Source organism: Charadrius vociferus, unplaced genomic scaffold, assembly GCF_000708025.1.
Source record: "Charadrius vociferus isolate BGI_N301 unplaced genomic scaffold, ASM70802v2 scaffold309, whole genome shotgun sequence".
Lineage (NCBI taxonomy): Eukaryota > Metazoa > Chordata > Aves > Charadriiformes > Charadriidae > Charadrius > Charadrius vociferus.
Genome location: NW_009661370.1, coordinates 3,291,425 through 3,349,814, shown reverse-complemented (window position 1 = coordinate 3,349,814; position 58,390 = coordinate 3,291,425). Strand labels below are relative to the sequence as shown.

The 58,390-nt window shown below is 39.8% G+C and overlaps 1 protein-coding gene across 1 annotated transcript; it reads left to right on the top strand.

Annotated features, from left to right (window-relative positions):
* Window positions 1-13,572: 13,572 nt before the first annotated feature.
* ADSS (adenylosuccinate synthase) lies at window positions 13,573-36,047 on the top strand. Its single transcript, XM_009893658.1, has 13 exons — window positions 13,573-13,578; window positions 14,969-15,071; window positions 17,700-17,768; window positions 18,524-18,574; window positions 20,828-20,894; window positions 23,979-24,086; window positions 24,374-24,455; window positions 26,252-26,378; window positions 27,916-28,070; window positions 28,499-28,623; window positions 29,671-29,768; window positions 34,583-34,732; window positions 35,482-36,047. The coding sequence occupies exons 1-13, from the start codon at window positions 13,573-13,575 to the stop codon at window positions 35,532-35,534; spliced, it is 1,194 nt and encodes a 397-aa protein (XP_009891960.1). The 3' UTR covers window positions 35,535-36,047.
* The last annotated feature ends 22,343 nt before the right edge of the window (window positions 36,048-58,390 follow it).

The window sequence follows — 58,390 nt, the reverse complement described above, 5'->3', positions numbered from 1 at the left end:
TGAGTGCAAACACTGAAGTATTGTATTATCTAATGAGAACTGCACATAAAACTGGTGCTTTCAAAACCAAGTCAGTTGCAAAGCTGACAAATAAAAAACTTGAACTTCAGAGACTTTGATTTTGAAGTAAAATATATTCTTAAATAGCTGTTTTTGCAAATGAATTACTTTTTTCCATGTATCTTTTTTTTTTTAAATATCATAAAATCTGATGATGGCATGGTTGCCTGGCTTTGTGGGTTATAGAACACAGTGGCTCAGTTTGTCCTTTACAACTTTGTTCTTGAAACTTGAAGGGCATGTAGGTGAGTGTGTATGTTTAATTCTAGAAGTTTTGATGGAGAGAGAGGGACAGACAGTGAATTTTGTGTACATGTGTGTTAATGTATTTGTTACTACTTTTGAAGCAGCTGGGTAAAGGATCAAAAAAAGGGAAAAATTATGCCACTGTCTCAGGATTGAATTTCATGGTCAGTTCTGCCATTTCTAACAGCTTGTTGCTCGTGCTGAAGGAAGGAGTTTTTCTTCCTTCCTTTTCCTGTTCATGACTGTGCTGTCTGGGTCTCCTCCCATGCAGTGGCTCTGGCACTTGAACACTTCTCTGAAGCTAATTTAACACACCAAAATGGCAGGAAACTATTTTTTGTTGGATTTACTTTCTACCACTTTGGTAAATAAAACTTAATTTAATTGGCTCAGAGGACCTTGATGAAAAGAGGACCCCAGGACAGGGTAAGCACAAAGAAGTTTCTCAGAACAAGAGGGGAAAATAGGAATATTGCCTTTCAGTGATACTGAGCTATTAAATCATCTTGCCATGTATGTGAGCGTATTCTGGATATTTTTGTTACTGCTGATAAACTAGAGTATGATTCTTGTGCTTTTCATAGTGGTACAAGTCCAGAAAGAAAGATTGTAACACACTTAGTCTTGCCCTTTGTTGATATCAGCTTTCTGTAACAGGAGCTTCTGATTCTTGTTTTGCCATTATACTCATGTTCATTCTAGGATGGTTCTTTCTATTCACCATGCCACAGAGTTGCTAGAGTGCCTGTGGACGAGATCAAATATTTCTAGCATGTTCTTGTGAAAAATTTATTAGTACAACAGTTTTCTTGGAGGACTTGGGAAGTTGTTGTAGCAGGTCTAAGATGTCTTGTAAACTTGCTTTATATTTTTCAGTGAAACTGGGAGCTCTAGTGTGGCTTTCATGTCACTGTCCCTGGTTCTGTGCAGATGCAGAGCATAAAAATGGTCGTGTCCCAGAACTGAGAACTGACTATCACTTACTTTTACAATGCCTGTAAAGGCTTTTCAAGAAGCTGTACTCTGAAATCTGCGGCCATACCTTCTTGTCTCCTACATAGCAGGTGTGATAATAATTTCAGTCACTTGTTCAACTGGCTGACTATGGCATCTGGAATTGCTTAGATAGAATCAGCCAAATAAGTGTGTCAGTAAACAAGCTGTATTACGGCTCTATTTCTTCTGAATACCACCCTCCAAATTGTGTTATCTTAGGTTTAGAGGTTGTTGAAAGGACTCTTGTGCTCAGTGCAAGAGTATGGGATTTTCTTTTCAGAAGACAGATTCACATTTATCAAAAATAGTATTATGGTTTCAAAAACAAGTGTTTGAAGAGACCAAACTAAGATTAAAATACATCCAGGGGCTGCACATATGTAGTTGCTAGTGCAGCTCTACTGGCAGCTATGACAGTTTCATGAGGGCACTGCTAGTATAGAGGGTTCAGATTCAGTTAATGTCTACGTGACAGGCAAAGTATGTATTTGTTTTTCCACTGTTAAATTTGAATTCACCTTAATTTACCTCAAGGAGATATCTGGTAAAACGATACTTTTGATAAAACACATTTATTGGTGAGACTTGCACTTAAACTTATATCTGCTCTTCAATGGCTTACAGAGCAAAGTCTGTTTACCTGCTATCACATCAGTCATAGCCCGGACAGTAAAATAAAGCAAGAATTGGTTTGAGATGCATGAGTAGTTCCCAGAAAGACTGCGCTTTTGTGTTTTTTGATTGACACAGTTTCCTCTTGGTAAGCAGCTAGCCTTGCTGCCGTTTAAAAGTATACATTGTGTTTTTGTCAATTCCACAGGTAAAGGAAAGTAAAAAGAAAACATTTCTTGTTCTGATTAAGGGACTTGCTATAATTGCAGAATGCAACCAAATTAGGGAATTTAATTACCAGAGTTTCATTTGTTAGTAGATATGGGAATGGCAAATTAATGCAAGCAAATTATTTTGGATAACCATTTTATCAAAGCAAGTATAGTACCAAAATACAATACGTTTCTCTTACATTAGCATCACCCCCTCCACCCAAGCTACCAGTGTATGCATACAGCAAAAAAATGTAATGTTTGCACTGCATGATTCTGTTCTCATTTACTCATTTCATCAGCAAATTTTTGGTCACTTCCTGTTCTTGCTATTGGAGTTAGCTGATTTATTCAGAGTATATAATTCACACAGGTGAATAAGATTTCTAAGTCTTCTGATCATATTCAAGCCGTGCTCCCTATGCTAAAGAATCCCATTTTCCTGCTTCCTCAGTTCTATTGTACATCTTGTTACTACTTTAAAACAGAATCACAGCTTCTTACCCAATCTTTGCAACTGATTTCAGTGTGGTCTGCCTGCGACTTACCATTACTGCTCTGCTTGCTGTGGGGTTACACGTTTCCTACTCCTGAACTACTAATGCATGGTAATTGCAATGTGTGGATTCTTCATACTCCCTTTTCCTCTTCCTCCCGCCAAACAACAGTGTGTATAGTGGTGCCACCGCACATCACTTGATATGTGGCAATTACAGTGCTACAATTAGTAGAGAAGTTTTCAGTGTGCAGGTTCTTGGGGTTAAGCAGTTACAATTGATCAGCTGATAACTGCTGACTGAAGGCCTCAGACCAATGCTGCCTAACACTTCCATGTCACTAGTCTGTATATAGCCACTTCATTTATTTATTTTTTAAACAGGGATTTTCTTGTCTTGCATTCACCAAACACACTTTTTTTCTTTTTGTAAATATTCTCGTTTGAAGAGGTGTTTTAGTCTAGAGCCTTTGCGGGCCATGCAGAATTGGGAATAGCAGAATCAGTAGCTATAGCTATTGGTGCTTTTTTAGCTGCTCAGGCATTTGATATGTGATGTCTAGCTAGAGGTCTCTTTTTTTTTTCTTTCATTATTTTTTTGGGTGCACTTTTGGACCTTGTAGTGGTTAGCAGCATGCCAATTACGTGCTCTAGTGAGGAAAGAGAGGTCAGTAAAATGAGTTCTTTGGCCTGCCCCATCAGTGAGTCATAAGCTTTACAGACCTGCTTTAGAGCATCACTGTCAGGTGATCTCTTGTTATTGTAAACAATCACACAATGTCTAAATTATTTCAAACAGAACAGTTGAAATCTGATTTTCCAGTTCATAAACTTTGTACCATGAACAAAGGAGATCTTAATAGCACTAAAGAGCAAATTACACTTGACCTACTGGTTTCTTATTGTTCTTTCAATCTTACTGTTACTACAAAAGCTTACTGTGGTTGGTTGGTGGGTTAAGAGGCAGTACTGTATAGCAGCTTATTAAGATTTCAAATATAGTTTTTATTTTTACTGTACTACCTCACACATTTGGAAGGTGTTCTCAGTAAATATTCCCAAAGTCACTTTGTTTTTCATATCCTTTCTTAAATATTCTTGTGAAATGTAGCAAACAGTGGGGTTTTGTGCACGAAACAATGTAGTGCTAGACCAATCTGTGCTTTTGACATTTTTCTTGTTCCTTGTCTGCCTGTCTCCCTTGATCTCTTTTATCTGTTGGGGATAGGTTGGTCTTTATTCTGGACTTGGATAATGAATCCTGTTCCCTACCTAACATATGTAGGCGTTGCAACAGGACGAAGTTTTGCAGATCAGGTGAAACTAAGCCAAAACCAGTCTTTCTGAATATTGTCTTTCAATAGCAGTTCCTCAGAGCAAGTTCTATCAGTGTAGATAAATGTATGGAGTTTTTTGAGATTAATAGACTTAAGTGAAATTCATGTTTTCTTTTATTTGTTAGGAGAAAACAGGCGAATGTGTAAAACATAATGTGCTTATTCTCTCATATTCTGCCTCAAACCACGCTCTTGATCTTGTTCTGATGCAACAATTCTTGTACTACACATTTTTTTTGTGTAGTAGACAAAAATTTCTGAAGTCTAGCCAAAGTTTTAGAAACTTTTATTAAGTGTCTTAACATGATGGCTTCTAGAACTAGGTTTAGTTCTTACAAACATGAATGGATCGTCAAGGAAGAAAATTGCTAGCGGCTGGATGTTGTTTATACTGAAATGCAGGTGTAGGTTATGCTGTAGAGCTTGTTAGCGGCTATTTCATTGGGGGCGGAGGGGGCAGAAAGCAAGAAGTTAATCACAAAATCTGGGATATGAGCGAATGAATTAGTTATCAAAACCTTGATTTTTTTTTTTTTTTTTTTTTAAAGGGGGATGGTTTGCAATCTGAAGCTGAAAATAGATTTTTGGCAGTATGTATTGAAATGAGGAACAAATAGGCTAGTAATTACAGAGCTATGTCTAGTTAGGGTGCATCATAGGGGTCTCTTCGCTGGACTGATCAACTTTTTAAAGGTGTGTTCAGCATTCCCAGAATCTGATTGTGGCAAGAAGGAGCTTTTCTTACATTTGTTGTAAATAATGGTAGTATCCAGCTTTCTTAATGCACTTTTGACTTTTCATCTAAGAGTTAAATGAAAATGTTTACAACCATATGATGCCAAAGCAACATTGACTTGCTTCTTGCCCAACTTGGCAGTCACTTGTATAGCTAGCTCAGAAACAACAGTGGTTGCCCTGAGCTAAACGAGAATGCTGGAATGTGGTAGCAATAAAAGTAAACTGTAGAAAAAATTATGCACACACACATCTGATGGGGAGAGTTGAAAGGAGAGTATGGCGTCTTCCTTAATGTAGCATGAGATAACATCTCTTTAAACTAGACAACTAATTTCTATTCTAGAGGAGGTAACTTGAAAGATGTCTTTGCTCTACCCTGAGGCATCATATTTTTGAGATAGACAACTTGGCATGATCGTGTCATAAGAAAAGGCAGTGATTGTCATTGTAGTCTTTTTGGGTAGATAATTCTCTTAAATGCATATGTCAGTATTCCAGAGCTGCTTTAAATACTTTTGTATTTAGTGTCTGTGTAGAGAGCCATTCACAGAATGCTTTTAATAGTAATTTCAGTCTGCTTTTCTAATAGATTTCTTTTTTCTCTATGCACCTCCGCTGTTAGATGAAGTTCCAGAAATGTAAACTGGTCTTAGCAGTTATGAGAGGTAATTATGCTGTAGGTGAGGCATCAGGGTTCTAAACGGGTATGTTTATGCTCAAAATGGATTTAACTGTTCTGGTTATTATACTAACATCTAGTCTGTCCTTGTCTAATGAAGATACACTCTGAAAATAAAATAACTATTTTGGACTTACATAGATCTAAAATTGAGAAAGATATGCTGCTGTTCCTCCATCTTAGTTTCAAATGCTTTGTATTTTTTATGTGTTCCTGCAGTGATTTCTTACTTGTATGTACACATGCCTCATACTTAAGCATACGCTTCCTTGGCTAGCACACATGGCACACATTTACGTTTGCTCTTTGTGCTCTACACAAAGGTTTTAAAAAGCAGAGAATGGCTTACTGTTGTGTTTGGTGTTTTCTTTTCTTTCTTTCTTTTTTTTTTTTTTTTTTTAAAAGAGTAGTAGTATTTTTGCTTTCAGTTTATGAACAAGCAACTCTGCTTTCCTGTTTATTTCTGCTTGCTCCAAGTTGGTACATTAATGTTTCCTATTAGACTGTTTGCACTTTTTTTTTTTTTTTTTAAAAAAAAAAGAGGGGAAAACCCCAAAGTTTGAAGCTACAATGAACTTAAGATGAAGAGTGAGAGTATTTCAGTGAATGATGGATACAAGTGTGTATGTTTTTCGTGAAAGAGTCCCATGTGCCAGGAAAATAGAAGAACTGCAAATCCTTCTCCCTTAAAGTGGAAGGACAACTGGTCAAGTCCTTTGCATATTTTTCAGGTAAATCAGTGAGATTGGCTGCACACACAGGAGCATGGAGGTTTTCTGAGCAAACTTACCAGAGGAAAAAATTCTGATTCAGGATTACTCTATATGCATTTGGGTATTGGGCTTTGTATAATTTTCAGAGTCTTTTTGGAAAATGAGGTTCCATGCTTCCACGATCATTGCCTTCCCTTAGCTTCAGATGAGGTCTTAAGTTAGCAGGCATTGCATATAAACCATACTGGAGCTTGTACCTCCCAGTTTGATGTTTGGGTTTCTTTTTTTTTAATTTAAATTTTTTATGCCCTTGGTAAACATCAATATTGTTGAAGTATATTTATGGAAAGTCAAATAAATTATTGTTGAATAAATGACTTCTTAAGAAACATTCTAGTTGTACCTTCATATTTAGCAAAACCTCAAACAAAACCCCAGGCAATGGTTATTTCAACTTCATTGTTCTGCTAGTCGAGTTTTGGTAGTGGCTGGCTGAACACTGTAAACCTGAAGTCTTACCTGATAAACTTTCTTGCATTATTTTAATTCAGCAAGAAAATAATCTTTTTGTCTAAAAAGAGCATCTCTCTTTAATCCTGACAATAAAGGTCATGATGCATAAAGGCTGGTGAAGTAGTCGTCAATTAGACTTTCTGAACACAGGCCTAAGACATTGCTATTTTGTCAAATTAACTTCATTAAATTATCAAGACTCTGCCATAACTCCAAAAAAGATTGGTTCTTATTTGCCCAGTGAATCAGCTCAATACATGAATGTTCCCTTGGGGCTTTTGACTAATACGCCAACTCAATGCCAGAAGAAAAACTGATGTTAAATTTTATTATGACCGCTCCTTGTCCATGCTTTGTACATGATTTGGAAGATGTTCTGCATGGACAAAATGTAACAAGCTAAAGAACTCTTGTGCTACTGGAAAGTTCAAAGTGAGAAGACTTGTCTTGCTTCTAGTTTGTTCATACATTATTCTGAGTTTACTGGTGTGACTCCAGAATACACCTTTCTACGAGTTACGCTTCTAAAAATAGTTTTCAGTCTTCAGACCTATAAAGAAAAAAAATCGTAAAACTGTAGTCAGGTACTTGCATTAATATTGTTGTTTAGTTCTATTCAGTTCTTTACCCAAAATACTTTGGCTGGCATTTAAGATATTTAAAAGCTATAGAATGCAAGAGAAAATAAGCCATTTTACATAGATAGGGGAAGTGCTGAAATGATTTGCCTTAAAATAACCATAGATGTCAGAAATACTGTTCAGTCAATATTTTTAAAATGTAGCCCTCTTCAATATTATTGATTAATCTTCAATATGTTTTCCAGTGATACTATCAGTGCTGTGGTGTACAGTATTGTGGTAACTGGTGTGTTTGTGTTGTGTGCGTGAGTGTATTGTTTCAGGTAAGTATTGCCTTCCAGTGCTTTGATAGTGTTTTTTGGCTAGCAGGAGCCACTTGTTTGATTTATTGAAACTTCAAGCATGTTTCCAGTAAAATGTCAACTAGCAGATAATGACTTTTTTCCTTCCAAATTAGTATTTTCAGGCACTGGAAACTATTGCAAATAGGGTGTTTCCTAAGAATGTTTATCAAACGGGCCCCAGATGTTCAATAGTTGCTGTTGCCTTTGCTATCTTATTCCCCCACTGTGCCCGTGTAACTGATTCTGTTCATATTTGCCAGGATAGGTATGTTTTAGAATAGTATCTTGTTTTGTGTGTAGTACTGACTAACCTATCTAAATTGAATATATGGATGCAGATTCTTGGGTGTGGTGCTTACACTGAGAAGGATTTTTAAGCTACTTGATCTTCTTTAGCAAGCTGAAGAGAAAACCCTATTTTTTTTGTTTGTTTACTTTTAAAAAAAGTAATAATATCCCTGAGCAGCTTACCACTGTGAAAGGAATCTTTCAAAAGTGGTATTTTATAGGGAATGTTTTTTTTTGGAAAGAGGCTTCTAGAAAGCAGGTAAATAAGGGGTTTTGTTACCAGGATTGCTATCATTCTAACAGTACTTGTGTGATAATTTGTCTATTAGTATGCACCTTTCTGTCAGAGTCCCATATACTTAACTGTTCTACATGTTAAATAACTCGGATATTTCAGGATTACCAGCTACTGGTCAGGGATCATGTACTTTTTCAAGGAAGTGATTTAAGAGTACCACACCAGTGAAATTGGAATAATGCCCTTTTAAAAAGCTTATGCATTTAGTTACCTTACAATGACAGATTTTGCTTAAAATATTATAGATTGAGTAATGCTCTTGTGCCTGATCTTACTTTGTCTTCCAGTTAATGGCTTAAAATACTCTAAAATAATAGTATAATTTAATAGTGTCAGGATCATGAAAGGAGAAAAAAGGCTACTGTGTCTTAATAGGATTTGGAATTGTTCATCCATCAGAGCATCTCTAAACTAAATGCATATACTGAAATGCGTAGGTTCATGCTTGTTGTCCATGGTGACTTTCACACTGTGTCTCCAAATAAATGGAAATAAATTTTTTTCATTCCAATCCAAATGGCACCCTTTTGAGCTGGATATGTGCAGAAGTTTAAAAAGAATGAAAACAACAAAACAATAACCAACCAAACCCCTCAGAAATAAACCAACAACTCTTTATTTAAAGAGTACTAGGAAACTTTCATGGTTGAGGTGTTGGGTTTTTTTTTTTTTTCTCTCTTGGTTGGTTTGTTTCTTTTTGCATCAAGGCTATTAAAATAGCTGTTTCCCAGATGCCCAACCTCATAATTCCGTGAATTGTTTGAACTGGTATTATTGGGGAAAAAGAAAGTTGTTTGGTTCTCCCTGCACTTTGAGCAAGCTCGTGTTTTCCCCTGTTATCAGCACAAATGTTGAGTGTCACCTGGTGGCAGTTACTCCTTCAGCTTTGCTGGTAGCACTGTACGCAGCAACTGGTTGTCTGAAAACTGGAGACTGGGTCCAACCATGAAACCAACCACCCTAACTTTGGTGTGTTGTTTCAAAGTCTTGAGCAAAACCAGTGTGCCTCGGTATTGACCACAAGGAAAAGTCAAAAATTAAGAAAGGACAACATTGTATTTGTATTACTTTGTATTACCAAGTTCGTGCTCCTGACGATTGAAAAGTTGAGGAAATTCAATTAGGGACACAATTTAACATTGTAATTTGGTAAAGCGGTGGGCTGCTGAAAGGTCTGATCCCTCGGCGAGGAGAGAGAACTGTTCCAAATACTGTGTTGAAAGTTACGAGGAGAACAAATAGTGCAAGGAAAGGAGAAAGGACAAACAAACTGAATGCTTTTAACCTTTTTAAATCTACCTCAAAATACAGTTCTAGGAAGATTGCTGACTTCTGAAAATCCAATTTTGGAAACCTTAGAGAATGCTAAAACTGCAGTGCTGTGCCTTGACAGATGCAGAGATAAATGGTGCTATATCGAAGCAAAGTATGCTTGGGAGTTCAGGAGTAGTAAGCCTGTGTTAGCCTCTTGAAAAGAGTATAGTGTGTTGTTACGGTTCTTATTGCTCTTTGTTTTGAGTAGCTGCTTTGTTGCTTGATGGAGAATCTGTTTTACATTCTGTTCTTTCACAATGTATGAGCCTATTTCTTCCTATAACTCAGTTTTCTGTGATGTCATGAGCCCAAGTCCAGAGGCTGTTTTCTAATATGATGAAAACCTAAAGATAAACGTTTTTGCTTTTTTTTCTTTTTTTTTTTTAATAGCACTCTCTCTTCTAAGTGAGCTTTATTAAAACTTAAGGAAGAAGGCTGTTTATACTCTTACCTAAGTAGCCTAGTAATAACCTAATCTAGAGAGATTTCAGTGTTAAATAAGCAGAAGTTAACCATTATGCATATTAAACTTACAAAGTGCTTAGTCTCTGGGGTAATATTAACAAGAACTGATTTTTTTCTAGTAATTTCCAACAACATACTTCCAGTTCACAGTATTTGAATGCTAGGTGACACAGCCTTTTGGGCAATAAACACTTGTTTTTCTGTTGTGTTTGTTGTCTGACTTTGTGTCCTTGGTATGTTTCAGGGATGATGCTGTACTTACAAAATTTTCAGGTAACTAGCAGATACTTTTTGGCATGACTTCCAGAATTAAAATACTTAAAATAAATAATGTTGGGATATTCTAGATGGCGTCTGTTGAAATGAGAAGCTCACAGTGTGTAAGGATATATCCAAACTTGAAGGATGTGTGCAGGTATACTTAAGTATGCAAAAAACCAATTTCTCTCCCCTGTGGTAATTGTATGTTTAAGAAAACAAATATACACAGTTGTTAGTGGGATAAAAACCAGAATTAATTTTCAATTATTAATATTTAGTGTATTATGAATTTTTAATAATTTTAAAAATAATGGTATTTTTCTTGTTAGCTATTTAAACTGACAGAGACATGAGGCTTCGTGAAGAGGTTCTTAAATGGCTTTTAAGAGTAGCAGTCTTATTTAGGTTCAAAGTTTTGCTTCTGCTGATGTGGCAGATGATCGAAAGGTTTACAGTATCTGATATTGTAATCTCCTGTGAAAAAAAGCAGTGAAAAAAGAAAAAAATTCACAAAATGTTTTTAGGAAGCATTTAAAGAAACAAGTGGAGTTTCTAAAAAGATTACAAAATAGTTACCAAATATCCCCAGTTCTGCCCCCCACACCCCTCCAGTCCTTTTGTGCAATCCATCTCTGTGTAGCTGAATCCAGAGTTGCCTTGCCCTAATGAGTGGATGTGCTGGCCATGGCACACTTCTTGGCTCAGCTGAAGGAAATCTTGCCATTGTGCAGGGAGAAGGGGAAAAGGAGCCACTGCTACATGCACATAGTGTATTCCAGACTAAGCAAGAGCATCTTTTGGTCTTGCCACGCACTTGGCCTCTCTCACTGTGTTGGCCCAAGGTAGGCATTTCAGTTTTCACATGGCTGGGAGATAACTCCTGTAGTTTGGGTACCTAGAAGTTTACCTAAGATATGGTGGACTGATTACTATATTTAGTTAATGAGAGAGTTTTGCCAGCCTCAAGAAATTACTTGTATATCTTAATTTCCCTCTGGCCAAAGCTTTAGACAATGTATTAAAGATCATTTGAGCATGAACTTTGTTTAACTAATAGTGAAAATAAATTCCACAGTTAGTTCTCCATTAATAATGTTTAAACATTTGAATCAAAGGAGTGTTAGCTTGAATGACATAACTGGTCCCATTTGGTTTAGTGCGATGAGGGAGGAAGAGCGAGAAATCCAGATGGAAAGCACTGAAGCCAGGAGTGACTTCATCTGTTTATACCTTGAATGATGCCCAGACTCAATACTTGCCTGCATTACAATGATGCTAGCATTATCATAAGTTTCTGGAGGAGGAAAAAACCCGAAAAACCAAACCAAACCCAAACCCCATAACCTGACAACAACCCACCCCTCTACCCCACCACCACTGGAACTCTGAGTTCAGGTTTTTGTAATAAGAATTGTTTACCAGACCTGTGTTGTGCAATGTCTGAGCACACAACACGTGTACACTATATTGTCAGTTCACTGTAAGTGTGCAGTGTGAACCATTCTTTTAATAGACTAGAATTCCTAACTATGTAACTATACACTTGAACTTCCACAGTTAGGGTAGCTTACGTGTAAATCAACAGTAGAATTTTGAAAACTGAAATCATGAAATGCTGTTGTTTTAATACTCTCCTAAAATATGGTTTGAAATTAAAACTATTTTTCAAAACGACACATTTTGACAGAATGACATCCAAAGCAGGATGGGGACTGACTTAATGTTCTACCAGACGGCTGCTATCAATAGCACTTTTGGGATGAATCGTTTTCATGTCGTAGGCATCATAATATTACAAACAACTAAATTCTAAGATTCAGATATGAGTCTAATCTGCGAATAAGCATTTGGAAACCTTGAGTTATTAGTATGTGTTCTGGCTTGAGGTAAAAAAGAACCAATTTATTTTTCAGTAATTTCAGACGATGTGGCTTAAGTGTGTTCACGTGGCGATTCATACGCATAATGTCAGGTTTTCTACTCAAGTCTCTAGCAAAATCCCTTAAAATATAACTGCTCACAGTAAACATGCAGAAGTATATATAACTAGCTTGTTTCTAGATGAAGTATGAGCAGTGCTGCACATGTAGTTCAAGGTTTAAAAGGTAACATGTCATTTTTACTCTATCAGCCATGGGGTATTTTTCAACGGGCACAGAACAAGCACACTTTGGTATCACTCAAGAGTGCAAGGGAGAGATCTTGACACCACCAAAACCCAGTAACTATGTTCCATGATTAACAGAGCCTCATTCTGTGTGCTGTACACCTTACTCAAGCAGACGTGACCACTGAACTTTTAAGTTACCACGTCTGGATGACACCAGTAGCTTGGCAAACTTTAAGAGAGCAAGAATTTATTGTTAATCATGATCTAATTTCTACAATCACAAATCTTTCTTTCTCTTTATTTGACGTTCGTGATGGTAGAAAAGCTTTCTTTTTTTTTTTAAGCTTTTTTTTTTTTTTTTAATATTGAGAAGCAAAACATGAAATCAAATCATCCAGTTAGGGGACTTCAAATGAACAGTCATTCACTAATCTTTGTATTGCTTATGGGTTAGCCCAGTTTATTTATGCTGCAGTGGAAGAGTTTGGACTCATCTTCTCATTTGTAAATTACCACTACCTCAGTACTTCAGTGTTGTACCTAGACCTATTTATTGAATTTTCATTTAAAATCACTGCAGTGCTCATGTTAAATTTGCCTAGACCGATATTAACCAGTAGGTCTAACAGAAAGGAATTATTTGAAGCAACCTGATGAGGAAGAAGATAACTACCACTTTCAGCGGATATACTTGAATATAAGTGCTCCTTTAGTACATAACTGTTCTTTTTGTCCCCAAGGAAAGGTTTGCTTAGGTTCTCAAACACTGAGTAGAAAACTGTCTTTTCTTACTAAAAGAAGGCTTGTATATTTTATGTATGTATATAACTTAATAGATCTTAGAATATTATCTAGTTTTGGAGTAATTTGCAGTACCTCAAGAGTATCGGCATTGCATTTCAAAAATAGTTTTAAATGTAGCTAGTTAACATCTTTTTAAATCAAAGATACAACTGTAGAGGTGGTATCAACAGTTACTGTTAAGTAGAAAGGATGGGAGGAGGAGGAAGGTTATCATTGAACATTTATTATTTTCTTAAAAGAATAAACTTGAAAGGCTTGTTTTATTTATGCATTCAATGTTTCACATGTTGTGAATTGAAGATTTGGGCTTCTATGATAAAGTCAGATCATTTGCAGTGAAAACCATCTGCATCCAGAAATCTCTACAACTTCTTCAAGGGACTGTTTGCTACATGGAAGAACTCTACATTATATTACTAAATCATAAAAACTTTTCTTAAATTCAGATATTTAATTTGTTGAGTGAAGGTTTGTAAGTCTTCTCTCTGTTTCCAAAGGAGGTGGAATGGCTGTAAGTCCTCAAATAAATAATGCTGAAGTTTATGAGAATTTTCATTGCTAACTTCATGGAGACTAGGCTTTTACCTGTGGCGTGTGTGTTTATATACAGGCACGAATGTTTGATATCTGAGAATATTCTTTATTTGCAATGTCAGATATATGGCTTTATGTATTGCATTCATGCTTTGTAAATGTTGTATAAGTAGTGAGTAGATGTTGAGTCCATTGCTTAGAAAAGACCTTCTGTGATACATTATTCTGAAATATTTCAGATTTATAATTCTGCAGATTAATATTTCATATAGTTTCTTTTTTCTTTGTTTCCTATAATGCCCTTCTTCAGTTTGTCTTGAGCTGCAAGAAGGCCTAGATTAAAAATCTTTCCTTTAAGGCTTTCCTTCTATGAAGCAGTTTGTTTATTTCTGGTGCAAGGTGTCTCCAAAGGATGTTCCTGTAGTTATGACAAACAGAATCATTTTGTATGTAACCTTTTCTTGCACAAATGACTCAGTCACGAGAGTGTAAGCTTATTTTCAAAAGTACAACAAACAAGAACTGGGGATATTTGGTAACTATTTTGTAATCTTTCTAGTTTCATAAGCCTATCCTGACCCTCTTTAAGACTTGGTCACTTAAGGCTTCTTTTTGTATTTTAGTCATATTTCACAGTTTAACAAATCTCTTAATACTCTCTTTGTGGTAATGGGAAAAGCTACAAATGTTAGGTGTTGGTTTGATGTAAATGGTTTCCTGTAACTTACGAAACGGCAATCATCTTAGTTGCCTCTAGGTTCCCTCCTTAACAGCATGTTTCAGATAGAAATGACTTGTGCTATTACAGACCTCTCTTATCGCTGAGGATGTATAGAAAGAACAAGTTAACTTTGCTGGTCACTATTCATAGAAAAACATTCAAAAGAGACTTATCTTTCCCAATAACCATATGGTTTTATATACTCAGTTTAACTAGTGATTTTTTTTTTTCTTTGCTAAGGTGGCAGTTCCACTTTTAATACTTACTCTCCATAACTGTAATAGGAACCTAGTAAAACTGATGATGGCTTTTAGAAATGTTTGCATGTTCCAGAATATTTATGTTCCTGTCCAATAATTTTTAGAAATATTTTAATCTTATTCCAAGCTCTTGTACTTTTGATGAACCAAAATACTGTCCAAAGTCTGTATGACAGATAATACTGATGTTGAAATTGTTGAGTTTAACAAAACAAGTTCAGCTGATTTCCTGGGAGATCTCTGAAAGATCCTTTGTTAGTAACAGAGATGAAAGCTGCAGAATTGGAGCTGGAATCAGTTTATTCCATCTCTATACTGTGTGTTCATTTGTCTTTAGTTTCAAAAACTATTAACACTTTTTTCTATTTTTCTCCCTCCTCCCCCAGGGAGGCAATAATGCAGGGCATACAGTTGTTGTGGATTCTGTGGAGTATGACTTTCATCTTCTGCCAAGTGGGATCATCAATCCAAAAGTCACTGCATTCATTGGTAAGCGGGACATCTCTAAAAATTAGACAATACTGTAGTTACAGACTTCTGGCATATTAAAATAACAAAATATATCTGAGAATGTACAGGATCAGGATTTTTCTTCCTCAGATCCTCATAGGCTTGAACTGCTCTACTATCTTGTTAGTATTGTCTTAACTCAATTGTGAATTTTGGATTACGGAGGTTTCTTTTACTGTCTTGGATAATTCATCTTTGTTCTTATCTGTCCTATCGATGCAAACAGCTAGCTGCCCAGCGTGCCTTCATTTTCCCATTCCCTCTTATTTTCTCTACCAATTATTTCTTTTATTCTCAGGATTCCTCCTCTCTGTTTTCATCTTCAGCCCTACTAAGTAACTACCAGTACCTTTTGACCTATCAACACTTCCATCCTGCTTTTTTGATACCCAGAACTCCTGTCCCTTACACAGTGTACTTCTCCAAATCAGGACTATATTGTTGTGTTCTTCCTATCACTTCTTCCTGCACCTCTCATTGCTTTGAACCTGTAGTCTTGCCTCTCAGCTTGGTACACTTGCCAAGAGTTAAGTGGTCATTGACAGTGTGCTAAACAGCAAAGCAACTAAAGAGCCTCTGTCACTAGTTACTTGACTCATGAACAGTACTTGCTGGATTCTTGGGTCTGACTTGTAGTGACTGTATACTCGCAGTCAGCATTAACTCTTTACTTGGTAGGACTTGGTGCTTAATTGCCTCTTTTCGGCTGTTATGTTGTGACTTGATTGTGGGATAGTTTTGGATCGACTTGCCCTGCCTAATATTTCTACAGAAATCGAGCCAATGGGCATGGAAATAGATTCCCTCTGATGAAGGCAAGGTTGGGATATTAACTGCTTCTAGTTTTGAGGGCTGTGGCAGATGATACTACTTTTATTCTCTTCAGATGTGCTACTGTATTGTGTTTCTTTAAAAGATTATTGCTTGAAAACAGTAAAAAAGGATGCTCACTTGCCATGTTTTGTTTGGTAGACTCAGGGTGAAGTAGGAAAGACCCCAGCCTTTAAAAGTACAGTAGGCAGGAGAGAGCTTTTTACGAATTCTATTGTCAGTATCTGCTATCTTTTGGCCTTGTCTCAAATCTGAAGTTTGTTCTTCTAGCATCTTTTAGGTTTATGTCATGGTTTTTGTGGTGCAATCCCAGCCAGCAACTAGGACCGTGCAGCTGTTCACTCACACACACCCCACACACCCGCTGCTGTCAGTGGGATAGGGAGATGAAGGAGAAAAAGGGGGGAAAAAAAAAAAAAACAACCCAAATCTTGTTGGTTGAGATAAAGACAGTTTAATAGAACAGTAATGGAAGAGAAAATAATAATAATAATGGTAAAAGAATATACGAAACCAGTGATGCGGTACAATTGCTTACCACCCAATGATAGATTGCCAGCCCGTCCTGAGCAGTGATTGCAGATTCCTGCCCCCCTGGCCAACACCCTTTTGTATACTGAGCATGACATCTATGGTATGGAATATTCCTTTGGCCAGCTTGTCCTGTCTATGCTCCCTCTCAGCTTCTATGGAAAGCTGAAAAAGTCCTTGACTTAATATAAGTACTACTTAGCAACAACTAGAACAATGTTTAATCAGTGTTATTCTCATACTAAATCCAAATCACAGCAGCTACTAGGAAGAAAATTAATCTGTCCCAGCTGATACCTGAACAGTTTGCCTTGTGTTTAAAATCTCTTTTGGAAAAAAAAATAGAAATCTGGCTTAGGATTCCACTGAAAGGGCTTATAGGTTAAAAAAAAAAAAACGGGGGCAAGGGCAAAATGATTGGAGCATTATAATAGGTTATTACTATTGATTAGGACTGTGCCATGAAGGTTATAGTGAAGAAGCCTTAAATATTTTGGTGTTTAGAATGCTGTTATCTATGGGAAATTGGGTGATGTGCAAATAGTTTCAAATGGCAGGTCCCTTCATTCTTTTGCTAAATGTTACATGGATAGCTTTGGATCTAGTGGTCTACTGAGTTTGGTATGACCTTAAGATGGTTCGGTTTTGCTATATGGAAATGCTCCTTTTTGGGCACTCGGTGATACTGGTTAATTGTATGAGCTAGTAGTGTTTTTCTGATCAATGTGACAGCTATACGAAAGCAAGCTTGCTTTTGATAGAGCTTTTTCTTCTGTTTTTGCTAGTTTGTGAACAACCCCAACTCTATATACTGGATATTCTATTTCTGTTTACAGCAGAAGAGTGCCTGAAGGGGATGCTAGTGTATATAATGATGACAGAAATGTGCTAAGCTTTTAAAAAACAATAGGGTTATTAAACTGAAGTACAAAGAGGGAAGTTAATTTTAGATGTGAGGAAGAGGAAGTTGCATTCCGGACTGTCCCACGGTCCTGTTACTGTTTGTCCTGATGTAAAATGAAAGTTTGTTGAGTTTATTTAAAAGATTCAATGTATGTAGTTAGAAACGCATACGTAAATTGGTCTTTTATGGATGGATTCTGAAGAATAAAAATTGCAAAGTTTTGAAAGTTTAAAAACTTAAATAAAATACTGCATACAAAACATGAAGTGTCTGAATTGTTTGGAATATTTTTTTCCATGCTCTACATAATTCATTAAATTTTGTGTAATGGTTTTCTTCAGGAAATGGTGTTGTAATTCATTTGCCAGGACTCTTTGAAGAAGCTGAAAAAAACTTAAAGAAAGGAAAAGGTGAGAAAATTTTAAGATACTGCTCTTAAAATAGTTTGTGGGGCCCTCCTCAAAAGATTTAGATAGAGAATGCCTCTGTAGACTTTACGTATACTGTGTTTTTCCAAAACTCTGTTTAGCTGCTAGTTTCTCACAGGAGCCTCGCTAAAAGTCCCGGGGCCCTCATGGGAAGACAGGCAAAAGGAGTCTCTGTACAGTTTCAGAAGAGGATGTATTCTAAATATGAATTGTCTAAATCTGAGATTTTTTCTTTCCTTAAAGCAGTGAAATTAAGAAGTGAAACAGCTTGTTAAAGTGTTACCTGTTTGTAGTCGGTTTACCTCTTAGAATTTTAGTGTACTGTTTGATGATACATGTTGATGTAAACAAATGCTGTGTATATCACTTCTTGATTCAACTCAGTTTTTGGATACTTTCTGTTATGTCTATGGCCATGCTTGGCAGCAGTCTGCTCTAAGTGAGGTAAATCAATTGTCTAGATTATTAAAAACCAAAAAGCTGCTAACTGATTGTTGAAATTGAGTAACTGGCAGAATAGCTAGAATTCTTCCTCAGAATAAACCTTTCTCAGCTTTATAGGCTGATGCCAAGTTCTAATTATTGAAATTTACTTTTTTTCCCCTCTAGAATGAGATTGCTCAATCTTTAAATAAATTGACTAAAGACTAAACATGAGAAGTATTTATCCTTTATACATCAGAAGACAAAAATTCTATACAAAACATAATTTGAACTATTTAATTTTGTCTTTTAAGGGCTAGAAGGCTGGGAAAAAAGACTAATCATTTCTGACAGGGCTCATATTGGTAAGTTCCTGTTTGTGGTTTGTTTTTTTTTTCTTTTTTGTAAGTCTTTGTTTTCTGTGACCTTTCCATGGCAGTAAAAGCATGACAATTTTTAGCCATCTCTTTATATAGGTATGTACTTTTATTTGGATTAAGTCTCCATGTGCTGCTTTGGTTTATTGAAGATCCTAAAAAAAAAAACCCTCATTCACCAATCAGGACCCTCCCAGGTTTATATTCTAGCAACTCTAATCCTATTCCATAAGCATAACCTAGTCAGGAAAGCAGGTTCACTTTCCAAGCCAAAGATAAGAGGTGCAAAGCAGTCAAAAAGCAGTTCAGAAGTTAATTGACTGAAAGACTCATTTCCTCCTTTGGTGTAAAAGAAGTGTTACTTGTAGCAACCTTTTTGCTGGAAAATCATGTGACTGGGCATGACTCCCAAACTAATGGGCTCCCTGCCAAGAAAATTGCCACATACTTCAGAAAGGAGACTTTATGGGAAGAACTCTATAAGGATTGAGAGAATGGCTGCTGCCCTCCTTGCAGGGAGCTCATCAGTCAGGTGTTGATTGCAGCCTGTGTTCCAGACAACAATGCAGTTCAGAGCCTGGAGTAAAAATGATGTTTTGAGTCGAAACCACCAACACAGAGCTTCAGAGGCTCTTCCTGTATCACTCCTAGAACATCTTTACTACACAAAGTCATCCTTTAAAGTAGATTTTTAGATATTGTAACATAATAATTACATAACTGCATGTATTAGGAAATAGGCTGCTCTGGTAGTCATCTTCTGATGATGTAAACCTTTTAGGTCTTTATCAGATAAAAGCTTATAACACCAGAAAAAAGGTTTTGTTTTTGTTTTTTGGCTTGGTGTGGGGGTTGGTTTATTTGTTTGATTTGGTTTGGTTAATTTTTTTTTAACTGATCTGGAATAGCTTAGTGAATGAACATATTTAAGAATAAATACATTTTTACTTTGGAGTAACTACTGAGTTTGAAATAGTTGAGTAACTGTTTCTAAGTTACTAAAATTCTTTCTGAGATTAGAATCTCTGTATGTGAATTACTTGGAAATTACTATATTAATTGTCACAGAACAGTTTTTCTAATATACTGCAATGGCAATACTGTGAAGTTTTCATAGCTAAACAGGTCCTGAGTAAAATGGACCAGTTATTGACTGTCACTCATAATCATTCACCTCTTAACATAAATGAACTTTCACAGCTTCTGTTTAGAAAATTTTGATGGCAGTCTGGAGATCTGTTGCCATGATAAATATGCCTTCTCTAAAATGGGTATTGATGATCTGTGAATGATTAGTCTGTAACAAAAGATCAACCAAAACCAGGTTCAAGCTGCTGGGGATAATGTAATCCTTTAAATTATGAGGATGTGTGGAAATAAACACAAAAATAAATTGGTAAGGCAAACAAGGAAACCCACTCATTCTAGAGAGACTAGTGTACTTATTAAATGAATCTGTTTCTTGCAAGTTTTCAGTCTTTCCTGTGTAATGTGTAGATTAGTAGAAAAGTTTGGGAGGTAGTACTTAAAAATAAGATGGCTTCTGTTAACCTGCAAACTGTATTTTACATGAGTCTTGTCAGATACTTTTTTTTTTTTTTTGCTTTTATGGTAGATGAAGAATTGGTGCGAGGAATACTTGGCATAATCTTTATCATTAATGATATGTAATGCTTTAAAAAAAATTAGGGCTTGTGAAAGATGACTTCTGTTTACATAACACATTGGTGGGAGCTTTTGTAATTCCCAATGTATTTTAATGTATGTTGTCTAAAATATAAAAATAATAAATAAGAAAACTTTAGAATGAATGAGAATGTTTGTTTATTTAAAATTCCCACCTTGAATTTCAGCAGTATGATGTTTTTTACTAGAACTTGTTTTCCAGGATTTTTTTCACCTGCCTGTTTTTATTGTTTATTGTCCATACATTCTTTTGGGCCATTACAAAGCTGAAATGACTTAATTATTCTGTGGGAGGTGTATACACAGTTTGCAAGTATTCTACAAAATAGACCCTTAAAAAAAGTCTCCGAAAAACCTCAGAACTCTTCCCTTTGAAAAATACTAACTTGTAAAAAAGGACAAAAAACTCTTGTCATCTTGTTTGCCTCTCTTCAGTGTGTATATTTTTGTTTTCCACATTGATAAATAGGGGAAGAGTTAGTTTGAAGAAATTGTTACTGATATGGTAATTTGTTTCACACAAATTTTCTACTTAAGTTATTTTTATTTTCTTAGTATTTGATTTCCACCAAGCTGCTGATGGCATCCAAGAACAACAGAGGCAAGAACAAGCAGGAAAGAAGTAGGTAGTCTTATTTTGTCAAACATAGGATGATTTACTACAGACATATGACTTAATACTTTGGATTTCTGTTGCAGTTTGTCATCGGGGTTAAAAAAAGCATTAGTTATCCTTCTAAGTCTTCAATGTGGAATATGCAGGGATCATTTCTTACACTTTTGTCTTCCAGTGGCTAGCAAAAGATTATATTCTTAAGGAAAGGGTTGTATCTTGATATTTTGCCTTATGAAAAAGTTCTTAGTTGCTAATTTGCTTTATAAAAAGGGTTCCTGCTTCTTAAATGTTTTAATTGTTTACTGGAGGAATTTGTTTCTGTAAAAACGTATTTCTGTTTATGAAGACTGAAGGACCCCTTTGTCATTTCCAAATAACTGAAAGTTCTGATATGACTAATTTGGTATCTCATGATGCTTCATTGTCAGAAGTGCATGTAAACGTTCACATTGTCTACTACATGTTGCTACTGACTTTCTGAAGCTTTTGAAACTTTTAGAGACTAACTGTTATGTTTCTAACTTGTGATTTCCAGGCAGCTTGCTGGTTCTTGGGGGTGGGGAAAAAGCTGGCAGAATTAACTGTGACATGCCTACAGCTGGAAAGTAATGCAGCATTATAGACTTCTGAGATACCAGTAAACTTAATCTCTCTTCTTGGAAGTTTGTCTATGTAGGCGAAAAGTAATTAAGTCTTCCTTACTAAGATCTGTGAAAGGTATCATCCATGACAATAACCTTTAAAAGAGTGTCTGATTTGGGCGTACCTTGCTTCACACAGCTTGCTATTGAGTGATAACTTGTCAATTGTTCTTACACTAGGTCATTTTCACACTCCACTGTGCTGTAACAGCTGTCTTGTTACCTGTTATTTTAGGAATTAAAAGTAAACAGGAAGAACATACATATGCATATGTATGGAAGAATATACATATATTCTATTCTTGAAAGTTTATTAAGTGCAAGCTAAAATTGCTATATGACAATATAAAAACAGTCAGTCTCTCAGCTGCTTGTGAGAAGGAATCACTTTATTAGTTAGTGTTTAAGATTGTAAGGGAAAGCCCGATGAAGAAATAACCACTTTTCTCCAATTATTTTGTTTTAAAGAAACCCAGGGGAAAAAAAGTTACATTCAAAGGTGAAAAACTATATTTGTTCTTTCTTTAGGGTTCTTGAAATTTTGCAACAATCATATAGTTTTCAAGCTTGTTAAAACTGCTGATAGATTGAAAATACGTATCTATTTCCTCCTAAATTTTAAGGCTATCTAAGTGACTGTGGTGGTGGAAGTACTACTACAGGCTATCTAAGAACAGGCTATCATCAACTGATTATCAAAATACTGTCTTCTGTTTGTTGGGGGCGGGGTGGGGAATTAAAATAGCCTGCTACCATGTCTAACTGTAGGTTTGACTGCATAGCATATTTGGCATTAAAATTATTTTGTGTCTAACACTTCAAAGTTGATCATTATAAATAGTAAGGTTTGGGTTTTTTATTTTAACTGAATGCTTTTATCTGTTCAAATGTAGCTCAAAAACTGTCTCAAGTAAGGCTCATGTAGCTTCCCTTGCAGAAAGGTTATAGAAAAGGTAATCTAATATAGTATATGCTTATACAATTGTTTTAACTTCTATAAATACACTCTTCTGACAGCTTAACTCTTTATGAATTGGCATGTCTTAATGAAACAAAATAAATGAAAACCAACTCCTCCTTAAAAAAATTCTCTGTGGAGCGTATGAATTTGGGTGGAGGATGGAGTCAATTATTTAAGCCACAGTGTCCTGGTCTTGTTAAATGAAACTGTGTGATGCAAAATTGATTGTCTTTTTGGACCGGAGGCAAACGTATCACTCTCTGAGGTTACTCAGTATTGAGTCTATTTGGAAGAATTTGTTTTTCTCCAAGATTGTTTTGACTCTACTCCAAACTACTAATGACCTAACTAAAATGAATATGTACTGATTATGAACTGTATTTCGGTTCACTCAAATATCAATTTATAGCCTTTAACCTAAAGTTTAGATATGACCTGTATGTTCCACTTGAAATGGAGTCCCTCTTGAACCGAGTTATGGTATGGCACCTTCAAGGCAGTTTGACGAAATGTGGGCCACTCTGCATATACAGAATTTATAATTGAAGAAGATAAGGCTTTGTGTGTCTGCTCGGGGGGCGAAAACCGAACACAGAGCAATTAAAACTAAGTGCAAAACTAAGCTTAGCACTGTACAGCAGGCTTCTGAGAATGCTGCACAACCTGTTCACTTCTCCTTAAAAAGTTACTTAATCTTTTGAGAGCGATGGGGAAGATGTTTGATAATCTGCCTATGATGAGTGCAGTTTGGCTACATTTTGATAGCTATTTAGCAAGACTGGCAGAAGATGCTTTCTGAACTAGTTGTACTTCTGTGACAGTACAGTGCAAGCAAGTTGTGTCTTGTGATATCACTGACTTAAGCTGGAAAAGGCTTTTCAGGCAGAGTAGGGAGGTAAGGGTAAGAAAAAGAATTCAGGTTTTCAGAACTGGCTGCTGTGGAACCCTTTCTAACTTACAGCATTTTGAGTCCCGTTGTCACTCTTAGGTACTCAACAGTGTTTTCTATTTTCCTGGCTCCTACCGAGGCATTTAGAGTCAAATGAAATATTTCTTATATACAAACTTGAAATCCATACTGTTTGTGCTGTTGCTTTATGCAGGACTTTCTTTAGGTCTTCAGGACAGTTTTTTAGGAAGGTGGTTAGTTAGTTTCAGTTCGTAGTACTGGAGGATGTCATCTTGGCATTCAGTTCCTAAGTATAAAAGTTGGGAATTATGTACAAATAAATACATAAGAGTTCGCTAAACTATGAGAAGATACTGGTTTAAAACCGGAATTATGTAGATTAATATGTTTATTCTATAAACAGTGATATTCTGAAACTAAGTTGCATACTAAAAGTATTTCATGTTTTAAATGTGTAAAACAAGATTCTAAATGCTCACAATTAACAGCATTTCATTTTATGCTAAGGATGTATTGGCTTTAAGAAAAAACACCTTAGTTTAATATCAAGAATAACTCCTGTTATTATCTTTTCAAAGTTTGGGAACTACCAAAAAAGGAATTGGTCCAGTATATTCTTCAAAAGCAGCTCGAAGTGGACTCAGAATGTGTGATCTTGTTTCTGACTTTGATGAATTTTCTGAGAGGTAATTTCTGTATTTTAATGCACAGTTATAAGCATGGTTTTCAGTTTCTGGGTAGTACCCTGTGTAAGCAATTACATCTGGTTGCTGTTACTTTTTAAACTAAAACTTATTTTAAAATATGAAAAAACGTTATTAAATTACCTATTTATATTTATTCAGATATTTTACTGTTTGAAATTGTTTAATCACCAAATAATTGCAGATACGTAACCAGTAAAACCTAAGGTTGGTGGGGGTGTGAGGAGGAAAATAAGCAAAAATCTTAGTGAAGCATTTTTGCCTTCCAGGTTCAAAGTGTTAGCCAATCAGTACAAAGCGATATATCCTACCTTAGAGATAGATATTGAAGGGGAATTGGAAAAGCTCAAGGTAAGCCTACTTCAGCCTGTTAAATGATATAATCACTGTGTAGTTACTGATATGTAAATCTTTTGGTGACTGACGCTTGTGTGAGGAGTTAAAACATAGTACATATCACAAGAAATTGGTATGTATCAATTTTAAAGAGTCTGGTAGCATTCTTAAAGACACTTTTGACCTCACTTTATGCAGCATTTCAAAACTTGGTTTCAAGAGAAATACTGTAAAGCTTAAGAAAAAGGCTTGTATAGGGAGAATTATTTTGACTTCCACTTGCTCAAACATACTGGCTAGGAGAAAAATACCCACGATTGTAGTTGGGCAAGGTATGTTTCGTCATAAAGCAGAATATTAATTCCTTGTATCAGGAACTTAAGAACTGACGTAAATTATTTTTCTAATAATAATAAGCCTTAAGGAAAAAAAATGCTGTCTAACAACATAGAGAAATGTAAGTTGATAGCAGCAGAACTAATGAAGCCTGATTGCTGGCAAGCTAGTGTTGTGGTTAATTATGAATTCTGATTTGATGCTTTCCCTGCAATTGGGACAGTTGTGAGATTTCTCACTAGTATTAATTCTCTTATGCCTAATAATGCGATTTTTGTGGTGTGCCCAAGTTCTTATTTGGGGAAAAAAAAAAAAAAGTCAGGTGTCTTACCCTTACCCAGCCTTTTTGTTGATGCATTTTATAGAAGCTTAACTGTATGATATTTTTTTTTCCCCCCTTAGAAAACTTCAACTAAATTTGGCAAATTGTTTAAAACCATTGAGGTTTGTGTGGAACAGGGGAGGGGGTGCACAGTTACATGTTTATTTTTTTCAGAAAATCAGGCCAAAAAAATCATCCTTCTTGTATCTTCAGTTGCCACTGAATCCAGTTCACCAGCACTAGAATGGAGTATATGGGAGTTCTTAACACTTCTGTTTGTCTTACTTTTAACCATATCTGTTACCTATGTTGAACTGTAGTATTTTTATCAATATGTAGACCTAAAAATCAGCTACAGTTGAGTGTTTTATAATGCTTTATAGTTTACTTAATACACATTAGGATTACAGAATATCTGAAACTCATTGTTAGGGTGGAAACATGTATTTGTAGCTTGAGGAAAATTACTTGCACTTAATGTTTGTTTTATGCTAATGCACTTGATTAAATTCTGAAATACAAAGTGTTATATTTCATGTGAAGTGAATCATTAGAATGAGAACTTCCATGTTCCAAGTGTTAATCGGAACATTACTAGCTTCTTACATCTAGCTACTCAGTGGCATTCAGGCACTTGACCCTTAATTCCACTAAATAACTTTTTACTTTTACTTACAAACTTACCTATATATATCACAAATTAATGCTGCTTTACAATTGTGTGCATTTGTTAGCTTCAGATGGCCAGAAGTGGAACTCCCCACATGCTGGTTTGGGGGGAGAAACTTTAAACACTTGGAAATTAAATACCAAACACAGTAAAGTATTGTGATTATACTCAAGCTTGAATATTTCTAAAGTGTTTCAAAAGTTTGGATTTTATTTCTCATTTCTTTTTTCCCCTTTTTTTTTTTTTTTTTCCTCTTTTCTTTCTTTCCTCCTAGGAAGAGCATACATGTTTATTGTATAAATCTGAGTCTAACGTTCTTCCTTCCCCTGTTCACACATTATGGTATACTAAGCATTTCTTCATGTTTGCTTTTCCTTTTCAAAAGGAATAAGAACATTTTTATGAAGGAGCAATAGCACTTGTACTCTGGCTGGCTTTATCATAATGAAATTGTACTATACACTAGTCTTTTGTATTATTCAGGGCTGCATGGAAAAAATAAAACCAATGGTAAAGGATGGTGTTTATTTCATGTATGAAGCTTTACACGGACCACCAAAGAAGATCTTAGTAGAAGGTGCAAATGCAGCACTTCTGGACATAGATTTTGGTAGGTATAACCTTTTTGAGACACACGTTGCTGTGTACTTACATTGTGAAAGGGCACACTAAATATAAACTCTTCCATGATTAGCTGCTTTTATGGCATAAGTGTTTTGTATTTTAGAAGAACAGTACTCTCTATGGCTAGCAAATAATTAGAGAGGGGTAAAAGTTTTTAATTAAATTCTTTCAAAAAGCTTTAGATTAATTATTTGAATGACAGTACAGATCAGGTGACTTTTCTTAGAGTGTAGCTATTACTTCAGTGTCTATAAATGTCATATACAACTGTGAGTTATTTCATACATCTATGCAAAACACTTCAGAAGAAAAACATGAGAGTTTTGAGAGGCAAAGTATATATGCAAAATACTTGTTAACTTTTGAAGAATCAACTTGCATATTTTTTTTTTAAACCCTTTATATAATACGTAGTTTTCCGCTGTTTGACGATGTACGGAAAGATGTTGGGGATCTGCATTGTCAATGAGGCAAGAGTGAAAAGATTATCCCAAACAATTCAAAATTATAAATGGTGCATTTTTTCTTAAAGCACTGTAATTTTTCTAATAAAATGAGAAGCTTGTTGATAGAAGCAGCTTTTTAAAATGAGATTATTGTTTGTTATCATTATATTGTAAAGACAGATAAGTTGTTATACCTCTTTATAGGCATAACCAGCCTATATGATTGGCTCCTGCATTTTGTCAGGTTTTCCTTCAGTCTCACTAGCCTTGTAACTGCATCATTTTTATTGATGGAAAGGTGTTTAAGTCTGAAATTGAAGCCTGTAAGAACTACTGCCAAACCTAAGGATTTTGAGATGTTTAATTTTTAACTCTCTTTGTCTTTGCTGTCCAGGCTGCTTTTTAAATGAGGCCTGAATATTTAACTAGAGACAAACTTTAATGAACTAGACTATATTCCTGGAATCGTTCTCTTTGTTTTCTTTAATTGTGGAAATATTTTCTTCCATTTGATTATGTAAGCAAAATTGTTCTTTCCAGAATTTTACATTTCTTTGCAATTTCTTACCATTATAATGTGCTGATCATTTTCTAGAACTTGTATTTTATTTTTTTCTCCCAAAATGAATACTGGTAAACCTGTATTTTCTAACCTTTTAATACCATTTTCTTAATAGTGTCCCTTCAAATTTTCCCATTGTTCTATTAGTGAGTATATTTTATATAAGATAGCAAGGCATGGATTTCTGGTGTCTTATTCCAGTTTTTGACTTCTGTGATCATTCAGAATTGTTATATAGTCAACTTTTGCCTCTGTACCCGTTGAAGTGGTAAGATTTCTACCTTTTTCAATGAAGAAGGATCGGAAAACATACACACAAAGCTAAGAGCTCATTAAATGTGTTCTTCACTGCAAAATAACGTTTATTGTGTGTTTTGTTTTGGTTTTTAGTGTTGTAAAACAACACTAAGGTAAGTTCAATGCAAGTACTATTCCTCTCCAGGTTACATTTATTATTTTTTTACTAGTTTAAAACTAATGTTTTAATAAGTTTTTAAAATATTTTTTTTTAATAGGCACATACCCTTTTGTGACTTCATCAAACTGCACAGTTGGAGGTGTGTGTACAGGTCTGGGTATGCCACCACAGAATGTCGGGGAGGTGTACGGAGTTGTGAAAGCATATACAACGAGAGTTGGAATTGGTGCCTTTCCTACAGAACAAGATAATGTGAGTATTATCGGCCCTAGATGTGATCTGTAACTGGGTGACATAACTTGGTGCATCCGTCTTATGTTAAAACAGTGTTACTAGTTAAATGCAAGTAGAGACAGTGTGTTTGGATGTCTCATTCTTCAGATTCTAGACTGAGCTTACAGGATTGACAAATCTGATTGTCAGTTTCTCAGACCTTCCTATGAAATAGAAGGTGAGAGCAGGAACAAGTTTTGAGAGATTTGCTGAAATAGCATTCTCTTGAATTAGAAATAGCACTTTGTATTTCTATTTTCATCGCAATGGACAACTTTGTGAAAAATTGGGGGAAGAACTTTTAAGGTAATTTACACTATTGTAAAGTGTTGTTAAGTACACACCTGTGTCATGTATTGCAAATTAAAAAAAAAAAAGTCTCATGTAATAGTATTACTCTCTGTTAGGAAATTGGAGAATTGCTACAAACAAGAGGTAAAGAGTTTGGTGTTACCACTGGTAGAAAGAGAAGATGTGGCTGGCTGGACCTTGTGTTACTCCGATACGCCTACATGATTAATGGATTTACTGCGTGAGTTATTTTGACAGCTTTGCTGGCAACTTGACATAAAATCATGAAATGCTACAGGTTACTGCAAATTGTACATATACTAGTTAGTAACATTTGGACTGTGAGTATTGACTTGTTGATTGTTTTGATATTTTGATAAATGAACTGTCCCTCATTTTTCCTAGCATTAAATGTTTTTATGTTTGACATTTTCATACTTGTAAATTTCTTTCCTTTACTTGTAGCATATTGTTATTTCTCATTTAAAATGATCCAAGAAGCACTTATGTATCCTAGTACTTGATTCTTCAAACTACCCTAATTCCTGCCATCCCACCAAACCCAAACCAAATCAAATGCATTACAAAGGCCTTAAAACCGGATATAGTTTCTGGGGTTTTGTTTTGTTAGTTTGTTTTCAAAATAAGACAGATAAGATCAGTATCTTCAGCAGTATGTGTAAATGTAGAAAATTTGGATATGACTTTGGGATTTTAATTAAAATGAAAAATAGGTATCTGAAACAAAACTGGCATAAAATTTCTAGTAGATCAAACTGTAATACATGCTTTACTTAAATTTTCCTGGTTTTCTCATCCTTTGTGTTTTTTATTTAAAATAGGATACATCCAGGTATTTACAGAGCCAGTGTTTGATTAGTTTGCTGCCTGTACTGTAGGACAGGAACAGACAGCAACAGATATCATGCTATGAAGCCCTCTCAAATGAATGGTCATAAAGTATCTTGGCAGCATCCTGACTGATTAAAATTCTAACACTTAAAGCTATAGACAAGTCACTTTAATTGGAGAATACCTGTTCTTTGCATTTTGCCATTTTCTCTTAGTGCTAGATCTAAGGACACAACAAAAAGGCTGTTTAAGTTTTTGTCTTTTTTTTTTTTTTTAATCACACCAGATAAATAGATTAGTGCCGTAGGAGCTATTTTTCTAAGGAAAGACAATTGATCGCAATGTGCAGGAGTCAGTTTTTCTTTTGGCATTTTTACAGTGGGATTAGAGTTGAGAGTTGTTGAACTTGTTTAACCAGAGTAATGTTTCTTTACAGATTGGCACTTACCAAATTGGATATCTTGGATGTATTTCCAGAAATCAAAGTTGGTGTTGCATACAAACTAGATGGTGAAATCATACCTCATTTTCCTGGTAAGATTGCTTGTTTATCAATTTTAGATTTTGGTGAAATGTAATCTGATACAAGTAAAAGTCAAATGCATTTAAGTAAAATTTATGACAGGAATGTGTTACTTCAGCATCAAGCCATTAATTTCTTCTCAGATGCACCAGAGACACCCTGTACCACACCTGTACCTGCACCCTAAGGACACCTGCACCAAATACTGTCATTTGTCTACTAGAAAGATGCAGAGTGCTACATAAAGCTTCTTAAATGTAAATGTTGTTACTGTTTTATCCTTTTTCTTTAATACAGACTGCATTAGCTTCAAGCTGAATTGGATGCTCATTTCACGCTCTAAACCCAGTGTCTTATTCCCACTATTGTATTCATCCCCTCTTCTGGCAGGACAGGTTTTCATTTAAGCGTGCAGTGAACCACATGGGAGAACCAATCCAGTTGAAAAGCCAAGTTTTTCTCTCCCTGTGTTGTTTTTCTAACAGTTCAGTTCCCTTTAATGGTTCGCAGAGCAGCCAAAAACCTGACACATCTATGCAATGGAAAAGAGGGGAAAAAGGGTGAGGGAGGAAATGAGCAATTAGTTCAGGTGAAAGCAAGGCTATTTTCTAATGCACAGCCAACATACATCAGCTTAGCATGATAGAAACTATAGCTCCTGAAGAGGACAGTGGTCATTTTACTGATCATTTTTACCTGAAAATTGTATCTGCATGTTAAAATATTCAAATATCACAAAACATTTCAGGGATAATGCATCTCTTTCAGTTTGTCGTAGTAGGGGTACTCCAAAAAAAGGAAGAAAATTAACCAGTACTAAAGACTGAGCTTTCTGAGTTTCTAATGTGCGCATAGGTGCTTTGTTTTCATTTTAATTGCTACCTCAGGGTTTGAGGCTGGTCACAGGTTACAATTCTTCAGATGATATCATCATCAGAGAACCTTTTGTGGGTGAGATCATCAACTGTGGTAACCAGATACAACTCACAGCTGGATTTATGTAGTATAAAGATGTAATTATGTATAAAGGAATAAGTGATGATCTGCCAGTAGTCCTTGAAAATAGCACATATCTGTTGGGGAAGTTCATAAAGAATTAATAAAAAAATCTTCTGTTTCTCCATGTACCTGATGGAGCTCTGTAATTAATTTGCCCTCCAGCGTCTTCAAACAAAAGTGACAGTTACAATCTGAATGCATACTGAATGACATGGCATGCACTTCTATTCAGGAAATTTAGTAATTGTCTTGCACTAAACCAGGGAATGCTTTTTCCTTTTTAAGACTCAGATATTCCCTGATTGATACTGTTATCAAAATATTAAAGAAATTTGTGTGTACTTTAGGTGGCCTTTGAGCATAATGGAGATTGCACGTTTGAATTGAGAGCTACTCAGTACATGTTTCATCTGTAGCCCTGTCATCTAACCTGGGGGCTATTTGGACTGTCTTGTGCTCAAGCCAGGAGGACCTTCTCTGGCAATCTGTCGCTAAAGTTGACATAAACACGTGGCCATGTTTTACAGTACTAAGACTTCAGTGATTACTTCCCCCCCGGCCCACCATTTATTGTGTCTCACATGGGACCAAAATCTTGTTACAACTCCTGAGGGTGGATTTTGGTCCCTGTATATGCCCAGATAACAGGTAGCTGACCTTTGGTCATGGCAGCACAACGTGGCTCACCTGCCTATTTTTATTTACTGTATGAACAATTAAGAATTCTGGTAGAAATTTAGTAGAAACTGTTGACTTTGCTGTTGACGTGCTGTCTTCCTTAAGTGTCAGGAAGGAGTTTGAGCTGAACTTCTGGTAAGCTGGAAGATGCTGTCTCTCACAGTGCCTCTGTGTTCCACGCCTCTCTCTTTGCTATACTCCTCAACATTTGGCAGCATTTTCAGCACATATGCTGCAGGTTACTTATTACCCCTGCCCCTGGCATAAAAACCAAAAGGTAACTTTCTTCCCACTTTGTGTTTTGTGGACAATTAGATTATTTCTGATGTCAACATCTCTGCATGCTGCGCACTTGTATAATTTATTTTTTTTTTAAACTTGCCACTTTGGCATTTTGAATTTAATTTAGAAGACATCTAGTCTGGGAATCTCTCACTGGCAGGGTATTTCTTTCTCTCTCTCCTCCCCATCCTCCCACTCTCTTGGAGATGTTAGTGATTTACCCTTCTTGTGAGATGACTGTCTCTAAATTAGAAGCACACACAGTGCCCACCATCTCAGGAAAAACATGCCATATTTCATATATTGTTGCTTTTTCCAGCTGGATCAGAGAATCATACGAGCCTCACTCAGGTTTTTTTAGCTTAGGTTTCTGTGGGCATTTCATAATCTTCTGTTAAGAAAGAACTGAAAATGTCTTGTAAATTTACAGCTGACTTCAGTTGGTATCGTTGAAGCTCTAGTCTTTTGCTATGGAACTGGCCACTATCTCCATTTCTGTTCAGTCATAGGAGTTTATTAAAGAAAGATAGAAGTCCCTGCTAGCTGTGAGCTGATCAGTTTACAAGGAATGCGAAAGCCATGATCTAGTCCTGCTAGTGTCTCCTGTCCAAGTTCAGGCGTCAGTTGATCTCAGCACAGACCCACAGACCGACACAACCTCTAGCTCAGGAGACTTCAAAAACACAGATCCTTACGAAATTGGAGCAGCTTTACTTCATGCTTGCTCCCCCTGCCCCACCCCGCTCCTGCCTGCTCTTTCCCTGAGCATCTGCTGTAGATTAAAGAGCTAGTGCACTGTGCTAGATGCACCTTTGGTCTGAGCCATATGACTGGTTTTATGTTCAGTTTCTGGAAATTGTTGGAGGATCTTTCTCTTACAATGGTGCCAAGATCCCAAATCTCAGCTATTCTTTTTGAGTTGGAAGTAACATCACATCATTCCCTCTCCAAATTATAGTGCCAGACTACCAGATATTGTGATATCTGCTCTCTCTGTTATCTAATTCAGCTGTTAATAAGGAATATTCCAGAAACCCTAAAAGATAAATCCCCTAAGGGAAGAGCTGAGAGAAATCTAGATGGTGACTAAATCTGTTACTACACTGAGTTCAGTTTATGGGCTATCTTTGCCACACATCATCTTTTATTAAACCTGCTGGAGCGAAATGAGAGAATCATTTGAAGCATCAAGAAATTTATCCCTTCTTTTTCTTCTTCTCTTTTGTGGAAGTAAGGAATTAAAATAACACAGAGTAATGGAAGATTGTAGACAGAATTAGACCATTCAGTTCTAAGTGCTTTCAGCTTTCTCCCAGCTAGCCTCATCAGAGAGGCTTCAAAGTAAAAATGCCTGTGGATTAGGTGTTCAGTCACTTTCTCTCTTCAGAACGAGGGAGGCTAGCATGTTATTCTAGACCATCTGCAATGCCCAGAGATTAGTTTGTGGTTTTGCGCTTTGAACATAGCTATACTATTTTGCAGATCACCTGGACAGTAGACAATACCCCAGATGTCTGCTGTCATGCTGATGACAGTAAAGAAAGTGCTTATCCTTGGCCTCTGCAACCCAGCATCCTTAATGTGCCTGTCTATTTGTCCTGATTACAACAAGTATTGATTAAGGATCATTTGCATTAATCTGTGAACACCTCAGTCCAAAAATTGTCCATTTCTTCACTGTTGTAGGCTTTAAAGTCAGTAGAGCATAGTCCTCTTTCACCCTTACTCAGAATGCCTGGTACATGAGGGCTGTCCTTACAACATCGCTACAATTGAACTCTTACCTGCGCCAGGACAAATTACTCAATATGCTGAGCCTGAATTTGTTGGCTACACGCACGTTGGAGGGGATTAGCTACAGTTTTGTATTTGCATCTCTACTGTGCATCTTGCGCCTAAACCCCTTTCCCAGGTTGACTAGCTATCTTTGCAGGAGTGACTTGAACTGAGACATGGAGCCTACATAACATTAATTACAGTGCCTTTGGCAGAACCCTTCTTTTTCAGGAAGGCAAGAATGCCTGACACCTCCCAGTGTATTTTTTTGTCAATGTATTTTCACCATTTTCAGGCTTAAGGCTTTTGTTTCGCTGCCCAGTGTCATTCGAAGACTAATGTTCAGATAGTTACTGGAATGATTCAGTTCCAGAACAGTGTGCTTAGCATCTTTTCCAGTACTTGAAATCATCACAGGATTCAGAGTTAATGGACAACATTGTACCAAGTTACTAAATGAAGGACAAAATGGAATATACTCATTGCTTCTATTCTAAGAAGTAATTGGAACAGTTGCTGTTCATACATCATGTGGGACTCCACACTGGCTGACAAATTCATTTTAGAGTTTTGGGGCAAAGGGTCTGTGGGCATCAGAAGTACATTATTTATAGACTGCATCTTATAACTATGTTTAGTAAAAAGTACACTCCTGTGACACTTTAAAAAAATGTTTTAACTGCCTGATACTTACAAGCTGATGCCTAATTTTGTTTTCACATCACCAAATTCCCTTATGAAGGGGGAGTTGGATCTTGGTATTTGTTCAGAAAAAAAAAAATCAACATTTTGGGGAATTACTTTTCCTGGAAAACTGTTTTCTGAACTGAAAAGACTGTGGTTTAAGCAAAATACATGCATGTGACTCTGAGTCCTAAAGTGTAAGTCGTGATAGTTACTGGATTTTTTTTTTTTTCTCTTCTTATATTAACAAAAAAGGACACTTCAGCACCTTCAGTGCTGGTACGTTATCTTATGAGTAAACCTCTGTGTATAAGAAAAGAATAAAAAGCTTTACAGTTATGCTTTTAGAGAGAGAGAATATGTAATCTTGGTAGACATAATATATTCGTTCCTGTTTGCTTCTCAGCCAACCAGGAAGTCTTAAATAAAGTAGAGGTTCAGTATGAGACACTCCCAGGATGGGATACGGACATATCAAATGCAAGGACTTTTGATGAGCTGCCTGTAAATGCACAAAATTATGTTCGCTTTATAGAAATGGAGTTGGGTGTTCCTGGTAAGTAAAACAGATCTCTTTTTTTTGTTTTGTTTTCTTGTACTTTGCCTTAATGAACATTCAAAATATTGAAATATTAAAAACTAGTTTGCAGCTGTGCTTATTCTCATATACCTGGTGATATTTGTAATTATTGTTTTACTTCTTTTTATCTATCTATATAGCTGTTGAATTGAAAACTTTCAGAAGTTTTAATATGCATTCTTTCTTTGGCTTATACTATAGTTCTTGTTCAACTGAGATTTTTATAGCTTGCTTAATTGTTTTTCAGATTATTATAATAGAGCTTTAGTTCTGCTGCCATTATAAAGTCATTGGGACTAGTGGTATATTAATGTGATTAAATATGTGACACTAAGAGGTCCTAAACTAGCAAATTTCTCTCACGCTCCCTAATAAAGGTGATCCTGTGGTTCCATCCAAAGCTGGGACTTAAGAGATGATGCAAATCTTTACTTTTCTGACAATTTCTTTGTATCTTTTTTTCCTATGATCTGGAAAACTAATTTATTTATTATGGCAGCTTCAAGACTTATCCTGCTTTTCTAACTTACCAGTGTGTTCTTACTTTGACAACAATAGACAGTTATTGTTTCTTAATGTACTAGTAGTATATGCTGCGTTTTTCTTCAGATTATGGTACTTAAGATCTTAAGCACTTAAAAACATAAGTCTGTATCTTACCTTGAGATACAATCTGATCTTGCTTTGTATTACTTTTATTAAAAGTTTGCTTTTCTCTCCTGCAGTTAAATGGATTGGAGTAGGGAAATCCAGGGAATCAATGATCCAGCTGTTTTAAAGATTTCAGATGCATGGAAGAAAGCACACTCCTCAAAAGACTGCTCATTCTTAAATGCATTAGTAGCCCGCAAAGCAAAGATGTTGGAAAGATAGATTGTTGCATGGAAAGAAATGCTAGAGTTGATACCCCCAAATCAATCGCTACTCCTGAAAGAGACTTTAACATGAACCTGTATCAGTTCTTGTTCAACTGCAGTTTCCAAGACACTTGTCATTTGTTGTTCAAGGTGCCATCAGATTTTTTTTTTCTTTACCTAATATTTACTTCATAATGTAATTCCTGTTTGAAAATCTAAGGTAGTAGCATTACTTTCATGACTGTTTGTCCTTGTTATCCTCTCTCTGCTTTTGGCGGTGTTACTTCCCTGAAATTTTAGACAGTAAAAATAATGCAGTTTTGCACAGATAGTTTTACATCCTCATTATTTGTATTCCTAAAGCTGTTGTATTCTTAATGGCTGCTCTTGTCAGTGATTAAAGAGGGGGGATTCTGATTTTATAATGCTATAAATGCTGTCTAAATTATTGTGTGATCTGTTTTTTAAAAAAAGATGTGATGCCAAGTCGTTAAGAATGTCCAGGTTTTTTAGCCATGTAACACAGAAAACTTACTCTTTGTAACTCACAGAGGACACTCAAGTGTTACCAGGAAGTGTGCCCAGAAAGTTAGAAAATTGATATTGTAAAAAGTTCATTTGCGATTATTAAAGAACTGTTCTGATTTTTGAGTTAAATGTTTGATAATGTTACTCATTTTTTTTCTGGTATTTTAAAAACCCTGCACTTCTCTACTTCCAAGAAACTGTTCTCAAACCGTTTCCCTAATTAAATGAGGTTATATTTGCTAAGAAGTCTAACATTTTGATGCCCTTTTAAATTCCTTTCTACATAGCCAATAGAAGACCTTTCTCTGGAGAACTGGCAAAGCACAGACACTTTTGTAATTATAAATTGAAGATGCTTTAGAAATAGCATTTAAAGTATTCAATGTATTTGCTTTAGATGTAGGAAAATAGCAAGTATTCACCTCATGACATCTGACATATTTTGGCTTATTAGTGTTGGGAAATGTTCTAGATTTTTTTTTTAATTTGTAACCATTATTATATATTCCAAAGAATCTTGATTTCTTTTGGCAACAACCCAATACTTGCATATTCCCTTTCCAGATTTTTTGAGAATGACTTTGTTTTTACACACTATACTATGGTATTCATGTGCTTCCTTCTCACTTCAAATAAAACTTACTTTGTTTCATAAAAAAAGCTTGTATCGGGGTGGAGCAGTAGTTCTAGATTTAGTTTAGTATATTTCAGCAATGCAGGTGAATATAAGAAACTTCTAATGCAAAATAAAAGATACGAGGCCTTTGAGATTATGTCTTAGGTAACCAGGTGTTGCCTGAAATGGAGTAGATTTGTTGGATTGATGCTGCTGCTGCTGAAACATGAGAACAATGTTTATGTTCTCAATTGACATAAAATAAAATTGCTTATCATAAGGGAACAGGAGGGCTCAAGAATAAAACTACTGATATTTAAGGAGCATTTTCTACTGCATTGTTTGCATGTGACAGTGGTTAGCAAGGTGTGTACTTTTCTTGTGCAATATGTGGAAAGAGGAGGATACCACAGAATGCTGGAAAACTGGCAAATACATTGAGAGACCTTTGTATTAGCATTGCATGTAAAGATCATTCTCCTCAGCATTAAAAACCAAAAAACTTCATACTCGTTTTTTTCTGGAGGGGATGAGGGTCTAATTTTGCTGTCAGCTTCACTGTCTGGGAGAGAACCATACCATCCCTCCCTAGCTAAGGGCCATCTTGAAGTATAAAACTCTTCCTAATTCCCTGATGAAGAGAAGGAGGGATATAGCTGTGTGAAACATAACTTCCAATCTTCATTAAGAAGGAAGAAAAACAATGTTGCTATTTTCTAGGTCATGGAGAGAATCGACCTTGCAATGTGAACAATAGGTAATAATTACTAAGTATTCTTGTCTTCTTGTAGCTGTAGGAGGCACCGAGGGGATTTGTGCTGTCAGTGAAACTAGCAGCCAAGGACTGGGGGCCTTGCTGGCTCAAGGAGTGAGTAAATAAATAAATGAGGGCATGCTTTCCTTCTACAGCGAATGAATAAATGAGGACTTACTATGTAGTTGTATTTCACTCCTGCCAAGGAGAGACCTTCAAGTTTCGATGGAAACAGGCCTGTTTCAATTCTTCCACGGTGCAAACTACCTTTGATTTTCAGTTAAGGAATTCATATTCCCAGATGCAACAGGATTTCTAAGCAATACAGCTATAGCCTAAAATGACAGAAAGTATTTGTGCAGTTCAAGAAACAAACCAGAATTGTCTTGGATGCAAGAGTGATTTATGTTCTTTTGCGTTCTTTTAAGTGCAGCTGATTCAGTTTCTTTGATTGTTCCACTCAAGTGCAGACCTGGAAAGTTGAAAACATCCTCCTGCCAGTACTCGTCCAGATAATGCGTAGTCCAGGATCTGTTTGTGTATATTTACTCTCATAACCTGGAACGAAGAATTTTTCTCTTTAAATTTCTGGTGGTTAAACTTAGCATCTGTAAAGCTTATTATGTTGTCCCTGAGTGCCGGTTTCATATAGGCTTTGCTAGAGTAAATTCTTGGGCTGGTACACAAACACTTTCCTGGTGTTATAGAATGGTTATATTCTGCCAAATTCTCCCCTCCACCAACGCTACTCCTTTGTACATATGGGGAAATAGGCCCATGTAAAACCATGGAGCCAAGGAGGAAGAAGAGAACAGCTGCCTAATACTGTACCATGAGCAGGGTGTTTAGCAGGGGCAGTGTTACATGTCTTTCAAGGCACTTGTAGTTTTTTCTCTAGCCAAAATTCACTGTTCTGCTTTCTCCCCCCCCGCCCTTCATTAATCACGAGCCCTTTGGCCTCAAAGGAGTTGCCACACTCATTGGCAAAAGCCTGTGACAACTCATTGGTTGTCTGTCACAGACTAGTAGTAAGCTGTAACTAAAAGGAAAAACCTTTGTACTTCAATGACAAGCATGTATTTATCAGGCCGTTCTGTATACTCCCTTCTTCTGTGAAGTTTCTTCTGTTGCTAGCATGTAAGAGAGGATGGCAGCATAGGCTAGGAGTTGAAATTGATTCTTCTCCAAGTGTCCCCTCCCGCTGATGGGATGTTTACAGGAGGCACGGTTACCTGTTAGATCTGGCAAGGCTGATGACAGACAAGGTATTTTGATCTCAGGCCATTCTTGCTGCCACTGAAATATTTATGAGGTTGATTCTCCTAGGCTTGTGCTGTACTGCAGCATTTAATAGCCCTTATGTCCCTACGGTTTATTGAGTCTCCTTTACTAACTAATAGGAGGGGAAGTGAGGGATACTTCTGCTGCTTAGCCTTTCCATTTGTATTCCATGTGTAATTGGATTTTGGCACGTAGCTAATGGACAAAACCTTCAGACAGAGTGGCAGGCAGATAACAGTGATGTAATGCATGGCAGCTGCTTTCGTCTATCATCATCCTGGAAATCTACTTTCTAATAGAACATTATAGTTTCCTTTTGCTGTCACAGCCAGCTCCCTTAATGAAACATAATCAAAGGTTTGACTGGTTTAGAAAAAGTAAAAGGCAGAGACGTTGGGAATGAAGATAAGGGGCAACTCAATCTGATGAGTTTTCTCGCACCTGTACTGTTCCTAGTCTCTGTGAAACGTAATAAACCTAGTGGTATAGTAATCAAGCAGACTTCTTGTAGTGTGTGACAGCTTTACCTGCTTAAAGCAGACTGCTGTGCATGCGTACATAGATGATGCATTATTTGCAGAGACTTAAAATTTTACAGCATTTTTTGTTGGTCTGAGTGTTAAAACTCATTTGACATGTCATCTTTAAAATACTTTGCAATAAATACGCATTCAAATATCTTCAATTTAACTTTAAACAGGTAATGTTGAGTTAAATCCTAATGTTCTTCACTGCCACTTTTGAACTATTAAATCAAGTGTATCAGAGCAATGTATTTTCTTACACTCTGTTGGGTTTTTTTCAGTGATGAATCAATTTGTGCATACATCAAGGTGCTTACTCTTTAGCTCCTTCGATACACACTACTGGCATTATCCACAGTGTGTTTTGAGTAACTATTTTTAGATAACAGTTTGCACAAGTACAAAGAGTTTGCCTTGTTCATTGGTTGCCTTCTGCATATTATGGAGGGAGCTGGGATACCTGAGTGTTGGTAGTGGAGAGACGGTGTGGCTTTGGGGGACAGGTAGCAGCTCTTTTTTGGGAAAAGTGAGATGACTTTTCACTTTTTTCTCAGTGCATTTTAGGACTAGTTTGTTTACAGCAGAGCCAACCTTCCTATAGCAGGAAACACAGCATGGGTGACTTACTTGTGTTGAGATACAGCAAGTCAAATGCTGCTTTGTATGAAGTTTGATTGTACCAGTCGCTGGTGGTCTTTTCCGTTATTTTTTGAAAATGCACATACTTCCTGAGAGCTGAATTGTCGAAGTCAGGTTGGAATGGAGTTTCAGCTTCGTAGTTTACTGGAGCCAGTTGCAGTTTACTGAAAGGTCTGGGCAAAAAGCATAAATCATTCTGTAATCTCATGCTGACATATGGTATGTAAATACCACGATCCACCCAAAGGGGCATTAGAAATGTACGTTCTAATCTCCTTCTGAAATGAGCGCTCAGTATAATGCAGCTGTAATCTAATAGATATTAACAGCCTGAGAATGTACAGTAAGACCTTAATAATTCAGTATTGTTCGATTGGCTCCATCTGACTTGTAATTAGCACAATAAGGGTTGTGCCTCTTGCAGTCAAGCAACTAACTGCATTAGTTTAGTATTACTAGAATTTTTAAAGCCTTGGCTTTCCAACAGAAATAGCCTACAACATTTTAATTATTTTTTTTTAAAATTAAACATGTTTTGAAGTTGATGTGCAGTACAATAAATTTTCATAGGGAGGAAAAAACCCAGCATATTTTTAAAACAATTTCCATTCTAGATTCTGATATACATAATAATTTCAGGTCATGCAGCACTCCTGGTATGGCCAAAAACTTTTGGATGTAGTTTTGGTTTACTCTGCCTGGATTCTCTTGTTCCTCTTTTAGGCCAAAGTCATAAAAAAACATTAGAAATTGTTGCAACGTTGCCTGCAGTAGGCATAAAAGAGCAAGGCTTGTTCCACAGGTCTAACTGGTTTACTCTGACACACAAGCTTACCCTGGAGCTCCTCTGGATGCGTGTGCCTTGTGGACCCGTCCTACTTGCCCCAGGTAGAAACCACAGACATCCTTTCCAGGACGAAAAACTGAGCTGACGAAGGAAGGGAGTAGAAAATGGTGAAGGTACAAGCAGGAGACTAGAGAGCAGGAATCCCACCCAAGCTGTGTAAAAGCAATTTTTTTTTGGTATGGCAGTTATGGAAAAGAAGTATTTTTGACCCAGTACAGAATTTAGAAGCAAAGAAGGCAATGACCTCGATAACAAGGCAAAATCTTGTATCTTTTGAAAAAAAGTGGGTTCGTGCAGGTGACTGCTTTTTATTTGTTTAAGAGCTTTGCCCCCATCCCCCCCCCCAAGTACCCTTCTGAAATGTTAAGAGTCTTGAGCAAATTTTTTTTATACAACTAACTGATAGCCTGACCTGTGCGCATAATGTGTGCTGTGTGGTTCAAGAGGCTTACCCTGGTGGCAAGATCGGTGCAGGATCTATAAACTCCCTTAGTTTCTTTTCAGAGTACAACATGCCAAATTCCTACAAACAATGATGTAAAATATTATTATTTTGTTGTTGTTAAGGAGCTGCTGATGGACCTAAAATGTCTTGCTTACATGGCTTGAATGTATTAATCTCCATTTTGTAGCAAAATCTGCTATAGGATAGCATACCTATTGGGAATCCCCCAGGAAGAAAAGAACCAGTGTATGCATGTGAAAGCAAAGGTTCAACAAAACATTAAATTCTGCAGAGAGATGGGAGTTTCTGGAATGAGTTGCACAATATTAGTGGCAGGTCTTCAAGTAGACACAAATGCGGGAACCAGTTAACTTATTTAAACAGGCTTTTATAATTCAGGATAACAGTGTGCTGTTCTGTGACTCAAAGCAGAATTTCTCTGCAGACTGATTCATTATACCAGTGAGTCTGATGGTCTGCTCGTTTGTCACAATTAACTAATAATTTATTCTACCTCCCGAGGAATGAAATTTGGCTGCTGTGTATAAAACAGTGACTCATGAGTATTTGCAAAACAAAGTAGATGTTTTCTGTATTTTGTTGCCCATCAGAGTCGGTGGATTATGTTTTGGCTACTCCATGGCAACTACTTCACTGGAGCATGAATTAATATTGCAGCTCCAGGAGTTTGATGTTAAAATCGGTTCTTACCAGAGATCTTAGTCAGACTATTGTTTTGAACAGTATCATGACACAGCTGTCTTAGAAACTCCTTGAATACATCCACAGTTAGATTTTTTTTTTTTCCCTAAGACTAAGACCATTGCATCTTCCAGTTAGTTGTAGAGCACGATGTAAAAATTCCTTATCCAATTCAGTCTACAAAAGAATGTATTTTCATGCTTTAGATAATTTCAGTCAATCTTGGAAAATGTAGCTATACAACATACAAAAGTGACAACTCCAACACTCACACACAATATGAGCTGTTGAGAATCACTGTTATATTTACCAACATTTCCATATCCCTGTCAGCCAGTTCTGCACAACTGTTGTCCTCATCATAGTCAGCAGCACCAACAGAGATTCCTCTCCTCTCCCCGGGGGTGATTCTTCCCCTCCAATTTTTACCTTTGGCGTGGCTTTAGCAGGAAGCGTTCCTCCTCCCTCATCTTTGGGCAACGGGGGACATCACATCTTCCTACCTCCAGCGGGAATTGTGTTCAGGTTGCCAACCCATCTACCTGAGATAGTGCCAGTAGCAACCACGTCGACTACAGAATTTGACAAGCTTTCTTCCAAACCTCGGCTTGCTTACCTGTTTCCTGGTGTATGCTTCAAAGGCTCCCATCTCAGAATTTGTCCTCCATCCTGGATACATCCAGGAATATTTTTAAAATTCGCTATTTGAATGCCTGGGTTACAGCTTTCTATTGTAACTTTGCATGTAAAACTTCAGTTACAAGTCTCAGAAGCTTTTGAGACCCTGATGTATTAGAAAACTCAGCATACTGTGAACTAAAGTGGCTTTGGTGTTAACAGACAAGGGACATAAAGCCCAGTAGGAAGGGGAGAGCCAAAGACAGAAGCTAAATGGTTCACGTAGGGGCCTGCAGGAAGCCCGTGACGGACGAGGGAAAGGCATATATCCAAATGCTACAGCCATACAACTAAAATTGTGGGACCATCTGTAATGTACTTGCTTGTACTAAATAATAATCATTCATTTAAAAATATCCTAATCTTGCTTTTTAACTTACCTAACTCAACACAGTGAAAAAGGACTCTTTTTCCAGGATGAAATCCAATCTGCTTTCCAAAACCGAGGAAGCCTGTACCAGCAAAGCTTATTTAACTAGGTAGTATTTCTGTTTATGGATTGGGCAAAGACTGAGGCTGCAACGTGAGCTTACCTTGCCCAGTTCACGCACAGTGGGGTTACGGATTTAGGTAAATCGCGGGAGGCGGATCAGGCCAGGCAAAACTTGCAGGCGCAGCCGCGGGGGCCGTCTGCTCGAGCTCCCCCTCCCTTGCTAAACCGGCGCGAGCATGTCCCTCTACCTCACTAAGCCCAGCTTTGTGACAGAATGGAGGAGCCACCCCTGGCATTGACCGGGGAGCGCCCCGCCACCTCGCGGGTGCATTTTTGGGTGTTGTTGGGGCCAGTTTACTCGCAATGTTGCAGTTGACTATATACACGGTAAAACGAAGGGGTGGTGTCGTAATGAAGATGAGAGCCTAAGGAAAGTAAGAGCGAGGGAGGGGAGGGGAAAAGCTGATCTGTCAGCAAATCACTTGGAAACCTGTGCCCCTGCACACCCCCGCCACCGTCCTGAGCGCTGCTGCACTTTGGTAAATTAGGCTGCAGCATCTCAGGTTGCGCAGTCCTCAAGTTACTCCTCGATCTGAGTGTAGGAGCATCTCCTGATGGTGGTGAAGTTTCAAGAAGAAAGTCAAAGGGTGAGAAAACAAAAAGGAAGATCTGACACAGGAGGAATGAGTCCAGGGTTGGATCTTTAAGGGTAAACCTTTTGCTGATGGGTTATTGGACATGCTCTCCAATACATCTTACTTGCTGTAGACAGAAGGTAAAGCTTTCTTTAACCTTTCTGGAATTAGAAACGTAGGCGTAATTTGAGTCTGGATTTTTTTATGCACCCTTCTGTCATATGAGCTGCGACCTACATCTTGGCACTGAAATAGGGAGACTTCAGGAAAGATGAGGTGGGGCAGGGAAGAAGGAAGAGCTTTGCTTGCTTTCTGACACTCAGAGCCCTGGAGCCAGGAGGGACCATGAGGGGCCTCTAGTCAGTGGGGCCTGGGATGTGAGGAGGGACTCTGCCCTCGCTGATGCAGACACTTGCCAAACCTCCTACTCTGAGGCTTCACAGCCTCCCAAATGATCTGCTCTAGTGTTTCACCATTAGAAACTTTCTCCTGCCATCCACTCAGACCCCTCCTGCTGCAATTTAAGCACGTTCTTCAGTGGCCTGTTTACTATGGACAGGGAGGGCAGATTATTCCCTTTTTCTCTGCAGCAATGTTTTGGGTATTTGTTATGTCCCAGTTGTTTTTCCCTCAGGCTGATTAACTCTCTGAAACATCACTTGGAGTTCATTTTTAGAGATCTCCAAGGCTGTCGGTCTGATTTTTTTCTCTGTCCCTGGGGAGTTGGGACCTGAATACGGTCACAGTTCATTCCCTGATGTTTGCAGTGCTGAGCAGAAAGGATGGATGACTTCATGTGTCTTGCATCAAGAAATCTGATTATGGATTCTGGTATGATATTTCCCATCTTTCCAATAGCATAGCTTTGCTGATTCAAATTCGGTCCATTTTGCATTTGCTCTATTGATACTTCTTTTGCTTACACGTAGAAACTTGTCTTACTGCATTTCAGCCTCTTTTTCTCAGACCGTTTGTCTGATTTGTTAAAATAATTTTGAAGTGTTATGCTGTTTTCTAATGTACTTTTGGTGCCTCTCAGCTTTGCATCACCTGCACATTTACTAAATACACTCGCTATCCCATCACTGACTTCACCAATGAAAAATTTGAATTGTATGGAAGCAGGAACTGTTCACTGAATACATCTTGCAGTTTTGATGGTGAACCACTTTCCAGGGTGTGATTTTTTTCCCCTGACCAATTCTGCACCTACTCCAAAGCTGTTTTATCTAGACCACATTCCTTCATTTGCTTATGAAAACATCCTGCAAATCCAAACATGTCACCATATAAGCTGATACCAGTGGCTTGCTAATGCTGATCTTCACCTTGTGGCCGCTAAGCCTTGTGCCAAACCAGTTCCCCTCGCTAAACAGGCAGAAAACGAACCAGTGAAAAATAAGTGAGAAGGTGCCTTCGGGTGCAGCAGGTTGACTCGCCCCAGTGAAGAGTCCGGGACGTGGTGAAGGCGCTGCCAGGGAGGGGATGACACTCAACTATAACGGGTAAGTTCACACTCAGCCAGCCCCAGGGTGTTGCCACAACCTAGAGGTGGCGTTTGCCACTTCCCATGGGAAGAAATATTGAGTTTGCCTGTAGGATAAGGAATTGGGAGGCAAAGACAAATGATATTTTCATTAATTTCTAGCCAACTGTAACTTAATAATAAATAATGAGTAAGACTAAGGTGATTTTAGGTAACCTTCTTTAATCAGGTGATTTTTTGTGCTAAATGTTCTGTGTGAGAACACCCTGAACATACTTGTTCAGTCAACCACAGTTCATCAATTAATATGGATGACAGCTCTGCCTACTGAATCACTGAAAAGCGATTCAAAGAATGACATACAAGTTTCACACGTGTTCTCTCTCGCTCGCCTCGCTACCAAGCTGCCTCCACAGCAGGGTGGAAAGATGGCTTTCCTTCACATCGACCACCCAGCTGGCTCCAGGCTCTGGCCATCCCTGCGGGACCCCAGTTCAGCTCTCATCCAGAGACAGGCGATGACGGTCAGATTCAGCCCTGGTGTTTTGCAACCCTTCTGTCTTCCTGTTTTCTCCCCTCAGACAAAGTAGTGTCCACCCTGCAATCTTGGTGCAGGTGGAGACTTGTCCCTGGAAGAGGAGCCTGCAAGTGGTGGGGCAGCGCGGGAGACGAGAGGTGGAAAGGGCTGGTGCAGACCTGGGCTTCGCCGGGTTGGTGGTTTAGAAGAGAAAGAGCAATTTACAAATTCAACACAGTCAGTAAGGGAGAAAATTTGACACAGTAAATAAAGTAAACCTGCAAAGTTATTTTTATACTCTTTCTTGAGGGGAGAGCTGGAATTTAAAAGCTGCTTGCCTGTGACACTGGTCCTGCTGATGGCCATGATCTGTGCCCAGTAGCAGGCGAGTGGGAGATTTCATTCCTTATTGTAAGAAATCCAACTCATCCCCATTAACTTTTTCTTTCTTCAATAAAGAAAAGGAAAGGAGCAAGAAGATTGCCCTCTTTCGTGTCCACTTACCCCTCCTGAAGTTTCCCAACACTGCACTTGCATTGAAGCTCTCGCTAAACATTTCCCTTTGGGCGCTGCCCTCTGCAAAGGCTTTTCGGATGGAGGCAGCTGGAGAGCTGAAGTTTGCCGACAAGCCAAAATGAGCACCTTTACCCCCCGAGAGCAGCCGGACACCCCGTTCCATGGCCGGGCAGCTCACCGCTTGCCAGGAGACAAAGGGAGCCGCGGCTGAGCCGCGCTGAGGCTGCACTTGCCGGAAGAAACCTAACAATTCTTATTTACCAAATTGACAAAATCCTATCATCGCAATTAAGGGGATATGTAATTAACTGTGTCTTAATTACAGCAGCTGCCACTTCATCTGAATGCAGCAATTTGCAGAGAAACCGGGGGAGACGCTTTAAATTCATGTGTGTACACAGCGCAAGCACAAACAGTGCGGCGTGTGTGTCTCCTGGGGGTGCGATGCTCTGCCCCGGGGTACATGGGCTGAGGGCTATGGCTCCCCGGCTGCCCGCCTGCCCGGCCAGGGTGGCCTCCAGAAATCCCCTGGGGAGACAAAACTTTTGAAAACCCCTCTACAAACCTATTGCCCAGGGGTTTGCAAGGTCTCTGCTCCACCTTGGCTTGCCAAGCTGCCCAATGCTGCAAAGACCTCCTGACACAGAAACGTTTTTAAAGACCTTCTCACTCCTAACTCCTGGCCTCTGCAGGAGCATGAGCCCCTGTTGTGTGTGCCAAGGTGTACTGAGTGAGATTAACTTCATAGAATCAGAATTGTTTTGGTTGGAAGAGACCTTTAAGATCATCAAGTCCAACCGTTAACCTATCACTGCCAAGTTATCACTAAGCCGTGTCCCTCAGCACTAATTTCACTTGGTAAAATTTTTACTTTTTACTAAATTTTCACTAATTTCACCATGCTCTTTCATGGCCTCACCACCCTTGTCCGGCAGGAGCAGACCGTGCACAGTGGCAGCGTGCTCTCCTCCAGCCTGTTTCCTTTCTGTCCCCTCGCCGGCTGCCGCAGGGCTGCAGGACGTTTTCAAAGCGCTTGCACCCTTTGCTGCTGCAGCCTTCTTCAGCTTACGTGACTCATTTTCTGGGAGCCGCTGTGGATTCCTGAGACGGCCAAGTTTTCCCTCCTGAGGTACCTGGAAGGTGGTGGTGGTGATGTTTGTGGATCCACCTGGGTTTCGCTGCTGTTCCCGCCTGCCTCAGTGGTTGTCTGCTCCCGCTTCCTGCCTGTAATCAGGACTTGGTGACAGGCTGTACTGGTTTAGGGCAGTGAGCTGGGATGGGATGGACATGGTTTTCCATACCTGGAGAGACAGCATGAGGTTCTGTGTTCCTCTAAGGCAAGAGCCATGGGTGCTTAGTAGGTAGGAAAAGGGTGCTGGTCAGCCAAGACCTCCTTCCTGCTGTGCTGCCTGACAGAGACTCCTCCTGGAGATCATGCCGAGGAGCCATGTTATCCCTCTGTGACTCAGCTTAACCACCCGTAACAGGCTCAGAGCATTCGCTTGACCCGGGCACACAGCATCTGTGCCTCAGGTGCAGCTCACAAATACTGAGCTAAGCTCAGAAGGCACTCACGGCTGAGCTGCAGCTCGGAAGGAGCTGTCAGCCCCCTCTCACCCCCTGACTAATAAATAGGATTGATGCTACAAAGGCTAAGGACTGCGCCTGCTGAAGTTGGTAGCCATCATTTGGTCTCCATAATTCAGCTGCATTGATTTGTCCCGTATGTTTCACATGTGAAATAAAGCCTCTCTCTATCAAGCCAGCACAGGAAGGATATCCTGCTTGGTACCAGCAATGCTCCTCCGGTTTCCTAACTGAAACCTAAACTATTTTCCGAGTATTTCAGTACCATGCAGCATCAAAAAAGACTGGCACATCAAGAATTTGAAAAAATGGGATGACATGACATCACTATTTAGATGATGGCACAAGCTCCCACGGGCACCGGTGCGACCAGAATTTTACCAACTGCTGCTACTCAGCTGTCACAAGCTATCTTCACATCACGCTGTGCACCTCTGGATTGTAGTCAACGGCACTTTGAGGAAAAGAAAACCACAGTTACAACTTGTTAAAACTTGTCTGTATTAATCTCTTAAAAAGCACTTAGTCCTTGCAGGTTTACATGCTGAATGAGGCTTCCTGGAAAACTTTTGAAGTATGTTTCTCTTTCTGTCTTCTTTGGGATGCAGCACTACCCACATGGTGTTTTTAATACCAGTTATATTTGCATGGATACATGCACTTTGTTTCATCGACCTTTGGGTTTTGCTGTCTGCATTTTGAAAGGTAAAGCAATAGAGTATTCTGGCTCGGTCATTTCCACGGCACTTTTCTGTGGTGTTAGTGGCTGTGCTTTGGGTATGGTCTTAGCAGGAGAAAGTAAATAAAAAAAATAGAAGAAAAGAAAGCAGCCTTTCAATTTGTTTACCCAAAGTAGAGCATCTAGGCAGGAGTGATGTAATATTCATAGCCGCTGAACACTTTGCCTTTCACCGACGTCATTTGTGGGCTCCGGTATGGCCAGGCATCTAGCTTTTGGTTACGGGATTTGGAAACACCACTCAAAGGTTCCCATTGCTGTCAGAGCGACCTTAGCAACAAGTACAAAAGAAATGCAGAAAACATGAGACACCAGAAGAATGTTTTTTCTCCAAGTTCCCTGTTTGACAGGTGCGGGGTTTTGTCATGCCCTACCGACACTACTGTCTTCATAGGACACATAAAACGCTGTCGGCACAGTCACCCACTGATGACCTCCCTCGACCCTGCCATAGGCTAAGTGAATTGTGTTTGCTCTCCCACTTATAAGCCCAGAGAGACAAATGCGCGGTTGGTCATGCTTAGGCAGTTCATATTCGAGCACCTGTTACACAGTTAAAAACAGGTTTTTTTGACATCAAGGTGTTTGACAGCAGCGAACGTCCGACACCCAGGAGGGCTATGAAGGCCCTCCCTACCCCAACCCTGCTGTTTCAGCAGCTGACATCCCTGGATTAGAGGGACTTGCCGGTTTTCGCTAAGGCACGTCCCCTCTGACCCTCGCCATCGCTGTTCCCCAAATGCCGGCCCCTCTCTGCAGGAGGCAGGCAGGGGCCGCCGGCTCTGTCACATCGCGGGGTGTGAACAAAGGACCGTGAGGAACTGGAATGAGCTCACCAAATCCATTCGATTTATTCGGGATTTGAGCCTAGGTCTTCTGGGTGAAAGTGAGTGCGTTAACCCACTGTGGGAGTTAATTCCTTGCCCGGTCATTATTCAGGCATCATTAAAGTATGCATTGTGCTGGAGGTCAAATCAGATTACTCTAAAGAATTTGGAATGGGAAAAATGCTGGAGGTTTTTCATCGGCCTAAGTGTTTGGTTATCTCAGTGTTTAGCTATTTATATTGTGCCTGTCACTGTGGCATGCCACTGTACAAACAAAGGGATGCTCTAAATCTCTTATTATTTTAATGGCATTAATGTTCTTCAGCGGGGAGGGGGCAAAAAGAAAATAATTTCCCCCTGGAAGATAACAGAGTAAGTGATTTAACGTAAACAGCGGTGCTGGGAAAACTGGTGTTAGAGGCTCACCCAGGCAGAACAGTCCCACAGCTCCGCATGGGCTGGCACCAACAGTCGCTCCGTCGCACCTGGAGATGCTGTTACCCACAGCCTCTCCTAACGCCGGGGACAAGCCACCACTGCTGCAATAAGGACTACCTACCCTGCAGTAGTGAAAACGCGAAGGAGGATAACAGCCTGGACCTACTCAACACTTAAAGAGAGAAAGAGGAGCAGCACCATGTGACTCTGAGCTCTCACACACGAGCGTAACTTTGAGCAGAGCTCTCCTCTGCCGAGGTGCTTTGTTCAAATCGTATGCTCTGGCACCAGGGGGGAGAAGCAACACATGGGCTGGATCAAGGAGTATTCATTTCTTGGCGATTCTCAAAGATACAACTTGTAATTGCAGATCCAGACATATGCTGCCCTTATCACAGAAAAGAAAAACGCTGGGATAATAGCTCCGTGCTGGAGGGGGATCAGCGAGGAAGAAGCAGGAGCGAACGAGGGGCGCAAGAAGTCATGTCCCACATTGGAGAAACCTGTCTGGCTTTCTGGTTGTAGCAGAGAGGGGAAAGGACCTGGAAACTGGAAGCAAGTTGAAAACTAGATCGAATAGGTCTGCAACTGTAAAAAAGAGGAGAGTCCCCCTTGGGAGCACGTGGTGGCTGGGGAGGAAGTCTAAATACCGAGACTATTTTACTGCTGAGGGACGGTGCTTGGAGAGTCTTGGTATCTGGCACACTCCTGTGAGGAAGAGAGAGGAAGGGCAAGAGCACCAACTGGCAGTATCGGGGATGACGAGGAAATGGACCGTCATAAGGCTGAAAGAGGCCTCCATAAATTTTAATCTGTAGAGTTTTCTTTAGCCTTGTTTCATGTGGAAATAAGGCCTAGATGATCACTCGGTTAGCTCCCTCTCTTGAACTTTCATACCAGCTTGATGAAGGTGATGTTCTCAAAGATGTTCAGTCTCTGCAGCTCAGTTCCTTTGTGCAAACAAGCGTCTCAGAAGAAAAGACAAACCTGGACTTGCAGGAGGTCAGATTCAGCATTGCAAGAGCAAAACAAATTGCTGAAGAGATCACATTAGACATGGAGTAATCCAGGAGCAGGGCACACATTTGTAGGGACCTAAGCTTCATACAGTCAGCTGCCCAGCAGTAACTATTTGTAATTAATTTCAAATTGAATCTGAAATTTCCATGAGTTTCTCCATGCAGGGGCTGAAACACGTTTCTCTGCTTTGAAATCCACACGGGCCCATGCGTCCTGAGCACAGTACTCAGAACAAGCCCTGTAATTGAGGAGTTTTGGGGACATCAGAGATGTACGGAGCTGCACTGAGATGTACAGTACTGACATGTACTGGGCTGCTGGGCCTGGATGGCACAGGAGAACAGGACTGAGAGGTGCATAATCCCAAAAGCAGGAGGAGCTCCCTGCTGCCATCTTCATCACTCTTCATGTGTGAGGAGTTAAGATAGACTGGAAGTCCTCTTGAGGCACCTCCAGCCCTCCGGCTATGAATCCAACACAGAGCTAAAGCAGTGTATAGCCAAAATGTCTGTGTTTCTGCCCAGTAATGCAGGGAACGGAGACCACTAAGCACCAGCCAAGGATCCAAGCTACTTCATTTGTGTTTCAACCTAGCACACGGGGGGGCTGGCTCAGCGCGTTAAAGGAGAAATACAAATTGCTGCCTCTCTTTCTAAATATCCCAGTTCAGGTGTTATCCTTGCCTTGCAGCAAAGGATCCTGGAAGCACAGTGTAAGATCAGCTTCCTGAGGAGGAAATTATCTGGTGCATGGAGTCCCAGTGGTGAAAGACACTTTGTGCCGTGTCAGGGATGGTCCCGCTCTTGCATGCACCTGGATTTCACACCAGGCAGAGCTGTACCCTTATCGGGAACAAGAACCATCTAGCAGCTGTGTGCTCCTATACACTGAAACATGCAAAACTGGGGTCAGTCACGTACTGGAGTGCCACAGGTTCAGGTTCTGGGGCAGCCTGGAAAAGTGTCCTTTGTGGCTGCTTTTGCCTTCTCCCCAGATTTATCTGGGCCAAATCCTCATTTTCTACCCCTTCATTGACCTAGTGACCTTACAGATTCTGTACAGTGCTTTTGCAGGATACCCGCAGGAGTCTCCTAGTCCAGCAACTTCTTTGCTGTGGTATGTGATGGCACTTGGGGCTGACCTCCCACACGTGGTGGGACAGGAGACTTGTGAGCCAACGCATCTCTTTGGGGCAGGACCCCTAACACGCAAATACCATCAGCACGGCTTTGTTTTTCTCATAGCGTGGACTTATTTTACAAGGCAAACGAGGATGATCACACTCCTACAGTGTTGTGCCTGTCTGCTTTGCCTGCCTCCTCCGGCCTGGCAGGTTGATGGGGTCTTGAATTTGGCAATAGTCAGCCTGGAGCGACTGCGGGAGGGCGGGAACCCCTCGGAGACGCTACTCCGTTCCCCTGTAGGGGTGAGGCTGCCTAAGAGGGACCGAAATGTGCTGGGTGCTGGCTGGGCGTACACATGGGCGTGTGAAAGCCAGGATCCCGCTGACAGTCTGCCCTGCGCAATTGTGGGACCATTCTTTTTAGTTTTCAACATTAAAGAAATATTACAAAATAATTACGCTGGGGCTTGCTAATTTAACCCCTGATGACGCCCATTTAACACCTCAGTGAAAGACTTGTTCTCCAGTGGTAGCAGTATCCAGTGAGATCTTTTAAAAGACAACTGGGGCAGAAGTGATGCTTACGCTGTGAAATAGGTCAAACATGATGCGACATCTTATCCGTTTAGTTGTGAACCCCACCATTGCTACTTGGCCTCTGTATTGATTATCTGACGGTTTTAAAGCGCTCCTGAAACCTTTGCCTGTCGCCTCGTATAATTGCATTAAGGAGTAAGCACTGGCCCTATGTCCTTTCAGCTCGGAGGGTCCAATTATTGTTTCTCGTTTCTGTAGCCCAGGAAAAGAGAGAGGGCCATCTTAGCGCACAGATGGCCTGTGATTTACGTCAGGAGCCATGGGGTTAGGGACTGTCCCAGCAGAGAAAGCACACTAGCCTTTCTTTTATTGAACTGTCTGCGAATGATGGGTAATTGAAATCCCGGCCACCTGTGGGCATTAAAGATCCAGTGGTGCATTTTGCAGGGCTAACGCCCACGTCCTGAGCACATTTTGGGGGAGTGTGGGGCGCACGGGTGGAAATATACTCCAGCTTCCTAAATCCTACTTCCTGATTGAATTGCAAGAAAGAGGGGTTATCTCCTTCCCACCCTGAGTTTTCCCATAATGTTATTACAATGTAGGCAATCAAACGGTTACTGCATATTGCCCCAGAGCTGGGAGCGTTTCCGCTGTGAATTCAGGAGATCCTAACGTGTCATTTCAGCTTGTGAAGTGCCTGGGAACGGCGCTTACAGCCTTGAGAAGAGCTCTTCAGCCCTGCAGGCATTTTTATGGGGCTGTAAAATGTTCCCGAGCCTGCTAAAGACCGAAATATTAGCAAAATTTAACAAAAAATGAATGCACTTTTAAAATTCACCTTAAATTGTTGGATTTGTATGAAAGGTTAAAACTGTTGGGGAGGAGGCTCAGCTCTGACAACAGCAATGGTGCAGCCGTGTCATGAGTAGGTTCTTCACAGTGTCGGGCGGAAATGCCTGGAAGAGACACCAAACACACGTGGGCTTGTTCTTCCCCTAATTGCATGACTTTTATTGACGAATACACAAAATGAGCACTTAAAATTAGACTCTGAGAGCTCTTGCTTAAATGAAGAGACTGTCAATATTTGCGGATCGATGCTTGGGCTCACCCAGACGGTATCCGAGTACATCACCCTTGAATGGCTGAATACACGGAGCACTCTCCATTCTCTGTTTAATGAAAAACAAAATGGGGAGAACCTGATTTTGCTTTTCAGATTCGTTGTGTTCATGTTTTTTCCAGATGCTCCTAAACTTGGTCTTGACTTTTCAGCAACTACTTCAAATAGCAGACTCAGCACAATGGCACATACTGGCCTAAGTCTATATGAAACACAAAACAAAAGGGGAGGAAAAAAAAGACCCTTTTTTCCAAACATTGTAGGTTTCTGCTTCTCTAATCTCCCTTTCTCTCTGGGTTGTTAGATGAAATACCCAGAGCAGACATTGACTGGTTCCGGAGGCAGAGCAGGAGTGCATTGCCTGAAGGCTGAATTGAATTTTAACACGGTGGGATCTTGCCAGGATGACTGGGTAAAGCATCCCATACAATACCCTTGTTTCTTGCACTTCTATCACAGAGAAATCATAATTTTGAAGCTGATGGGCACTACCATCCCATATGACTCGCATCTCTTTGTGAATTTTTTATTTTACTTTGCTGGAATAGCAGGACACAAGAGCCTGGTCTGAGGCAATTTCTTGTTTCTCAGGTAGGGCCAAACTCTGTTGGATCCATAGCGCTGCAAGCTCAAAGTAACCACAGTGAAGTCTTCTGCCCTCTAATCTTTCTGTGCTCAAAGCACAGACCTCTGATCCCCTCGGTATCTCTGGCTTCTGCAGGCAGTTAGCTGCCCCCTCCTGTCCCTGTCTCCCAGGTGACAGAGAGGCTGATTCCCACCACAGGGGATGCAAAGTCCCGCACTCCACAGCAAGCGCGGCTACTTCCCTGTGCCATTGCATCCATCACCCTGCACGCAGCAGGTTGAGTACCTCCGCTGGAAACAGCAAGAGCATGGGTGCAGTTCACACAATGGCACTTCCTACCGTTTCCATCTAGATCTCCATTTAATAGAAGTCTTGTACGCCTCCGAGTACTTTATAAAGCAGGCTGAATATTATTATCTTCCCCATACAGCTGGGGAAACTACAGCTCAGATGCTTGCTAAAAGTCATACCACATGAGGACCTCGGTTTCCATTTTCCTCAACGGATGTCCTGGCCATGGCCCCAGTAGCCTCCACTGGTTCCCCCACTTCTTCTGACAGCAGGTCCATGAATGCAAGGAGATGTTCCCCACCCCGGGAACGCTTGCTGGCCCAGCCCCAAGGTCAGGGGACACAATTTCCAACCCTGATTTCCTGGAACAAACCAGCCACAAAAGCAGAAGTATCTGACAAATTTGGTCTGGCACAGACTGTTCAGTGCAAATCTTAATGCAAATAAGAGAAATGTCAGTGCTAAAAGAAAAAGAGTATTTAGGAAAAAGAATTAAAAATTTTGTGCTGTTTTGTGGCATTTGTGCATAAAATAATGAGACCAAATATATCACCATTGAATTTGAGCCAGATAAGTTCATAACGTCTAATCCAGCTGGTGGATCATGACTCCCTTCATTATTTAAAGCAATGCTGTGGGAAAAGACACACAGCAAAGCGAACAAGATGGTGCTTGAGCTGCCATACTCCTGGCAGCTGAACAAATGCAGCGTGCGTTTTCTCACACCAGCAGGGAGAGGAAAGGAAAACGTGGAGCTAACGAGGAGCCCAGCATCCCCTCACGACGCAGACTGAGCCTCACCCGCTGCCATCTCCCCTGCAGTCTGGCTCTGTTCGCCTCAAGTGACAGTGTTTCCCAGCTCCTCCTGACCACAGTCTGCAGGTTTGTAAGAGGGTGTGATACCCAGTCAGGAGAAGGCTGTGCTGGAGCAGAGTGGTCCGTCAGGCTCTCCAGCCTGTCCCTCCGATGCTGAAAGACCGGTGGCGAGCACCTACCTTGCAACGCTCCCCCTAAGCACGCTCCTCAGCAGCTCAGAGATGGAGCCAGAGGTGGTAACTTTGCACAGCCCAGCCCTTCAGTGACTTATTTTCTTCTACCAGTTCACCCAGTCTCATACATAAACTTTTTGGGTCATGGTATTCGTGTGGAGATCATGCCTTGGTCGCACCCTCTTGCAATACCCTCAGCCATCTTCTCCTCTCCTGGTTTCCACGTCCCTCCCACACTTCTGCCTCTTTGCTTGTGTCCCTTCCGCAGCTCAGCTGATGGGATCTCAGGTTTTGGCACTGTTGATTTGGGGACAGTCTATAGAATCCACCACAAGCTCGTCCCTGCACCGGTCCCCCAGCCTGTCCTCTGTCAGCCCTGCAGGACCCTCTTGCAGGAGCTTTCGACATTGCCCCGGAGCTGCCAGCAAGTCCCCATCCCCATATGCCATGCAGATGCCTCTGGCAGCTTCCATCTCAGAGAGGTGTCTTGCTGCCTTGCATGAGATGATGTTTTTCGGGCTGTGAGCGCTGTGGGTCCAGCACAGCTGCTGTGGCAGGGAGGACATGAGTGTTCTGCCCTACTCGGGGCATATGGCTTGGCTCAGAGGTGGCCACATGTGCACACATCTGCATCTTTCTGTATAAATGTGGGGAGATCAGTGGGGGTGAAACGGCATTGGCATGCAAGACTGTGCTTCTCATCCTCCGTGCTTAAGTCTTTTAGAAGTAGCTTTCTGTGGGAAAAATAAAAGGACACCCTTGCTTCATTGCTTATGATATATAGCTGCTAGGGCAAAGCGTTTTTTATATTTCCAGGTAAAACTAAAAAAAGATACCCTGGTCACAACAGTTGTTTTCCCTCTGAAGTTCGTTTTCCAGGAACGTTGAATCTCATCTCAGAGAGCTCATTGGGCACCTCGAAGAGCTTGGCACTTGACAGCGTGGTCCTTAATTGATGCATCAACAGGACTGTCACGTCTCTCAAGCATGTCCCAAATATATGAGGTACACAGACATAAACAAAAGCTCAAGGCACAACCAAAAGTACAAAAATATGATTAAGTAACTTCCTTGGAAACCAATTTTCACCTGCTTTTTTCCTCCTCTGTCTCAATCTGACAAGATCCTGTGTCATCCTTCCAGGCTTCCAAGAAAAAAAAGCAGGGCAGGACAAACATTACTTTCTACGGTGGGAAAACAAACTGACCCCTCTTTGTATTGTAGGTGAGTTTTTCCAGTTCTCCTTCACACAAAACAAAGGATACGACGTTATCCACATTATCCACGTATTTGTTCATCAGCACGTGAGTCTTGGCGCTCAAACGAGACAAAGAGGAGGAAAGAGAAGTGCTTTATTGAAGTGCTGGGTGTTTCAGCTGACGGGTGGAGAATGAGGAAGGACAAGGGAGGTAAAAGAACCCATAAACACCAAGAAACAGGTGCGGTGCTTTCACTGTGTGCTCAGCTGCTCATGGGGGATGGTTTCCTTGGAGGGCAAAGATTGACTGCCGGCAGGCTGAGCAGGAGGCAATCATTTTGGGCAACGATTTTGGGCGAGGAGGTAGAAGCCAAGTCTGGACTGTGGGGAGAGTAGGAGGTGCAGTGGGACGGTGCCTGCTCAGAGGGTGCTGAGCGGCAGAGCCCCAAGGCTCAGGCACCAGCTCCGGCTCTGCGGTTGCTGCTGGTTCTGCAGCTCTGCCGGCTGTTTTGCCGAGGTGATTTGGGGGGCCCTGCCAGGCTGCTGTTTTTCTCAGGCTCCCAAATCTCAAAACACACACACTTTGAGGTGCCCCAGGACAACCACCAAACCCCCTCGCTTGCTTACTTGGGAAATGCATCTCACAGGTGCTGTCAAGAGCTGAGCGGGTGCCCAAACACTGCTGCTGACCCGTGGGTGAGGCAGGGGAACCTGCACAAAGAGCACTGGCACGTTTCCCGCCCAACAAGTCTTGTTTAAAAACCCTTTCCCAGGAAGAGGGTGAGGGCAGTAAATGTCTGCTTGCTGAGCCGAGAAGCAGCACCTCTCCTGGCGGCACCTTCCCTTGCTGCTGTCTGCACATGCTGCTGCCCTCTCTGCTTCCAGCCAGCACGGAAAACTGCCTCTTGCTTTCCTCCTTACCATGTCCTCCCTCCATCTTCTCATTTCTAGAGTGAACAAACTCAGTGCCGTTGATGATTCCTGAAAAGTCATGTTTTTGGTAAGGCTGGCCTTTCTGGTGGCTCGGCAGTGGCCACTTGCTGATGGAAGCTCAGTGTGAAGCGGTGGGGTGAGGCACTTGCCAGAGAAAGGGAGCGGGATGGCTGCCACAGCAACATGTCTGCAGTCCACGTCTGGTTACACAAATGCAGCCTTTCTACCCTTTAAGGCCGCTTTTGGGTTTTCCTCGAAGGAAACCCCTCAGCTTTTGCTCTCCTGCTGCTTTGCATGCAGCCCCATGGGCACGGGGCCAGGCTGGGGAGGAGAATGCTTCAGGGAGCAGGGGCAGGGACTGGGACAGGGATGGGGACACGGACAGGGAAGCCCATCAGCACACGCCACAGGGGAAGAAAAAAGGCCTCCGGAGCTCTTCCCAACAGCCACTCGGAGCAAGTGTTAGTATGCTTTTTATTTTCGGACATTGGCTAAGCGTTAAAAGTTTCAAAAAGTGATGGTGGCTGCCCAAGAACAAACTCTCCCGCTGACCCTCCAGAGAGACGCGAGGTGCTGCGCAGGCTGGGGCATCCATACACTCTCCCAACCCCGAGGGAGATGTTGGATGCGGAGGCTCAGCCCCGGTGTTAATTGGCCCAGCCTGCCAATTACCCGAGGTGCTAAAGGTTTGATTTTGCGAGGCCGGGGACGACACGGGGGCACGGGGCTCCGGCTGATGGTTTGTGCCAGGTCCCTGTGGAGCGCTGGACGCAGGCGGGGCG

Bases quoted from the DNA above. Each gene is read 5' to 3' on its own strand.
- ADSS (XM_009893658.1), top strand. The intron at 17,769-18,523 runs GTGAGAAAATTT...TTGTCTTTTAAG, and splicing joins AAACTTAAAGAAAGGAAAAG to GGCTAGAAGGCTGGGAAAAA. The intron at 18,575-20,827 runs GTAAGTTCCTGT...TTATTTTCTTAG, and splicing joins TTCTGACAGGGCTCATATTG to TATTTGATTTCCACCAAGCT.